This window comes from Zea mays, chromosome 2 (assembly GCF_902167145.1).
Source record: "Zea mays cultivar B73 chromosome 2, Zm-B73-REFERENCE-NAM-5.0, whole genome shotgun sequence".
NCBI classification, from domain to species: domain Eukaryota; kingdom Viridiplantae; phylum Streptophyta; class Magnoliopsida; order Poales; family Poaceae; genus Zea; species Zea mays.
In genome coordinates this window covers 131,489,528-131,561,616 of record NC_050097.1, presented here as the reverse complement: position 1 = coordinate 131,561,616, position 72,089 = coordinate 131,489,528, and the positions used below count along the sequence as shown (strand labels likewise).

Genomic DNA, 72,089 nt, shown 5'->3' with positions numbered 1-72,089 from the left:
TAGGTTTCGCCAGTCGTACAAACGTAATACACCTCCCCAAGGTGGGTGACTAACAAAACCAAATCGAATGAACCTTTGCACCCCCTTGGCAGGGCGAGCACTACGCCTCGGCCCCCATTAACGGCCCTCAGGTAAAGCCAACTACACCCCAGGTTCATCTAATTAAGCAGCTAAGGGTGTCCCATTCCACCCTCATGGTTGCACTATTATCCCGGGTGGTCACTCAACGAACAGGTCCTTACGGAGAGGTACTTAGGAAAATGGACTGAGTCCCTTAAAATATCACGAGATCATCATCGGGATAACATCATCGTACCATAAATATTCACATCATGTTCATTGATTAAGTTAAAGCAATAGCATAAGCTAACCATGATTAACCCAAAGAGGTAAACAAGGATAAGTAAATACAGACTAGTCAATCCTTAGGTTTCAAAAATGTAATGCGGGATAGTGAATTATAGAGTAAGTAGGACATAATAGGTCAGAGGACACTCGCCTTCACCAGGTTGATGCTCAGGAAGATCTTCAGCAACACAATCAGGAACCACGGGCTGCTCATTGTCTAAATAAAGTGATCATACATTCAATACATTTGGATAACAACAAATGAACAACACACCAAACATATGCAACCAAGTGGACACAAGTTTGATAGGATATTATAATCTCAAAAGATAAACCTAAGTGCTAGGGATCGATACATTTAGAGATTAATGATTCCCTGGACTTATGGATCACATAACTTAGTTCTACTAATTTTAATGAGTCACAAAATTATACCAGGGATCAATTCATACATGGCATATTATTAACCTCACAAAATTAAACACCTAAGTACCATTAGGTTTTCCTTTTTATTTTTCTTATTTCATAAACTCATTATTACATACACTAGTCTATAGGTTAAGCATAAAATTAAAGTGCACAGACTGTGGATGAACATAATTTATTTGAATAGAGAATATTCCTATGAACATTTTGCAATTTGAATCACTAAATTTGGAGTTCATATGACAAAGATATGAAATAAACAAGTTTTAAAGTTTGAAATACAAAATTAAGTCCAAAACTGTGATTATTTGAAAGGTCGGGGGTCTATTTATAAGAGTTCAGGGGTCTGCGCGTAAAACCTAGGGACGACGGGTTCTATTACCCAGGAACTGAGGGTCTCTTAAGCAAAACCGCTCTGCGAAGGGGTATCAAACAATCTCGACCACTCGATCATAGATGAACGGTTGAGATCAGATCTGCGGACGAGAGCACACATGTGGACGGGCGAGCGCTGACAGGCGGGCCGGTGGTCAGCCGGGCCTAGCGCCAGGGGCGCATGCACTGACCGACGGGCCCTAGAGGCAGAGCGCGCGGGCGCGAACCGGTATCCGGTGATCTAGACCGCGCGACCGGGATCAAATGGTGGAGATCAACGCCGGGAAGGTTTATGGCTGCGGGCGCCGCCGCTCTTGCTCCTCAGCGGTGAGGTCGTCGGAGTCGGGCGGGTGCGGGCTACGGCGGTTCCGAGGTCGCGGGTGAAAGCATCTAGGCCCCTGGTTGGTTTTAGTGATTAATGACAACGTAATATTATATGTGACTAACGTGTGTTTTGCAGAGACAAATGATAAGTTAGGTCGCATGACAGGTAAAAGTACTACAACGGTGAAAACAATCCCGGAGATAAGAACTTGAAGCGACGGCTAAAACGACGAAACAAAAGGTGAAGGTCTACGGAGTCCGAGTGTCAAGGAGATGTGGACACTCGCGATCTAGTTAGGTCTTTTATTTTCTTTTAGCCGTACTATTAAGAGGGGTTGTCGATCAGTAGTTTGACCAAGAGAGTTCTAGTGTAGTGTTGGTGCACAATCACACTCACATACAGTGCTAGGTGTCACTCTAGAACTCACACACAAGTTAGAACGAAAACCGATTTGAAAATCAGCTGAAAAACAAGAAGTAGGGTTTCTGTCCCTGGGGGCACCGGACTGTCCGGTGTGCACCGGACTGTCCGGTGCACCCTCTGCCAGGTGGGGCCAGGCTGGTCCAGGGCAGAGGCTTTCCCTCCGCAGAAACCCGAGAGCACAGGTTTTGAGAGTTGAATTTTAGTGGCGCACCGGACATCGCACCGGACTGTCCGGTGTGCACCGGACTGTCCGGTGTGCACCGGACAGTGACTGTTCACTGTCCGGTGTGCCATGAGTCCAACGGCTAGCTGTCAGAACTAGCCGTTGGAAACGACCGTTGGCGCACCGGTGGCGCACCGTTGGCGCACCGGTGGCGCACCAGACTGTCCGGTGCGCCATTGCGCAGTGAAATGCCTGTAACGGCTAGTTGGTGGGTGAGGGCTATTTATACCCCCTCCACCCACCATATTCAATGACTTGCACTCCACATTTATTCCAGCACATTGCTAGAGCATTGCAAGCACCAAAAGCCTAGTGAGGAGATTAGAGAATCATAATCCGCGTTTGTTCCTCATTAGCGCTAGTAAGAGCCACCTAGAGCACACACCACTTGCATTAGGCTTCTCTTGGTCAAGCGAAAGTCTATGGCTTGTTACTCTTGGTGATCGGCATCACCTAGACGGCTTGGTGGCGTTGGGAGCTCGGTGATCACCGTGAAGATCTTGTTGGTGACCCGACTCAAGTTTGTAAGTGGTCTCGAGGGATCCATCGCGCCGGAGTGGCAAAGGATCATCTCGTAGTGAGCACTTGGTTCTTGCGAGGACCAAGGGGGAGCGATACCCTTGCGCGGGTGCTCCAACGAGGACTAGTGGAGAGTGCCGACTCTTCGATACCTCGGGAAAAATTGGAGGAGTCTTCTAAACCTTGCTTTACATTCCGCACTTAATTCAAGCACTTTACATTGTGTATTTGTTTAGCAAGTATTTGAAGTATTGTCTTAGCTTTGTTCTCTTTCTAGTATTATTTTCTTAGTGCTAGTTGTTGGGGTGAAGTTGGGCTCTTGCTTAGCTCTTGCTTAGGTTTTAATTAGTGTTGATTTTTAGAAAAGCCCAATTCACCCCCCCTCTTGGGCATCGTGATCCTTTCAATTGGTATCAGAGGCTTGTTGCTCTTAGATTAGCTTAACCACTAGAGTTACGATGTCCGGTGGGGATGGACCTCCTCCCGTTTTTGATGGTGACGATTTTCCTTATTGGAAAATTCGTATGGAAGCATACTTAGAGGCTATAGACATTGGTGTCTATAAAGCCGCCACACAAGGATTCCCCTAACCTAGAGATCCCACAAATCTTGTAGGTGATGAGTTCAATTATGAGAAATGGAATGCTAAGGCCAAAAACACCCTTTTTAGAGGCCTTTGCAAAGATGTGTTCAATAGAGTAAGAAATCATAAAAATGCTCATGATTTGTGGACGGACATTTGTGCTCTACATGAAGGAACTAGAAGTGAACGTGAGGAAAGATATCACATAGCCATGCGAAAGTTAAATTCTTTTGAAATGCTTACTAATGAAAATGCAAATGCTATGTACTCACGACTTAATATTCTTGTAGAGGAAGTTAATGGATTGGGGCTTACTCAAATCTCACAACCGGATGTTGTGAGGAAGATTCTCAGTGTCCTCCCAATAAACAAATATGGACACATTGTCACTGTGCTACATCAAATGGATCTTTCAGTTACCACACCTACACAAATATTGGGAAAGATCAATGCCCATGAAATGTACATGCACATCAACGACAAAGAAGAATCATCTTCCAAAAGAAAGGATTTGGCTCTCAAAGCAAATCATGAAAGAAAAGGAAAAGCAAAAATACAAGTTGAGGAAGAATCCTCAAGTGATGATGACCTTGATGCAAACATTGCCTTGATGGTAAGGAAGACCACCAAGATGTTGAAGAATCTAAATAGAGAAGGCATCAAATTTGATTCAAGAAAGAAGAAGTTCTTTTCCAACAAAAGAAAGCCCATTTCTGAGATGGACTGCTACAACTGTGGTGAGCTTGGTCATCTTGCTCATCAATGCAACAAGCCCAAGAAGAACAAGTTCAAGGGCAAGAAAGAAGATGACAGTGATGATGAAAAGAAGGAAAAGAAATTCTTCAAGAGAAAGGATGGGAAGCAAAAGAGGTTCCACAAGAAGAAGAATGGAAAGGCATATATTGTTGGCGACTGGCTCACCGACATCGAATCATCAAGTGGGTCTTCTTCAAGTGAAGAAGAGAATGATGAAAAAGTTGCCGCCATCGCCGGGGACTTCTCTTCACCACCACCATCGCCATCATCCACTTCTCACCTATGCCTCATGGCTAGGGGTGAACGGAAGGTGAACTACAAGACCGGTGGGAGCCATTGGGTTATTGACAGTGGATGCACACAACATATGACATGCAACCCACGGATGTTCACCTCACTGGATGAAAATGTTGATGGTCAAGATAAAATCACATTTGGAGACAATTCAAAAGGAAAAGTGCAAGGACTTGGCAAGGTGGCAATCTCAAATGATCTATCAATATCAAATGTTCTCTTAGTTGCACCGTTGAGCTTCAATTTATTATCAGTGGGACAACTCTGTGATCTTGGACTTCAATGCTTATTCACTCCAACAGAGGTTACTGTAACAAAGATGGATGATGAATCAATGGTATTCAAGGGATTTAGATACAACAACCTCTACTTAGTGGATTTCACTTCAGAAGATGCAGACTTAAGAACTTGCCTCTTCACCAAAGCTTCTCTTGGATGGCTTTGGCATAGGAGGCTTGCACATGTTGGGATGAGCACACTCAAGAAGGTACTAAAGAAAGATATGGTTAGAGGATTAAAGGATGTGGTGTTTGAAAAAGACAAGCCATGCAGTGCATGTCAAGCTGGAAAGCAAGTTGCTAATACACATCCTACTAAAGCTTTCATGTCAACATTAAGGCCACTGGAACTACTTCATATGGATTTATTTGGACCTACAAATTATGTCAGTGCCGGTGGCAACCTCTACTGTCTAGTGATTGTTGATGACTTCTCAAGATACACTTGGGTGTTCTTTCTCCATGACAAATCTGAAGTTGCATCTATATTCAAAAAGTTTGCCAAGAAAGCACAAAATGAATTTGATTGCAAGATTAAGAAGATTAGAAGTGACAATGGCAAAGAATTTGACAACACCAACATTCATGAGTACTGTGATGAAATTGGGATCAAGCATGAAGTATCTGCCACATACACACCTCAACAAAATGGAGTTGTTGAAAGGAAAAATAGGACCTTGATCACTCTTGCAAGAACAATGATTGATGAGTATAACACACTGGAGAGGTTTTGGGCCGAAGCTGTCAGCACAGCTTGTTATGCATCAAACAGGCTATTTCCTCACCGGCTACTTGCGGAGACTCCTTATGAACTGCTAAATGGGAAAAAGCCAGACGTCTCCTTCTTCCGGGTGTTTGGGTGCAAATGCTACATCTACAAGAAACACCATCATCTAGGGAAGTTTCAAAGACGTTGTGATATTGGTTTTCTTTTGGGTTATTCATTAAAGTCCAAAGCATATCGAGTATTCAACCATGCCACTGGCGTGGTAGAAGAAACATATGATGTGGAATTTGATGAGACTAATGGCTCCCAAGGAGCACTTGAAAATCTTGATGATGTAGGTGATGAGCCACTTAGGGAAGCAATGAAGAACATGCCTATTGGAGCTATCAAACCAAAAGAAGATGAAGAAGAAGTGCAAATCATTGACAGGCCTTCTTCATCAAATGTACCACAAGATGATGAAAAAGATGAGAGGCATGCAAATGAAGATACATTTGTCTCTCATGAACAAGCAAGGGTACAAGCCGAAGATATTGATGCTCCAGGATCTTCTTCCCAAGTGGTTGATAGGAGAAACTCATCACTACTTCAAGCTCATCCTCACAACCAAATCATCGGGAGTCCTTCACAAGGGGTTATTACTCGATCACATAGACATGCTTCTTTTATTGAACATCACTCTTTTGTTTCTTGTGTTGAGCCTACTTGTATAGATGAGGCGCTACAGGATCCGGACTGGGTGAATGCCATGCATGAAGAACTTAACAACTTCACCCGTAACGAAGTTTGGACCCTGGAGAAGCCCCCACAAGATGCAAGAATCATTGGAACAAAGTGGGTGTTCAGAAACAAACAAGATGATCAAGGTGTGATTGTAAGAAACAAGGCAAGACTTGTTGCAAAGGGATTCTCTCAAGTTGAAGGCTTAGATTTTGGAGAGACCTTTGCACCGGTTGCTCGACTGGAAGCCATCCGTATCCTACTTGCATATGCATCATGCTATGATATAAAACTTTATCAAATGGATGTAAAAAGTGCATTTTTAAATGGCTTCATAAATGAACTTGTATATGTTGAGCAACCGCTTGGATTTGAAGACCCTAGATATCCTAACCATGCTTACAGGTTGTCCAAGGCGCTTTATGGGCTAAAGCAGGCTCCAAGGGCTTGGTATGAGCGCCTTCGCGACTTCCTCATCGAAAAGGGTTTCAAGATCGGGACTGTCGACACAACTCTCTTCACAAAGAAACATAACGGTGATATTTTCATTTGTCAAGTATATGTTGATGATATAATCTTTGGCTCTACAAATGACTATCACTGCAAGGAATTTGGTGAGTTGATGTCGAAGGAGTTCGAGATGTCAATGATTGGTGAGCTAACGTACTTCCTCGGCTTTCAAGTCAAGCAAATGAAAGATGGTAACTTTCTCTCACAAGAGAAGTATACCAAAGACTTGTTGAAAAGGTTCAACATGGAGAAGTGCAAACCAATCAAGACCCCCATGCCTACAAATGGACATCTCGACTTAGATGAGGGAGGTAACCCGGTTAATCAAACTCTCTACAGTTCTATGATTGGTAGTTTATTGTACCTTACCGCATCTAGGCCCGATATTATGTTCAGTGTCTGCATGTGTGCTAGATTTCAATCTAATCCTAAGAAAGCTCATCTTCGCGCTGTTAAGAGAATTCTTAGGTATCTCAGGCACACCACAAGCGTTGGTCTGTGGTATCCCAAAGGAGCTACTTTTGATTTAATTGGCTATTCCGATTCGGATTATGCCGATTGCAAGATTGATAGGAAAAGTACTTCTGGGGGATGCCATCTGCTTGGTAGATCACTAGTTTCATGGACATCCAAAAAGCAAAATAGTGTTGCCTTGTCAACTGCCGAAGCGGAATACATTGCCGCAGGTGCTTGTTGCACACAAATTTTATATATGAAACAAACTCTTCTAGACTATGGCGTAGTTCTAGAAAAGGTACCTTTGTTGTGTGATAATGAGAGTGCTGTTAAAATTGCTAATAATCCTGTACAACACTCTCGCACCAAGCACATTGATATCCGTCATCACTTCCTTAGAGATCATGTTGCTAAAGGAGATATCATTTTAGAAGGAGTGAGGTCAGAAGATCAATTAGCGGATATTTTCACTAAGCCTCTTGATAAGACCCGCTTTTGCATGTTGAGGAATGAACTAAATATTCTTGATCTCAGAAATTTTATGTAAAATGTCAAATGGTGTTGTCAAGCTTGCATTGCATGTTTAAATTCCTTGTATTGCATCTAGGGCTTGTCTAACCTAGTTAAGATAACCGCCAACAAAGCGAGTGAAAAAGCTTAACTCGGGTCAAACTTGACAAGTCTTAGTTTTAAGCTTTTAGCACTTAAATTCTTACTTTTTATGCAATTATTGGTTCTTGAAATATGCATGAGGTATTGCACTTAGGGGGGGGTATTCAAAACTCAAATCACTCATGAAAACCCCTAGTGCAAGCCAAAATGCAAATTTCACTATTTGCCTATTTTCTCTAAAAATTATCTAGCCTATGGCAAAATATTTTGAAAAGTATATGAGGGTGCCAATACCTGTCCCAACAAGTGTTATTTTGTGTGATTATAAGTTGGGATTTGGTTTGGTTAGGAGTTAGATAGAAAAATTCAAAATTTTCCAAACTCCCCTCTTTCTGGGCTCACCGGACAGTCCGGTGTGCACCGGACACTGCACTGTGCAATGTCCGGTGCACCGGCAGCCGCGCGCTAAAAATCCGTTTTCCTGTGCGCTGTCCGGTGGTTCACCGGACAGCTACTGTGCGCTGTCCAGTGTGCACCGGACAGGCACTGTAGACTGTCCGGTGCGCCCATATCGCGTTTTAAAAAAAGGCCTCCAGCCCGAGACCGAGCCAGAGGCTCATTTCACCAGCGCCATCTCTCTGTCTCTGGCGATTCCCTCTCCCCCGCCGGCGACCTCCCCTCTCCGGCGACCACTGGCGATCCCACGGCGTCCTCGTGCCCCTCTCCTTCCCTCCTCGGTGAGCAGCTCTGGCTTCCTCTTTCCTCCCCTCTGCTTCTCTCTTTCTCTCTGTTTCTTTGGACTGTGCCACCCCCTTGTGCATCACTTCCAAAATCTTGTGAATTCCTGTGAAATCCAGTGCAACCAAGTTGTGTATTGTGTTCCCCTGTATTCCTTAAACACTCCTGCAGGTTCTTAGCTCCTTCGGGAGGGTTTTCCCACCTCAAATGGCCATTTCACCGAAAACCTAATTCCTCGCACGCCGCGTGCTCGGTGAAATGCCCAAACCAGCCAAAAATGCTCAAATTGAACCCAAATTTTTCAGGCACCTTCCCAACACTTCCAGTAACACTCTTGCCAAATTTCACGCCAATCCGAGATTCCAGGCTTAAATTTCACCAAATTTCCCTTTTCGAGCGATCGTTTCCGAGCCGAGTGCACAAATCTCTTTTTCTTCGCCTAAATTCAAACCAAGCACACACTTCACTCATATTCAACTACATAAACCTATTCGTGAAGTATCGGCTCAATTCCATATCGTTTCGTGCCTCAATTCGAATTCCAAACCTCCTATGGCACTATTTATCGTTCAAACGTCGTTTTCACGTCGTTTGACCTCTCGATCGTCTCATCTTGTGTTTCCTGTGCCATATTTCTCTTGTGTATGTATTTATTCACATTTCATATACTTATGACTATGTGACTAATACGTGCTCACCTCTTCTGTCATTTCAGTGACCTTGATTGCCCGTGTGCCGTCTCCCGTCCTGCCTGGATCGTCACCTCTCGTGTGAGCTTTCCAGGTAGTCATCTCATCTTTGCTAAAATCTCTCGGACATTTTCGCTCTGTGCTTAGTCTCTCTCTCTCATTTGTAGACATCAGCTCAGGATGCCGCGCACGAAGAATGTGTCGGCGCCAGGGGGAGGCGATGATGAGGATCCTCGTCGCCCCTTCAGGCAGGTCAAGGGCAAGACCGTTTACTTGGAGCAGCAGGAAGGCCGCAAGAAGCGGCGTACGAACAGAGCAGCTCGTGCAGCGGCAGCGGCTGCAGCGGCCGCTGCGCAGGCCGAGCTTGGAGATCAGTCGCAGACTCCATCCGATCAGATCGCATACCGTGTTCGTCGTCTCGCCTCCCGGCCTCGCTCCTCCACTCACCCCACTGCTTCCACTCTGCCACCCACTCTACCTGCTCCCGTCACCCCTGTTGCGCCATCCACCTCCACAGCCATACCCACTACGCCAGCTTCCACTGCTCCTCCTCCTCGTGCTCCCGCTTCAGCTCCTCCTGTCCCTCCACCTCGATTCCGGGAGCGCGATGAGACTGAGGTTCGACCCCTGGCTACGGATCCTCGTTTGTTTGACCTTCAGCGTGCTATAGCGGCACGGGTACGTAGGTTCAGATACATACCCGTGGAGTCTTGGCTACCACCTCAGAGAGACCCTGCAGCAGGTGACCTTTTCAGCACACGTATTCAGGAGTCGTTTTTCAGAGCTCAGATGTCTGCTCAGATAGCTCTGCGAGTGCACCGGCTTTTGGATCTTCCAGCCTTTCTGCTTGCAGCCGGTGCTGACTCTGAGGCGCACCTCACCTATCTGCCTGGCCTTCAGACACTTCTGACTACCAGCGGCAGGTATGTTGAGGAGTGGGTACGAGTCCTCTATGCCTCTGTTTGGATTGACCCGGATCATCACTGGATGAGGTTTCGCTTTGAGCGCGAGGATGTCACCATTACTGCCAGTCAGATCCGCCAGCTTTTTGGATTTCCCGAGTCGACGACTCGTCTTCACAGCCTCTGCTACGGCACTTCTGACCCTCCTCGTCGCCCTCACGGCGGTGTGGCTCCGGGTACAGCTCACGTCGCGGCTCTGTTCCGCCCGCCCTTCACAGATGGGTCGCGACGTTCACCGGCAGATTTTACTACAGCAGCAAAGTACTTATATGAGCTCATCAGACGGACTCTTCTGCCGAGGATGGGATACAGGGAGGCTACCACTCATATACAGCTCTGGCTCCTTGGTGCCCTGGTCTCCCACTCTGAGTTTGACGTTGTGGACTTCCTGATTTGTGAGATCGAGGACACCGTTTTGGATGGGATTCGTGCTCGTCGGCAGTTGCCCTATGCTCACTACTTGTGTCACATCTTTGCGCAGCTGATTCAGCCTCCTCGGTTTCAGGGCACCCTTGAGGCCTCACGCCTCGTTTTTGGATCCTACCGTCCTGCGCCTGAGATTCCTGTGCCAGCTTCTGCTCCTGTTTTTGACTCTCAGGCCGAGGATGCAGCTCTTCGTCAGTTCGACACTCAGGGTACAGCAGCAGATGATGATGATGATGATGATGATGATTTTGGGGTTCCTCCTCCGCCTCCGCCTCCTATGCCTCCACGCTCACATGATCATGAGGCTGGGAGTTCTAGTGCTGCCCCTGCTACTCCTCAGGCTATGGACCCTGCTCTTGCTTTGATTCTCCAGACTCTCACTCAGCAGCAGGCTCACCTGGCAGCCGAGCAGGCCCGATTATCCGAGAGGATGCTCTCGATGTTTCAGAACATGCAGGACAGGCAGGATGCACTTCAGCAGTAGCTACTTCAGGATCGGGCTGAGAGTAGAACATTCATGGCTCTTATGCTTCAGCAGACTGGTGTCTCAGTACCTCCGGTTCAGTCTGCTCCACCTCCTCTGCTTCACGCTCCAGTTGTGCCATCGATTTTGTCAGGACCCCCTGTTGGTACTTCTCCGCTCCGGCCGGTCACTTTGGCGTTCACCTCTCCGGTTCTCAGCTCTGTCTGCCCGCAGCCGCCAGTGCCACCAGCATCTGCTGTTACCACTACTGCTGTGGCAGTATCTGTGACCACTTCTGTTCCGGTAGCTCCTGCAGCGCGACCTCAGTCCGAGTCAGTACCAGCTCCAGCTTCTACCGTAGATCCTGGATCCGAGACTGACTCTGACCCTCCGTCGGCGTTCGCTCTGCTGCCTCGACCGCGACCGGATGCGCCCCCGCCGCCCCCTCCTGCTTCAGATGTTTAGGTTCGGGTACCCTTTTGGTGTTTGACGCCAAAGGGGAGAGATATGAGTTGTGAGAGCTAGGGGGAGTTAGAGAGTTAGTAAAGAGTCATTTTGATGTAATATATGTGCTTGCTACTCTCTATACTAGCTTGATGCTTTTGGCTCACAAACTCGACATATACTCTCGTTGCTTATGATTGACTGTGTGTATTATGTTTTCACCTTATACTTTATCACCAGTCTTCTAGGGGGAGTTAGAGAGTTAGTAAAGAGTCATTTTGATGTAATATATGTGCTTGCTACTCTCTGTACTAGCTTGATGCTTTTGGCTCACAAACTCGACATATACTCTCGTTGCTTATGATTGACTGTGTGTATTATGTTTTCACCTTATATTTTATCACCAGTCTTCTAGTTCTTGTTTCATTGATTTAACTTCACTTTTATATGAACAAGAATCTTATGATGTGTATGCGCTCACTCTTATTATTATGGTACACGTTCTTTCTGTCAAAAATTACTGAGTATAACTAACCATTCATTCTATTGACAGAAACTTCAAAACAAACTACTCTCACAAAACTTGTAGGGTTGTCATCAATCACCAAAAAGGGGGAGATTGAAAGCATCTAGGCCCCTGGTTGGTTTTAGTGATTAATGACAACGTAATATTATATGTGACTAACGTGTGTTTTGCAGAGACAAATGATAAGTTAGGTCGCATGACAGGTAAAAGTACTACAACGGTGAAAACAATCCTGGAGATAAGAACTCGAAGCGACGGCTAAAACGACGAAACAAAAGGTGAAGGTCTACGGAGTCCGAGTGTCAAGGAGATGTGGACACTCGCGATCTAGTTAGGTCTTTTATTCTCTTTTAGCCGTACTATTAAGAGGGGTTGTCGATCAGTAGTTTGATCAAGAGAGTTCTAGTGTAGTGTTGGTGCACAATCACACTCACATACAGTGCTAGGTGTCACTCTAGAACTCACACACAAGTTAGAACGAAAACCGATTTGAAAATCAGCTGAAAAACAAGAAGTAGGGTTTCTGTCCCTAGGGGCACCGGACTGTCCGGTGTGCACCGGACTGTCCGGTGCACCCTCTGCCAGGTGGGGCCAGGCTGGTCCAGGGCAGAGGCTTTCCCTCCGCAGAAACCCGAGAGCGCAGGTTTTGAGAGTTGAATTTTAGTGGCGCACCGGACATCGCACCGGACTGTCCGGTGTGCACCGGACAGTGACTGTTCACTGTCCGGTGTGCCATGAGTCCAACGGCTAGCTGTCAGAACTAGCCGTTGGAAACGACCGTTGGCGCACCGGTGGCGCACCGTTGGCGCACCGGTGGCGCACCATACTGTCCGATGCGCCATTGCGCAGTGAAATGCCTGTAACGGCTAGTTGGTGGGTGAGGGCTATTTATACCCCCTCCACCCACCATATTCAATGACTTGCACTCCACATTTATTCCAGCACATTGCTAGAGCATTGCAAGCACCAAAAGCCTAGTGAGGAGATTAGAGAATCATAATCCGCGTTTGTTCCTCATTAGCGCTAGTAAGAGCCACCTAGAGCACACACCACTTGCATTAGGCTTCTCTTGGTCAAGCGAAAGTCTATGGCTTGTTACTCTTGGTGATCGGCATCACCTAGATGGCTTGGTGGCGTTGGGAGCTCGGTGATCACCGTGAAGATCTTGTTGGTGACCCGACTCAAGTTTGTAAGCGGTCTCGAGGGATCCACCGCGCCGGAGTGGCAAAGGATCATCTCGTAGTGAGCACTTGGTTCTTGCGAGGACCAAGGGGGAGCGATACCCTTGCGCGGGTGCTCCAACGAGGACTAGTGGAGAGTGCCGACTCTTTGATACCTCGGGAAAAATTAGAGGAGTCTTCTAAACCTTGCTTTACATTCCGCACTTAATTCAAGCACTTTACATTGTGTATTTGTTTAGCAAGTATTTGAAGTATTGTCTTAGCTTTGTTCTCTTTCTAGTATTATTTTCTTAGTGCTAGTTGTTGGGGTGAAGTTGGGCTCTTGCTTAGCTCTTGCTTAGGTTTTAATTAGTGTTGATTTTGAGAAAAGCCCAATTCACCCCCCCTCTTGGGCATCGTGATCCTTTCAGCGGGGGTTGGCCAGAATTGTCGAGGAGGGTTCGGCGAACACACTGAGGGGGTTTCAGCCATGAGACCGGGGTCAGAGAGGGGAGAACGACGGAGGGAGAGCTCCGGGCGGGTCGTGGCAGTTCCAGTGAGCAATTCCGATAGCTGGGAGAGGCCAACGACCGTGATAGGGCTTAGTTTAGTTCCAGTGGAGGTGGGGGAACGCTATGGGCCAACATCGGGGAATGGGACGGGGTTGCGTTGGCCGGACACCGTGCGGGCGCAGCGAGCAAACGCAGCCGCACATCGGCGAGGGCAAATTGGCTACGGGTAGACGTGAATAAGGAAAACCAAGCACGGGAACAGACGTCTCACCTCGGGGCAAAGCTCGGGGTGGCTTGGCACGGCTTCCGACGGGCTGGGTGGCCGGCATGGCGGGCGCAGGTCTCTGGCGAGCGCGAGCGGTGAGAGCAGAGCGCGAGAGAGAGCGGGCTTGCGCGAAATGAGACAGGGGAGCAAGTGCGGGTGCGGGCGGTGCTCAAAAGGAAGCTGGGGCATGTGGGCAGGCGACGTGGCCGGAGATCTCGGCGTGCGTGCACGCTGGTCCATGACGGTTCGCGGGGAAGGCGGAGCTGATAGGGCGGCCCCATGGCGTAGAGAGAGGGAGCGGGCACACGGAGAAACGGTTCATCGTGTTGATAGGACGGGCCCGCGAGGCAGAGAGGGAAAAGGCGTGCGAGCGAGGGCAACTGGTGCCGACAGACCGGCTCCACTGGGAAGAGGGAGAAGGGATGGGAGCACGCGCAGAGAGAAACCGCCGCCGACAAGTGGAACCCACCTGTTAGGGAGCGCGAGCGCGCGGCCTGGCTGGGGCGAGCTGGGTCGGTTGGGTTGAATTGTTTTTTCTCTTTTTCTGGAATTTCTATTGCCTTTTCAATTTTATTTTCTCTAGGATTTTCAATTCAAATTTAAACCAAGTTTCAAATTCAAACCAAATCAAACATGTGCACAAATTCAAAGAATATCTTGGACTCAGCATAATGCAACAATTCATGACTTACATTGTTTTGATAAAATAAATAATTAACCCCTCTCCTAATTAACTTAATTCTACTCAAAAATAAAGAGAGAGACTAGAGAGAGAGACAAGAGTAACACCTGAATTTGGTAGATAGTTAGAAAGAAATTTTATTCCCCCAAATTCAGGGTGTTACACTTCAACATCTTCTAGTGCGCCGAAGGCGAAGACAGTCAAGGTCTTGATGCGTAGACCGAAGCCCATTGGGATGGCCGATGTGCCGAAGCTAATTGAAAGGGCAGAAGCTGCCCCCTTAGCCATAGAGACGGCTCCTGTGATGCCGACTGAAGCTAGTGTAGACCCGGTCAAAGAGCTGGAATCAGAGAAGGCAGCAGAGCAGCCAAAGGTGCTGGTGACAGCATTACCGAAGCTATCAGCTACTGCAACAACAATTCCGAGGAAGAGCAGGATGGCTAGTGTTTTGGATGCTGTTTTGGAATCCATGAAAACGCTAACTCCTGCTTCTGCCGAAGCTTCTAGCGGAGAAATTGAAGATGCAAGAGAAGTGGTCACTACAAGCGCTTCTTTTGTTCATGCTAAAGTGGGACCTTCAGAAACTGCGCCAGTAAAGCTAATGGGAGAAAGTGCTCGAGAAAAGCCCACAACACCTGCTCCCGAAGCACCTTCCCAGGGTGATTTGAATTATTGTTCGACATGCTTCGGGAAAACAACTATTAGTAGAGCAACTTGTCGAAACACAACATTATGCTAAGGAGCTGAAATACCCCCAGGGGTCCTTAGTATACGGAGGAGACAACGAAGATAACTTCCTCTACTGTCTACCAGACAGTAAGGAGGTCAATGTTTGCCGTGAAATGATGGACAACATGGAATATCCAAAGCTTGAACTTGGCTTGTCTGCAATGACGAAGGATCAGCTTGCAGATAACCTTGCCTACAACAGCTTGAAGGTTTTTATACTTTGGCTTGCCATTTTGTAATTTTAGTTACGGTAAACTATTTTTGTGGTAATTCTTATCGTTACTATTTATTCAGACTTTGTTTGACAGTGCTTAATTCTAAGCAAGGCCCTGAAGCCCCAAAAGGATGTAGAGGATGAGAGTTGTCAAACAGTGCTTGGAAACCTCCGATCAGAGGCTATAACCCTGAGAAACGAAGCTCTCACAAAAGACAAGATTTTACTATCATTGGTCGAGAAACTGAAATCTAGCAAAGCCAAGCTGTCTGCTCAAGCTGAAGCCCATGAAGCCGACATGCAAGAGCTAAAGAAGAAAGTTGCCGAAGCAACTAAGAATTTTAATGTTGAAGTAGTAAAACATGAAATATGTGAAATTGAAAGATAAAGGGCACAAAAAATGTTGATGAGCTTCATGATGCTAAGGAAAAATGCTACGATATGGCTATGGAATGTGCTAAAAATATGAAGAACAACTTTTCTAAAGTTGGTGCATTTTCTTCCGAGCAGAAATTCATCTGTGGTGATCCTAATGAAGTAATTCAATGGATAAATGCCAAGGTCGAAGCTTTCGAGGAAATTATTAGTGACAGAGGGGACTTTTGTTCCTTTGCCGGTGCCCGTGGGACCGTGTCTATTTTGGAGAAGGCTGGTTGTGATCATGCCAAGGCTGTAGCTCAGCTAGATTTTATCTTCTCAGCCGACGACATTAGAAACCCTTCAGCCGAAGCTAATAGCCTAGGTGGGAAGTTTTATTCCGAAGCATGGCTGAAGGGTGGCCGAGAAATGGCTGATGAAGCCATCAGAAAGAATGAAAAAGAATCTCATGACGCCTTAGAAGAGTGAGGCTAAAAGAGTCGAAGAAGTTGTCGAGCGAACTAGGCTTATAGGTATATCTATATAACTTAGCTTCGTAAGTTTTTCAGCTTCAGTACTAACAGATATTTGTGTTTCGATGCAGCTGAGCTTTCTCCCCCTCCTGAGCCCTATGATCCTGAAACTGACCCATCTATCAAGGAGGCGCTCGATATAATTAAGATTGCTAATAATGCTATTGACGAAGCTGTCGACAAGCTGTTGAACGAAGCTACTGACAAAGTCCTAAAGGAAGACTGAAGCTTTGTATTTTTGATAGTTTAGTGTCCTTGTACATAACTCTTGGTTTTGTAAGAAACACTTATAAACAATTTGCATGTATGTTGATGTAATATATTTCTTTGTGATGCGTGGAATCTTCGTACATACCGTTTTTGAGCCGATGGCGAAAAAACACCTTCCCCCCTTTTCATGCTTCGGAAAGAAATCCCCCTTCTTTGCCGAAGCAACTGTATTATTCTTGTTGTAGACGTTGCATAAGAATACCATCGTTGAAAGCATAAACTCCGTATGACAATACTTCTGTCACAAGCATGGATCATGTCTTATTAATACGCTTTCATGAGTCTTTGCCGAAGCTGAAGGAGGAATTTCCCTTGTTTTTTCACTGCTTTTGTCGATGCCAAATGATATATGATGCGATGCTGTGCAATATGATATGATGGTATGATGCAAATGATGTTTATGCATAAATCACCAAAAAAACCAAGACTCTACATTCCCTTAGGAACGACTTTGGAGTCTCTTCATTTTTTACTTTGGTGACATTTCAGCTCTGCATCCCCTTAGGAACGACTTTGGAGCTAAGCTCTACATCCCCTTAGGGATGACTTTGGAGCTTCTTCACCTTTTACTTTAGGTGGCATTTTAGCTCTGCATTCCCTTAGGAACGACTTTGGAGCTTCTTCACCCTTTTTTGTTACACTCGATGGTGTAACCACAAATTTATTACATCAAGACGAAGGTTAAACCTCCTTGTATTGTTTTTTGGAAGGGAAATATAAAGACAAAAAGTAAAAATACATTGAATTAGGAAATTTTCTGGTCAAACCCCCGGGTTTGCTTTCAGTAGATGTGTCTTGATTCAGGCACAGTGCTATTGACCGTGCGAGCTTCAAACTCCTCCCGAGTATCGCGTTGTTGTTGCGCCTGACGATGCCCTTCTGGCTGCTGATTATGAACCAAGGTAGGCACCAGTGGTGGTGGTAATTGAGCCCAAGCAGCTTGAGAATGACTCGCCGAAGCAACTGACGCCATAGGTTGCTGGTTGCCCACATATTCAGGGATATATGGCGAATATCATGAAGCAGTATGCAAGACCTGCTTCGGCTGATTCTGCCGCGCTTCAGCTTCAGCGATCTCCTTCTGCTTTTGGATCGTGACTTGGCACGTCCTTGTTGTGTATCCCTTATCCTCCCCACAGAATAAGCAGAACAATCTCCTGGGCTGAGTGCCAAACTGTCCTCCGAAGCTTCTCCCCCCTCTGTGCCTTGGAGCTGGTGGCCTGTAAGAGGTTTGTTGCATTCCCAAAGATTGTGAGTTTTGCTGACTGCTCTGGGTATGATTTTCCCTGTCATCATTTTGTGCTAGGATTGTGGATTGTTCTGACATGTATGGGGTGGAATCTTCCTCCGAAGCCCCTAGTCATCTCAGAATACCTATAAGCTTCCTTTCTTTCTCTGGCGAAAGTCATTGTTAGCTCGGATATACTCATCCATCTTCTGGAGGAGCTTCTCCAGGGTTTGTGGTGGCTTCCTAGCAAAATATTGTGGGTCCTGGTCGAAGTCCCTTGATCATGGCTTCAATAACAATCTCATTTGGCATTGTTGGCGCCTGTGCCCTGAGACATAGATGAAAGTTCCCTATGCCCAGGAACAGGATCTGGATGTCGCCTAGAGGGGGGGTGAATAGGCGAATAATAATTAATCACTTTATAACTGGAAATTCTTACTCTACTCGAAGACTGGATCGCAGTGGAATGAAAGACCCTTCGAGTAGGTTGCAACAGAATTGAAGTTCCTGTCTTAAAATACCCTGCACTTCAAAGACAGCTTATACCACATATAAATATTGAAGTGCAAGTATAAACAACAAATAAGACAGAGAAACAGCACACAACACAGAGCAGAGCACACAGACATAGGGATTTATCCCGAGGTTCGGCCAAGCCTGAAATGCTTGCCTAGTCCTCGTTGGAGTTAGCCACACCTGGGCTTGGAGTCTATTTCAACTCCTTCCTCCGTTTGCTCAGATCTGTCAGTATGACAGATAGAGCCTTCCACTATGTTGAGTTGGGTTACAACAAAGCCGCGGCTGCTTACAATCTTCTTGACAGCACTCCGACAGAGTAACAATGCGCTCAAGACTTTGCTCTAGCTCTTTGCAGCACCTCTCCACTCTCTAAAGGCTTATAACTTTGCCTTCACACAAACTAGAGAGATTTACACAAGAGGGAGAGAGAGAATCGATCCGAGTGATGTATACAATTGTTGGCTGCACTTGTGTTGTTGTTTGAGGCGCCTAGGGGTCCCTTTTATAGCCCCAAATGGCCTAGGAGCCGTTAGAGCTTCATTTGGAAGCTCCCAGCCTTCCCTGGTTGCGGGTGCACCGGACTGTCCGGTGGCGCACCGGACAGTGAACAGTAACGGATCTGATTGACAGTTTCCTTCTCTGGAACAGCTAGCCGTTGGTGCACCGGACAGGTTACTATTCACTGTCCTGTGCACCGGACAGGTCACTATTCACTGTCCTGTGCACCGGACACAGCTACTATTCATTGTCCTGTGCACCGGACGCTGCGACTATTCACTGTTCTGTGCACCGGACACAGTTACTATTCACCGTCCTGTGCACCGGACAGAGTTACTATTCACTGTCCTGTGCACCGGACAGCTACTATTCACTGTCTTGTGCACCAGCCAACAACACACTAAGTGCTTTTTCCTCCGTTCTTTCTCCGTTTGACTTCAACTTTTGGGAGGATTTTCCTGAGACTTAAACAAACACATTTAGAGTATAATCCAATTGATTTAGTCCTAGAAACTTACATCTTTATTGTTCTTCTCCTAGCTTTTCTGTTCCTCCTCCAGCAGAGCTCAGAATGGTACTTTCTCTACAGAAAGAGTTAGAGAGCAAACCAAAGCACCAAACTTGTAGTAAGAGGTGTATGCAAAATGGTTGAACACTCAAATCTTACATACTTAACCTTTTTCATCGTTTTACCCAATTTGGCTTGTTTGAGGTCGATGTTGGACTCTAAACCATCAAGTCAACTTGACTTGATCTAGATTGACATATCTGAGCCCCAACCCCCATTCACTTCTCGAGCTTGATCTTGAGCCTTATGACTTACACCACATAATTGTAGATGTTACCTCATTGGTTGTAAGTCATGTTCTTATGTAGTGATCCTTGATGCACCATAACTCTTCTTAACTCGATCAACCTTGACTTTGCAAGTCTTCTTCTTCACCCCTGGCTTTGGGTTCCTGGTCTCCTTGACCTTCTCCCGTGCACTCGGTACCTCGAACCTCTTCTTGCCTCCATCCTTGGCTTGATCGATTGTCTCTGAGTTACGCACACCGAGTCTCACTTAAGCAATGTCCATCTTACTCGTGATGTCCATTATCTATAGATAATCCAGTCTTTGGACCATCACACTTGTTCACTTGTGTTGAACCCTGTTAGCTTTGCATTAAGCACCTATTCAACACTTAGCACACTTGTTAGTCCTTTAATTGGGTTGTCATCCAAACCACCAAAACCCAGAAGAGAGCTTTCAATAGAAACCTTCGGACATACGCCTGCAAGTATTCTTCGTGGTCCTATGTGCATTGGAATAGAGCTTGAGCAGCCACTGACTTTGTCTGGAAACCCTCGGAGCTGGTGACTAGCATATCCTTTAGCTTCTGTCACGACGTGATTGTTCCCGGCCGAAGAGAAGAATACCATGTTTGAGCCACACTTCTGACTGCCATAACGAAGGACTTTGCCATGACAGTAGTGTTGCCACCATATGATGATATGGTTGCTTCGTAGCTCATGAGGAACTGCTTTGGGTTGGAATGCCCGTCATACATGGGGAGTTGTGGCGGTTTGTACGAAGGTGGCCATGGGGTAGCCTGCAACTCTGCTGCCAGGGGAGAAGCATCATCAAAAGCAAAGTTACCATGGTAAAAGTCATCATACCATCCATCATCGTTGGTTAGACTTTCTTGACGAAGCTCTGTGTGTTGAGGCCTTCGTCCTTGATCATCTTGCGTGATATGGCACATTTCTTCTGCAGCTTCGTCGATCTTCCTCTGAAGTTCGGCTAACCGAAGCTTCTTCTCTTTTCCTCTGTAATTGCTGACGTATAGCTTCTAGGTCTCAGATTTCCCGGTCCAACTCCTCTTCCTGTGGTGTTGGGCTGGTAGCCTTCCTTTTCTGGCTCCTAGCTCCTCTCAGTGAGAGTGTCTCTTGATTGGTGTCCAGTGGCTGCAGGGCAGCCCCTGGCGCTGTTGCCTTCTTCGGCGGCATGACGAAGGCGAATGCTTGCCGAAGGTTGTGGAGTGAGTTCACCAGAGATGGGCGCCAATGTTGGTCACTTGTTCTCAAATGATGTGAATCAAGAACAAGGCAACACAATTGTTAAGTATTAAGGACCTTCGTCTTCCGAAGCATTATCTCCCCATGGACATAATGATTATCAGACCAATGTTATGAAGGACATGCCTTCATCAACTTGTATATAAATTAGAATACAAAGAAATAGAAATGGCAAGTATAGCTCGTTGATCCATTCATGTTCGCATTCTGTAAACATGCATGAGTGTTAACAGAATATACATTGCATTGATACCTTTGGCTTGCTCGAAGGTGTTGACGTGAGGGCGATTACAATTCAGCGTGAACAATATGGTGATACTGTTCATCTATTTATAGGCACGCGACACAACCCGAGTAAAATTACATTTATGTCCCTGACATTTACTTATAACCATAACATGAATCATTAAGGACTAAGCAGGCTTTTTCCCTTTCGGCCAGCATCATCTTCAGTCTTCATCACCATTATAAGCCAAAGTTGTTACTCTTTGACAATAACTTTGGCGTTTGTTCTTATCATCTTCAGATCATATCTTCATTCCGTATGCCTTCATTATAGGGGAAGAACTTCAATTCTAAAGACGAATCTCCCTGTAACGACTTATATCATGTTTAAAACAAATGGTTAATCATGTTTTTGAGAACCTTCAGAAGAGGAATGCCCCCAACAGTCTCCGTTGAAGACATGAATCTAGCTAATGAATACTACCGGTGTTAGGCCATATGAGACGACTTGAAAACCAAGGCAGATAAGTTCAAGAGAGACCGCTTGGGAAATCGTTGACACCTACTATACAATGATACATTCTTTTCTCGATGGTCTTTTTTCCTTTTTATTTTTTTATTTTTTGGTATCATTTTTTCTTCTATGGTGTCAAATGAGTTTTTCTATCGCGATTTTCCAAACATTTTCTCGTGGTTTACTATCTCAATAATTTGGAATGTGTTATTGCACGATGGAACACCTCCATAGAGTGTGTTTACTAGGAGTCTAATTGAATGGATGTGATATCTCGACAAAAAGTTAATTCGTACAAGCAAATCAACTTACGGGAACCTTCTATAAATTTAGTACGAATTTTTTTTACTGAAACCATAAATCAGCAATAGATGTCAGTCTTGGTAATTTTTATTTTTAGCAAAATTAGTAACGAGTACTTAGTTAGTATAGGACGAAGAGACTCAGCTAAATTTCTGGAAATGTTAGTAATTTTGTTAACAAGTACATAATGCATACGACACATAGCATTCAGTAATAGCCGGCAGTACCATTTGTTTGTTCCTTCTTGGCAGACATTCAATTACAATCGTGGTACTTCAAAGTGAAGTTGCAGACTACTAGTCATTTATTTACCACACTTTTTTGTTTTAATTTGCACCAGTAATTGTGTAAGTATTTTTTATATATTTGGTTAAGGTTACTGACATCCTTTTTGCCCAATATTTTTTTATAGCTATAGTAATAGTTAGTAGCGTCATTAATACTCCCTACCAGTTTTTTTAGTTGGTATTCTGAATAATCATGTATCAAGTTTTCAGTCGTTACTGTCAGACATATAATTTTTTTCTTAGTTTGTTATTAGGGCTTTCATAGTGATTTTTTATACAACCTGTTCTTATATTGTTTATTTTTTTGATAAATTAACGTGTTTATACAGTTTAGGAACGTTGAGCAGACAATATACTCCGTCAGCCGTGGCCCTAGGGTCGTTAATGTCAGAGCATCACAACCTTCTGTTATATGTGTTGCACATGGTGGCTTGACAAGTGCTGCTACAAGAACTCGTGCTAGAATTATTTGTAAGGCTGCTGCAAACAGAGGCAGGTGACCATCAACGGCCACACATGGAAGGCAACCGTCTAGGGGGTGTTTGGTTTCTAGGGACTAATTTTTAGTCCCTACATTTTATTTCACTTTAGTTACAAAATTATCAAATATAGAAACTAAAACTCTATTTTAGTTCCTATATTTATCAATTTATATACTAAAATGGAACAAAATGAAGGGACTAAACATTAGTCCCTAGAAACCAAACATCCCCTAGATCATCTGATCTAAGCCTAGCCACAAATATTGTAAGAGGCATCCAATATGGGGTTAATTCATTGGAGTCATCATTGGTTATCATTGTGCCGTCACTTCCTGACGAATTTGCAAGGGCGACAGTTAGAAAAGCGTTGATAGAGCACGACAATTCTATTAGGGTGGCGTTGACCAATATCGAAGTGATAGTAAAACAAATCGTAGATTCATAGTGTAGAGGATAGATATTTCCGGGTCCCTACGACACAGAAACATGTCAGTGCCGTCTAATGGGCCTCCCGATGGCTTGCCTTGTGGGATGGGTCATCGGGTCACACCCACGCTAGGCGAACTCGATCCAGGAAGACGAAGACCGGACCGTTCGGGTTATAGATTTTTTCTCACTTTTTGTTGTAAATTTACATCATGTTTCCCTTCACTTTCCGTCCATACCATTTATAGCTTGTTATCATATTTGTTCTCTGTGTGTGTTTTTTCTAAAATCGTGTATTGTTTGGTGAATTTTTTTACTGCCTTAAGAATATTGTCTAATTTAAAAAAATATCATCTTCTAAGGCTAGTTTTAGAAGGAGTTTTATCTTTATTTAACGAGCTACACTATAACCACTTTAGGCCTTGTTCGGCTGGGTAGTATTTAATACACAAGGGATTCTAATACGGGGCTGGATTAAGTGAATCCATCCCATATCATCTAAACCATGTGTGTTTCAGTTACACGTGGGATTCAATACATTGCTCATTGTACACTGTTCGGTTACACCACTTGTATTATTGTATAAACATAGCTTATAAACACACAAGCAGCCTTGTGTTATTACGGTCTACGTGTGTAGCGATGAATAGTCCATGTGCTTTATATAGCAAGTAGAACAAAAGCAGAAGAAGCATGAATAGTTTGAATCAGAGAACAACAGCAAAGCAAAATAATAGTTTGATTACATCCAAAAGATAGCAGAACCAACATAAATTGTGTTTACAGCACAACTTGTCGTGCATAAACATATAACCTACATCTAGATAAAAATAGGGAGGCTACATTGTAGAAAAAATTAGAGCCTTATAGAAGCAACAATACTGCCTACAATAAACAAATGACCATTCAAAGTTCACACAGGTACCAACAATACAGCTCTTGCAGAAGCAACAACCATACAAAGATACTGCAAGATATGGAACTAGGAGAAATATCACCAAACATTTCAGTCATCTTTAGAGGTTCTAATATAGTGCTATCCAATTCCTGGAGTGCTGCTGCTCCTCATGGCCATGTATACTAATTCCTCTTTTAATTCAAAAACTGAAGGACATGAAACTGAATGCAAACTGATCCATACCAAACTGAATGCAGAAGCTAAAATTGAATGCAGAAGGACATGAAACTGAATACATAAGCTAAAATTGAATGAATCTGAATGCAAGCTGAAGGACATGTGTACTAATTCATAAAGCTGAAGGTCGCTTGCTGCCTAACTCCACCACTCAATATACACGTGATCTGATCATCGTGCTGCTACTACTAGGTACTTCTTCTAGAGAAACTGATCCATACCAAGCCAACATTTTTTTCTTTCACGACTGGGTACCAGAGAAGCGTCTCCAAGACACGTACGAGCAGCTCAGGAAGAAAGAATGGTACATAAATCAAAACTAATGAGAGTGAAAGAATAGCAATCGTGTGAAAAAGCTGACAGGAGCAGTTTGTTTAGTTCATTTGGCTCGTCTCATACTCTTGACCCAGTGCACCCGAAGTCTTGATGGCCTTCTTAGGGCTCGTGCGTGTCGATGATGGTGGCCAGGGTGGGGTTCATAGCGTGCAGGTCGCAGATGGCCATACCCACCTCACCTATCGTAGTTAGGGGTCAGGGTCGTGGCAGGCGATGCGGTGGAGGCGGAAGCGAGAGGGAGAGAGGCTGGGACACTGCCGCAGACATGGGAGAGGAGAAGGAAAAGAAGAGAAGGACGAACTCACAGGGAAAAAGTTCGCTGATGAAGCTGGCGACGACCGACGGCGGAAGGGGCTTGCGTTGCCGTCGTCACTGCCTATGAATCACACCGCCGTCGTCGCTCCCACACCCACGAGCAGTCTGGCCGGATAAGTTCCACGTTTGTTGATTCATGGATCGATTCCAGGCCGGGATCGAGGATTTTCATGTGGATTGGGTTGGTTTTGCAAACATGTGTGGATTAAACGAACAACTATTTTTAACGCGGGCTAGTATTAGATCCATGCCGGGATAACACCCATGGATCAGGCCTGATACCGGTCGTTCCAAGCCCAAGCGAACAAGGCGTTAGGGTTTGTTCGTTTTCTCTGCAATCCATGTGGATTAGAGAGGATTAGATGTGTTTCAATCCATAGCAAATCAAAATCTCTACTAATTTTTTCTAATTCCATTAAATCCATGTGATATATGAATAACCGAACAATACCTTAGATGATGCAGTAATGTTTTAAATAAGAGAGAAGTGGAAACTCTCTTGTCATGATTGTCAACTTTCTATGAATTACAAAATTGAATATCTATTAAAAAGTAGAATAAAATTATTTATTAAAATATGTATTTTATATATGTTTTATTTCGCTGGGACTGACCTGGGCCATCTCTGTCATCCTAATTTGTGACTATACAGCGGTCAGATGCTCCCAGTGCCACTGCCATCTGTGGTACTCCTGTGTTGCAGGAAATACAGAGTGTGCGGTACGCGCGCATCTGCCATGATGGATGAGTTGAGGTGAGCTGTGCCTGACGGACACATATGCCAAACCATTGCAGTTGCAGCCTTGGCTTTGGCCTTGGGGACGGCTGACGCACGGGCTTGAATGCCTCTGACCTCTGACCCGACTCTACTCCAGCTGAATGGCTGCCAATAAGTAAATGGCTTCTTATCGCTTCCTGATACTCCCTCCAACGGCTACCTATTGGGTTGGGTCTGACGTTGAGTAGAGATAGCAACGAAGAATTACTCGTTGGGTTTTGGCTCTATCCGTGCGAAAAAAAGTTTCTCGTGAGGATCCTCGCTAACTTTTATGGGGCATTTCTTCCACATCCTCGTTGCTTGCGGGCATAAATTCCCGTCGGGCATCCCCGTCCCCGTTTAGATTATAATCATGGTATACTTTTTTTTTGTTATTAATACAAAACATTGTCAGTTATACATATTGTCAGATGTAAGAAATTATTATGTGTACATCAAAATAAACACATTTGTATAACAAATGTTTTTTATAAGGTAATTATTTATTTTTATCATTATATATTACATGAAAACATCATCTTATGTAAGTTTAGTGGGTCCCCACGGGGAACGGGGATGAGAAATGCTTCCCAATCTCCATCCCCGTTTACCCGGATGATTTTTTTTTCCATTTACATTTCCGTAGGGGAGAACCTTCCTCATCCACATCTCTTAATGGAGGAATTTCCCACGAGGAATCAGGGATCGGGCCTATTGCCATACCTAGGTTGAGGTAGGAGCAGGAGCGATAATCACAAGAGAAAGTATAATTAGACTGACTAGTCCAACTCTAAACAGTTTCATATCACTAAAATCCTAGGTGGTAGGATTGAAGCATAAGGTCATATCCAACGGCTGTCGCGAGCCGCCACCTCCCCATGTTTAGCGTCCTTCTTGTCGTTCAACGCCAGGCCCCTACATCCTTCCCTTCGCGCTACAGTAATAGAAGAGCACACGATGCATCATGTGGGGTGTGGGAGGCAGCCCCTACTCTCGTTTTCCGTGTATGTCTGTGTTTTTTAGTTGAAAATATTGGTAATAAATGATAAATAGGTATGGAAATGATATTTTATAGTTGTAATGGGGTACAGAGGAAGAATATAAGGGAATCGCTGTAGGGTGGAGGTATAGGGGAATAGAGGTTGTTGATGTGGCGAGATAGTGGGATATAGGGGGAGAAATATAGAGAGGACCGTTGAAGATAGTCTAAGAGAGAGAAGAAAGTGGGTGTTTCATGAGAAGCCCGACTCCAACGCATTCTACAAGGAGAAAGAATATGTTTGCAGCCTATTGCGAGAGTTAAGGCTGGCTCTTTCTTTTTTCAGCCAATACTAATGATTCATCTCTCCAAACATTAAATATTTTTAGCTTTAATTTAATTAACTTATAGTCATCTAAGAATAAGGTTACTATATATTGGTTTTATTGTTGCCTCTTGATGATGTGGCAAGAGTATGGAGCCTTTAGTTGGTCCTTCTATTAGCCTTGCTCTAAGGTTGTCTCCATCGATGTCCTCCATATCCATCATTTATATCCATTTTTTACAGTTTTCTCTAAAAATATTCTATTCTATATCTCCTTCTGGAGCAGCGTTCTCTATATCTCGTCCTCTATACGTAAATACCTTTAACAGAGTAATGTTTTACTTTTATTTTTATACGTGAGTATTTGTAATATTTCAAATATATTGTACAAATTCTAGTTTTGATAAATGTATAGTTTAAAGTATTATAATGAATAGAGGAAATGAGGAAGATATTATATTTAGAGAGAATCTAGCAGCATTCTCTAGATAGATGATGTTGTTGCAGATGTAGAGGACGACTCTGTCCTCTAAATTTTAGTGTAGATGATACTTTAGGGGGAACTTGTTGGAGAGGGCCTAAGGCTATGTCCAACAAAAATCTGTAAATGGTCATAAACTTTAAGTTTAGGGGAGATTTTCCTCCTGTTTTTCTAGTATTCCTCCAACAACATCCTCTAAACACTACTTCAAATATAGAGAAGGTTCCTCCGTCTTATCTGTATATATAAAGTGATTCTCTCTCCTCTCTTCTCTTCTCTCTTCTCATCTCATCTATCTTTTTTAACACTTTGAACAACAGATGTATTAAAACTAAAATATGTATAAGACATTTGATAATATAGCAAATACATATGTAAAAAAATAAAATTAAAATATATCATTGGTGTAGGTATTTGCAATAAAGAATGAAATATAGAGGATGTAGCCAGGGAGTAATGAAATATATTTGAGGATATATTTTAGAGAAGACTACAAATGATGAATATAAAGGACCCTTATGGAGCCTAACTTCTAAGCCCATAATGCATGCCTACCTTAAACATTTTGGGACAGAGATTAACATTTTGAACAAGAACAAGAGTCCATTTTCAGTGATTGAAATGAGAGCTAAAAAGTTAGTACCATCTGGAAAATGAGATGCCTGCAAGGCGGAGATTGCATGCCATGAACAGGAACTATACTATTGCAAAGAATGACTTCAAATTAGTGCACCTCATGCTACCCTGTACCAGAGTCAACCAATACTTTACCTAGAGGGTATTTGGTTCTCATGAGATGTTTAAATGTGTGATTATTAAATATAGTCTAATACAAAAATAATTACACAACTAAAAACTAAATACTGAGAAAAATTTATTAAGTCTAATTAATTTATGATTATCAAATGTTTACTATAGACAAATCATTGACTAATTAGGCTCAATAGATTTTGTCTGGTTGTTTAGTCTACAACTATATAATTTATTTTGTAACTAGATCATATGTATAACTTCTAACTAACATTCAAACATCCGATCTAGAGAGACTAAAATTTAGTTGATGTATCCAAACACCCCTAAAATCTAGTTGCGACGGCACACAGAATCATATTTAATACCCATAAAAATAAATTTAATGTGAAAGTGCACATATAGTCCACATATCAGATATTAAATTGATAAGAGCAAATTTACATTTTATCTTAGCCAAAAGGCAGAGAAAGATATGAGTTAAAAATGACTACGACCTTTTTTATAGCTCGTTGGGTCGCTCGTGGTTCTTTAGCTAACGAGGTGATACTATAGGCCCCTTTGGCAAGACTTCTTCAAGGGCTGCTTCAAAGACTTCTTGAAAAAGTCTATCAAAGGAGAGCCTCTTTTATGAAGTCTTCCTAAAAAAGGAAGGAACTCCTAAAAAAAACAGTATGAGCCTGGAGGCAAAAAAGAGCTTCTATCGACTCCTATCCAATGTTTTTCTCTTCGTCGGCGCTACATTGTAGGAAAAGTTGGAAGAGGAGTTATATTTTCAATCAAACATGGTGCTCTTTCTAGAACTCTTCCTGAAAATTAGAAGGGAGTTGTCTTTTTAGAGGAGCCAAAGCTAGGGCTAAAGCTGGCAGAGGAAGAGCCCTATCAAATGGTCATATGTGGGAGGAATGTGCTGCATGTATCTTCCTATGATGTTAGACTTGGGTGGTTTCTTACAGTCTATCTGTGTTGTAACGATTTATTGGTAGACAGGAGAGAAACATATCTATATGTTTCGTACATGAAGCACGATGTATAAAGCACGAAATTGGTACTTTAAAGAAAGTAGAGATGGAGAAGATATAAGATAGGGATGATATCTTGCCGTCCGGCTATTTCAGACTGGCAGTGGTAGACACATATTTATAACATCCTTTATTCGTTAAACCAAAGAACACTAGACCGATCTAGTATCTATTTATCGAAAATATTCAAACGTGACAACTGGCACAATAGTAAACTCCTTCCATTCTCGCTTTGATTTTATTGTTACATCAAAATTTTCTACATACCTATATACAATATCTATTCAGATATATATATCAAAATCTAGATAAAATTTAAAATAAATTGCTCCATAGTTTAGAACAGACAAAGTATCAATTAATTTATGGTCAACCGTATGATCACACCTAAAAAACCCAGATACATGTTCTCGAGGAAATGGAAACTAATTTAATGTTTTTGTTGCAGAAAATTAGGAGAACAAAAACCGCCAGGAGGAACGAAACAAACTCAAATCTGAACCAGTAAACAACTAACAACCGACGAGCGAATCGCGCAGTCTTTTCGCGTGGGAAAAAGCTAGTCGGCCCGGATATAAAGGCATTTCTTCCTCGCAAATCGCAAGCTTCGTCTTCGTCCTCCACTGGGCAACGAACGCCTCCTCCCTCCCTGGTTCCGTTGGCTCTTGCACCACCAGCAATGGCGGCTTCTTGGAGAGCCGTGGCGCTGTCGGTCGTCACGCTGGCCTGGCTCCTTGGCGGTGGCGCGTGGGCGTTCCCGGCGGAGGATTTGGTCACGCGGCTGCCGGGGCAGCCGCCGGTGACGTTCAGGCAGTTCGCGGGGTACGTGGACGTGGACGTCAAGGCCGGGAGGAGCCTCTTCTACTACTTCGCCGAGGCGCAGGAGAACGCCGCCGCCAAGCCGCTCACGCTGTGGCTCAATGGAGGTTGGTCGGTTGCTTTTGTTTTTACCCTGCCTGAAGCGACGATTTTGACGGGTCCAAATGCGGCTCTTTTTTCTTTCTCTCTCTGTCCGCCGTTCTCTTGAACGTTTGCATCTGAATTCCTTCCCTCTTGATGAAATTCAGAATTGAAAATCGTTTGGTTTCACTGTTGTTGAATTCGATTCGATTTTTTTTACAGCGCCTTACTTTATATTTGTACAGATCCATTGCATTATTACAGTTCGACTCTGGGGCCGTTTTCTTATCTGTCCTGTGGTTTGGTTTGGTATCTGCTAGTGGAACCTGTACTGTTCCATTCATTGGACACTTGGACACGTTGTTTTTGAGAATTCATAGTTTATTAGCGTATTAATTATTAGAGTACTGTAGCCAGGACTAGGGATAAAAACTAATCATCAAATATGCAGTTTTAAAATATAATAGTATACCTTTAAGAGAAAAAAAAACTATATTTCTATTCGCTATCCGGCATATGTTTCCTTGTTCCGGTATGTGGAGATTATGATGACAGGTAGTATTTCCTGGACTCGAAACAAAGGACTAGTTGTTATCTGAAGGAATTGCTGTTACCTGCTAGACACCTTAAGTACTATATTAGGGTATCTTTCTCTTTTGATGTCAACATGTGAAACCTTGCCCGTATATTCTATCAGGTCCAGGCTGTTCTTCTATTGGAGGCGGTGCTTTCACAGAGCTAGGGCCATTTTACCCCAGAGGTGATGGTCGAGGCCTCAGGTTGAACAAGAAGTCATGGAACAAAGGTATACCTCCATCCCAATTCTCCACTAATAAGAATGGAAAAAAGTGCAGGCATGCCCTGCCCTTAACATTTAGTTTGTGCCAATGCTGTAGCGTCCAATCTTCTGTTCGTGGAATCGCCGGCTGGGGTTGGGTGGTCTTATTCCAACACTTCGTCGGACTACATCACCGGAGATGCGCGGACAGGTTGGTCGGTCGCTCATCCCCGAGGAGCCAGCTCATGAATTAATCGCAGCGAAGCTATATATATTCCGCGTCTCACTGTTTGCCGATTTCCACTATATATATATGTATGCAGCTAATGACATGCTCCGGTTTTTGTTGGGATGGTACGCCAAGTTTCCTGAGTACAGATCCAGAGCTCTATTCCTCACTGGAGAGAGCTACGCAGGTAACGAAGTATCTCAAAGTGTGAATTTTTTCAACTGTTTTTTCGTAGAATTTGTGTCTGGTGCTGACAAAGTAACAATGCAGGGCACTATATACCACAGATCGCTGATGTACTTGTCACCCATAACGAGAGGTCCAAGGGTTTGAAGTTCAATATTAAGGGAGTCGCTGTAAGTAAACTCAGTCTCAGTCAGTGTCTTCCTGAGATGAGATTGAAATTGAAAGGGTCATTCCTTTTTTTCACTAAAGCTTTTCGCTCAACACTGCCTGCCTTGGTCGACAGATCGGGAATCCGCTTCTGAAGCTTGACAGGGACGTCCCGGCAACCTACGAGTATTTCTGGTCCCACGGCATGATCTCCGACGAGACATTCCTAGCGATCAGCCACAGCTGCGATTTCGAGGATTACACCTTCAACAACGACAGCCCCCACAACGAGAGCAAGCCGTGCAACGATGCCATCGCAGAAGCCAACGCCGTAGTTGGAGACTACGTCAACAACTACGATGTCATTCTTGACGTCTGCTACCCATCGATTGTGATGCAGGAGCTACGGTTGCGACAGTTTGTACGCAGGAGCTACATTGCAACACAAAAATCTAATCATCTGCTTCTTCCTCGCATGCATGATTGGCTCTTTTCGTTGTTGCTGTTGTTGTTGCAGGCGACAAAGATCAGTGTGGGAGTGGATGTCTGCATGTCCTACGAAAGGTTCTTCTATTTCAACCTACCAGAGGTGCAGCAGGCCCTGCACGCTAACAGGACGCACTTGAAGTACCAATGGAGCATGTGCAGCGAGTAAGTAACAGTGTCCAGAACCTATAGATGCTCCTGTTGTAGCTAGGAACTAGTTAGTTTGAACTGACGCTGTGGGTCGTGCCGCGTGTGCCCCAGTTTCCTCAACTACAGCAACACCGACGGCAACATCGACATGCTGCCTACGCTCCAAAGAATCGTTGAGCGCAAGATACCACTCTGGGTCTTCAGGTGACGATATTGTAGCTAGCTTCATACATAAACAGTTTTTTTTTCTTTTTTGCTGACGCGATGATGACTCGATCGACGACTACCTAGTGCAGTGGCGATCAAGACTCGGTGGTGCCATTGTTGGGCAGCCGGTCCCTTGTGCGAGAGCTAGCGCACACCATGGGGCTGCATGTCACCGTCCCCTACAGCACCTGGTTCCGCAAAGGCCAGGTATAGGTTTTTGCAGCATTGCTTGCTTGCTTGTCCAATTAATAATGACCACGGTTTGTGTACAACCTTGTTGCTGATTGCAAACAGAATGCTGAAACATCTTTGGCCGTATTCTAGGTTGGAGGCTGGGTGACGGAGTATGGCAACTTCCTAACCTTCGCCACAGTGCGAGGTGCATCTCACATGGTGCCGTTCGCACAGCCGGACCGGGCCCTCGGGCTGTTTCGATCGATTGTACTCGGGCGGAGACTACCAAACGCAACCAGTCCACCAATTGGCTGAAGTGTATCTATCTACAAATGAAGGTGGAGATAGAAAAAAGGTTGCTTAGGGTTTTTCTTTTTTCCTTTCAGTTATGTTATAGTAGATTAGTTCATAAACATGTATTGGATGTTGAATAAGTTCTTTATTGTTTATAAAGAGCAGAAAATAATACTATTATTAATATTATGACTCTTGTCATTACACTAGCATCAAAACATGCATTTCCATGGTAAACAGCATTTGACTACACACAAGTGCCAACTGTATATGCACCTTACGGTTCCTGAACAAACTCTTCTTGATCAGTGTGCAACACCACATGACCCAGAAATTTAATTTGCATCATGAATAAAATAATCAGAGGCTTTATCTGCATTGGATGGCACAAAAAAAGAATGCAATGTAGAAACAATGGCACACACCAACAGCATGGAAGCTGGATCCGATGGCTAAGGGCTGGCTGTAACGACATGGAAAAACAACCTTTGATGCTCTTGGGCAGTACGTAATTGTTGGCATGAAGCGAGATCAGGGCAAAGCCAGTGTTGGATGGTGCAATAAGTTGCCAACTGAACAGTTAATGATAATAAAGCTTGGTACCATTTTCGTAGCTTTGTCCGGCCATACCATACGCATATCCAGAACGAATCCAAAGTAGTTTTAATATAGAGCATTGCACTTACTTTGGACAACACCATAGGTTACCGCAGGGCCATTATTTTGCAATATATGTCAACGCTAGAATGTTCCTATGACCAAATATTCAAACTTGGACGATGTTATATTAAGAAAAACAATTGTAGCCCTGACCAGGGAAACCAGCGAGTCACCTTTTTTAATCTCACCTTAAAATTTGTTTCCACTAGGATTGGATCTGAGGAGTGCTACTTAAATCACCTAAACAACACTGTTCATTCTCAAATCTGTTATTGTTGTCTATTTTTGACAATATCCGCTCTATGGGACTAGGGGAGGATTTCAATAACCTCCTCCACTGCAGTCCATCTTAGACTATCTCTCCAGCAGATCCCCTATCCTATCCCCTATCTCATCCCTCATTTCAAACTTATTTTCACAAACAGTGTCAAATAGTGTCTCTGTAGTTCAGCGTCCCCTATTTTAAAAAATTCTACTAGAGGAGACCGTCTTAAGAAGTTTATCATCACATTATTTTCAACTGCCTTATACATTCTGTTCGCTTTTTAAATCTGACTGCTTTGCATAAGCTATTACATGGACAACACTACCATTGACCATGTAGTGTGACAATGTATAGATATACTGATGCCTAAATGAACTATTCTGCTTGTTTATCCAATGAACGGGCTGACTGTACTTGTAGAATGGCTGTAGAATGCTGATACTCGATAATGAATTTTCGGACACATGCTACCATGGTTGGAGGATGCGGCATTTAGATGGTAGCTAAATTTCTATATTTTATTAGCTATTTAACTGCCTCATAACATGTCCAGACACATGAACTGACTTTGTTGGGCTCAGTTTTTTTTTCCTTTAGGGAAGGAAGGTGGGATCATATAGCTTTATGTTTCAGCAAATAATTTGGAGTCTCTTTGTGTTGTGCCAATATAATCGGTTGCTTTTATCACAGGTTGTGGCAAAGAACCTTCTATTAGTGGAACTTTTGTCCCCCTGACGGACTTTACAAGAAAGAGTGGTCCAAACAAAGAGTTGCTGTTTCTGTGGGTAAGATACTATCATAAGCATTTTTTATCGGTAGATTAATAGGACTATGAACTTTTATATGAAAATTTGCTAAGCAGAATCAGAACATTGGTCCATACTTTTTTGGGAAAAGTTTCTTTCTAATAAGCAAGGGCATATTTTCTGGGCCATTCAGGGTAAACTGAAGCTGTTCCGCTGGATGTGGTAGCTGGAGGTTGATCCAGAAAATAAGGAGGTAAGAAACAAAAAAGTCATGTTTTTTCACAATAGAAACAGGAGAATTGTGTTTTGGCCTAGTTGGATATTTGCTTCTGTTAATGGAAGGAAATAGACTATGTAACTAAAACAGAATTCGGCAGAAGGCGGCATTCAAATACTGCTTAAAACTATGTATATATGCAAATTGCAATTTTGCTCTTGGGCAGTACGTAATTGTTGGCATGAAGCAAGATCAGGGCAAAGCCAGTGTTGGATGGTGCAACAAGGAGCCAACAATTAATGATAATAAAGCTTGGTACATTTTTCGTAGCTTTGTCCGGCCAAACCATACGTAAATTCAGAACGAATTCAAAGTGGTTTTAATATAGAGCATTGCACTTCCTTCGGACAGCACCATAGGTTACCGCATGGCCATTAACAATATAATATATCAACATTAGAATGTTCCTGTGACCAAATATTCAAACTTGGCCTGAATTTCCATGAAATATTTTAAAAGAGATTGCATTTGAAACACAAGCAATAGTTTCCTATTTAGCAACCTCTAATATATAAATGATAAAAAGGTTACTAAAATAAGAAAAACTCATGATATGAACTAAATTACCCTTACAAGCATCATGCATGACACTGATTTAAACATGGTGAAAATAGCATGATTATTTAATTAAGTTTACATGACAAGTTTAATTCATAGCATGCTGAGTGATTAATTTAGAAGATTCAAAACCAATTTAAACAAGAAGGAATACATCACATAGTATTAGATTGGTCTTCTTTAAAAGTTGAATGACACATTCCATTTGAGAAACACATTCTCATGTTGTGAGACTACATAAACATTTAGATAGAAACATTAGTCTCACAACTCTAGTCATATAGAGAATTCCCCTTTTGGTAAGTGCTTTAAGAATTTGAATTTCTTACTTAGCACTCTATTCATTTAAGGACATAGAATAATCCTCTTTATGTCTAGGTCATGGCAATAATACGATAATTAATTTGAAATATGCCACAAGATACATACAACCAATTTAAAGCATGCAGATTGTCACAATATAAAAATATGAACTTGCAATCTACCATATAATTGGATCTTTTCTAACAAGGTAAAATCTTTTAAGTTCATTCTGAAGCGCTTCATTTTTCCTATATGGCTACAAAATACACAAAGGAATATACTAATTAAAAGCAATGTGCACTTAAGAATTAATTATTACCATCCTTTGGATATCCCTTAGTTGTAGGCCTTTTGCTTGATTCCCACAAAGGTTAATCCTTATTCCCTACAACACAAGTTCTTGCTAGAGATGAATATGAAGTTAGTGATATAACAACTCAATTCATCTTTGGGCCAATCTTAAAAGAATAGTCAATGTAAGACTGATAGCTTGAGATAAGAATTGAGTTAAACCGCTCAAGCACCCCAAAGCTTCACATCATCTTTGGGTACCTACAAATTCTTTCAAACATATTTTGGTACCCATCCCATGATGGGTCCATCAAGGTTAGCCAATAAGGACTTAAGCACCCAAATAGCCTTAGTCCTAGAATGTGGTGAACTCATCACCTTTCTAGCACAAGAGTCAAATTTGGGTCTCCTAAGCATATTTGAGTGAATTGACAAGTTAGGCTTAGGAGCTTTACCCTTTGGACAAACCTTGAATATATGTCCATTTTCACGACAATTGTAGCAAATGCGGTGCTTTTCCTTGCAATGCATTTGTCTTTTGCTTTCATCCTTTTTGATGGTCATCTTTCTTGATCGTGCAAGGTCTTGGTTCTTCATGTGGGGGCATGAACCAATTTCATGACCCTTATCCTTGCATCCATAGCACCTCATATCGCTTCTCTTTGATCTTACTTTGTTGAAGCACATAGGTACATTGTTAGAGCAAATAGTATGAGCATTAATTTTCTCACCTTGAATTTTGATCATGCCCTTCTTGGAAAGCTTGGTATTATTTTGGAGGGGTTTTGTGCATACTACGGTTATCCCCTTCTTAAGCTTTTTCACCATATTATCACGATTATCTTGAGAAGGTTGAGCATGACACTTTCCCTTCAATTGAATCAAGCTCCTTTTTAGCCTCTTGTTTTCTTCCTTGAGCTCATTGTTTTCTTTTGCATAGGAAACATTACTTGTTCCTGAAAATTCTAGCTCAATGGAAGATTGGCTTTCTTGAGAGCAACATTTGTTAGCACATGATAATATAGTTTCTATTTGAGTACATGTGCATATGTGAGGTTGGTATGATTTCAAATTAGTTAACACAACCTCATGAGCCATTTCTAACATGATATGTGAATCCATAAATTTATTATGAGAGCACACAATCATATCATGTTTTTCTTGCAAAGCTAGATTTTCAATGTTTAGCTTTTCTATCGTGTTCTTGAGCATAACATTTTTATTTTCTAATTGAGAAATATATGATTGTTGGTCACTTGTTCTCAAATGCTATAGATCAAGAACAAGGCAACACAATTGTTAATGATTAAATACCTTCGTCCTTCGAAGCATTATTTCCTTCCGGATATAATGATCTTCAGACGAAGGTCACGAAAGACATACATTCATCATTTCAATATATAAGTATGGATATAAATATGAATACAAATAAGAATGTGAAAGAACTTTAAAGAATGGAAGTAAATGATAAGATCATCACAATTTATTTATATTCGTATCCACACATAAGAACTAACATTAATGATATTTATAGTACAATGGTACCTTCGGTTCTCCAGAAGATGGGAATGCAAAGATGACGCGAGATAGAGATTACAATCCAGCGTGAACAATACATGGGTACTGTTCATCTATTTATAGGCGTGGGACGCAGCCCAGACACAATTACATTTATGTCCCCGACATTTACAAACAATCATAATGCGAGTGATCAAGGACTAAACAATCTTTTTCCCTTGAGTCGGCGACGACCTTCGACTTTGTCACAATACTAAGCTGAAGCTTCTTCAGTCATACAAGCTCATGCTTTCTCAAACTTGGTTATTTCGGGGAGGCTGAAAGCAAGCTTGTCCGGTTTGCTGGGGAGGAGATTATTCTAGAACCAAAAGAGGACGAAGTTGTCGTTTTCAAAAGCTTCTTCAGAGTAGGACTTCTGTTCCCCTTAAATGACATGATAGGGGAAGTTTTGAAGAACTTTGAGATATACCTTCATCAATTGACACCCAATGCTAATGTTAGGCTCAGTGTTTTTATATGGGCTCTCCGTAGCCAGGGTATGAATGCTAATGCCGAAGCTTTGTGCCGGGTACATGAACTACATTATCAGACGAAGGCCAGGGCATATGGTCTTCATAAGAACTTCAATTGCTACAACTTTGCATATAGAAAAGATACAAAGGCTCCAGTGATTGGCTATCGCACCAAATGACCAACCAGGTGGACAAATGAATGGTTTTATGTGAAAGCAGGCGAGAAGAGAAGGGAGAAGCTGATGACTATGGTCATGAAGCCTATGAAACTAAGCTTCAGGATGACCAGGCCCTTGTGCCATGTGCAACTTGGCTCTCCATGCTAGGTAGCCGAAGTTGAGTTTAGAGTGGTTGCTGCCGAAATAAGTACTAGGGACCTAGTACAAGAATATTTGGCAAACAAGACATTTCCAACTTCCAGCGGTTGGGGAATGCTGAAGAAGAAAGAAGGGGGGGGGGAAGCATGAGCTTGTACGGCTCTCCTATCTCTTTAAATTTGAGAAACAATTCAAGAAACCTTGCAACGAATGGTTGGAGATGATTGAGACCATGTGTAATGAGATACTTGGTAATTACACCAAGAAAGAAGATCAATTGATGACTGCCGCCTTCGGCACCCGGCCAAAACGAAGGCTGAACCGCGTTATGGATGCCTTAAACTTCGATTATCCTGACTATGAGAAGCTCGACGAAGGAGCTGAAGGGATAAAAAGAAAAAGAATAGTCAGCATTCTGAGTAGGCAAGCTGCCCGATTGATAAAAGGAAGATGAAAAAGCTTTGAAGAATCCAAGAACAACTCAAGAGCCAAAGATAGCAATTTCTAAGAAGTGAAAGCTTAACATAGTGCCTTCTTTTGAGCCAGAGGCAAAGAAAGAAACTCTTTCAACGCCCTCTGCTACTGAAGTAGCAGAAATTCTGAAGGTAATGGCTGACTCCCCACCCTTCCAGCTGCTAAGTCCACTAGGATTAGAACTGACACAATTTTTACAAAAGAAAGGACAACCTTCGGCTACAGAGGAGAAATTGAAAGAACCAAAGAAATGATGAATAGTAAATGCGATGCAAGCCATTGAACGAACACCGCCTTCAGCTTCGGCAACTACGGGTGCCGAAGCTAAAGCTGTTGCTGCTATCGAAGCCAAGGACGCCGTTGAAGCCGAAGCTACAATGTCAGATATTGACAGAATTATATCAGAGGTAGTTAAAGATGTTACTGCGGAGGAGGACGTGGCCACATCGTCAGATAAAGAAAGGGGAATTGATTCCGGTCGTTCGGGCGAAGAAGATTTCAACCTTCGGCACTTGGGCGGTCAGGAGCTTTTCGAAGAAGAAAAATTGGAGCTAAAAGAATTTGCCATGTCGTGCGGATACCAACCAGGAGCTTTGGTGTTCGACGAGGTTGATGAGGAGATCATGGAATGTATCTGTGACCGCGCCGGGGCGAAGATAGTCGGCACTTTATCAAAGAGTCTCGGTTTCCCGAAGCTAGAAACTGATATCAGCTGCTACCGACGGCAACATTTTGTCGGTAGCTTATTTTATTCCAACTTCAAGGTGAAACCATTGACTAAGTTATTATTATTATCTTTATGGTGAATTAAATGTTTTAACTATAACTTGTTGTTGCAGAGTATGCTGCTAAGCAAAGCACTGAAAATGCAGTAGGATAATGAAGATAGGAAAAATGAAATTATAATTGAAGGCTTGAAAAATAAGATAAAAGATCTTAAAGCTTCTCTAGAGAAGAAGGAATTCCTGCTACAAGCGGTCGAAGGCTCCCTCGCGGAAGCACAATCTCAAAACACTAAATTAAGCGAGGAATTTGACAATACTCGAACAATTTTGAACAAAAAATCAGAGCACTTCGACCAAGAAATAAAAGATTTGCAAGCAAAAGCTGAAGCCGAAGCTGAGAAAAATACGAAGCTGCATGAGTCTTTGAAAGACCTTCGGAACAAGTGCGCGAATTTTGCTACCTGGTGCGTAAACCGACTGAAGGGAATTTTCAACTCAGTTGGAGCTGCTGCCGAAGAGATTACCCCTTCGGTCGAAGACATCCACAGGGCCTTCGAACATATTGAAAACGAAGTTGAAGCCCTCGACGAAGTTATAAGTGGGCACGGAGATTTCTGTGCCTTGGTAGCTTCTCGTGGGATGGCTGCTGCGTATGAAGGCGGGATGTACTCACGCCAAGGTGGTCAACAAGCCAACTTTTAATCTTTCGGCGTCAGATATAATTGATATCCCGGTCGAAGCCTGAAGCATAGGGAACATATTTATTACTCAAATTTGGGCTAAGGGCGGGCGCGAGCTGGCTGGGGATGAAGCTTGAAAATGCTTGATTCGGTATGAGACTTTTACCTGTCTTTTACCCTTGTTTTCCTTTATTTCTGATTACCTTGTACTTTTATTTGTGTGCAGGATGGTGGCACCGAAAGTTGTTGAGCCGAAGCTTGTTCCAAAGGGCTAAAGACTCTTGTAGCTTCGTTTTGTAATTATCTGTAAAAAACTTAGAATCTCTTTGCATTATTTGGCAAAAGATTGTAATATTAGTTGAACAAAACATGGTACATTTTTGTCCATACCTTGTAATATAATTTTACCTCTTCGCCCATGTGTGAATTGCTTTGCTGTGGACGAAACCCACACTTTCAATTTTTTGAGCCGAAGGCGAAAAACACCCTCCTTTCTTTTCGTTCACATCGAAGCATTTTTTCATTATGAACGAAGTGCCTCCACACATCATTAAGTTTATCTGAGACAAAGCATCCTCGTATTCAACGAAGCATTTTGTCACCACAGACAGGCATCTTTTTCCTTTCCTGTTAACACCTATGCTTCATGTCATGATAATGATGATGATCCTATGAATGTCTAATGAATGTTTGTATGAATGCAAAAATGATGTAATGGAATATGCAAATGTATGTCCCAAACGCACACGAAATCACACCCAGACTCTGCATCCCCTTAGGAACGACTTTGGAGTCTCTTCACCTTTTACTTAGGTGGTATTTCAGCTCTGCATCCCCGTAGGAACGACTATGGAGATAAGCTCTGCATCCCCTTAGAAACGACTTTGGAGCTTCTTCACCCTTTACTTAGGTGGTATTTAAGCTCTGCATCCCCTTAGGAATGACTTTGGAGCTTCTTCACCTTTTATTTCGATGGTATCTTGGCTCTGCATTCCCTTAGGAACGACTTTTGAGCTTCGGAGCTTACTCTGTGCTCCCTTAGGAATGTCTTTGTAGTTTCAGGACTTACTCTGCGCTCCCTTAGGAACGACTTTGTAGCTTCGGGACTTACTCCGCTCCCTTAGGAATGACTTTGTAGCTTCGTCACCTCTTAGGTGACATTTTAGCTCCGCATCCCCTTAGGGACAACTTTTGAGCTTCTCCATATGGTGTGGTTCCTGTTGTTACATTTCACATGTGGGGGATTGGCCCTTGTATTACATAGGGCTAAACAAGAAAAATTGAAAATTACAACCTATGGCCCCATTAAAAACCTTTCCCCCCTCGTGAAAGGAAAAGGGTGCCATAGGGAAAAATAAGAAAATTACATCAATTACACATAATATCGCCGAAGCTCATCCGCATTCCAAGACCTGGGTATGTCGTTGACATTCATATCCTTCAGCCTGTAAGAACCAGGTCTTGACGAAGATACTACCAAGAAAAGGCCTTCCCATTTGAGCTGAAGCTTTCCTACTGTATCGGGGTTAGCCACCCTTCGAAGCACTAAATGACCTGGCTTGATGTTTTTCAATCTAACTTTTCTGTCACGCCACTTTATTGTTTCAACCTGGTATTTGTTGATGTGCTCTATGGCTTGAAGCCTGGTCTCATCTATGGTATCTTTTGTTACTTGGCAGTCACTTTCATCTTCTGTCGAAGCTAGAGTTCTTATTGAACCCGTTCTTGCTTCTTCTGGTGTTATTGCTTCGTCGCCGAACAGAAGCTTAAACGGAGTAAACCCCGTTGACCTTGATAAAGTAGTGTTGTGGCTCCAAACCACCTTTATTAATTCATCTGGCCACTTTCCTTTAGGCAGATTAAAAATTGACTTCATTATTCCTGTCATTATGATTCCATTTGCCCTTTCTACCAACCCATTTGACTCAGGATGCCTCACTGATGCAAAGTATATTTTTGTGCCAATTTGGTTACAAAAAGTTTTGAAAGTTTCAGCATCGAACTAAGTTCCGTTATCAACAGTGATAGCCTTCGGCACTCCGAATCTACAAACGATACTTTGCCAGAAGAATTTTTGTACTGTAGCCGAAGTTATTGTAGCCAGAGGCTTTGCCTCAATCCACTTGGAAAAGTATTCCACCGCCACCACAACATATTTTAGGTTGCCTTGTGCTGGTGGTAGCGGTCCTAACAAATCCAAACCCCATCTTTGCAGTGGCCAAGTTGGTTGTATTAGTTGAGTCAAAGACGAAGGTTGCTTCTGATCTCTAGCACATCTTTGGCATTTTTCACATTTCTGTACTAATTCTGCTGCATCCGAAGCTGCCTTCGGCCAGTAGAAGCCTTGTCTGAAAACCTTCCCCAGCAGAGGTCTAGACTCAATGTGAGCCCACACAGTCCTGCATGTATCTCTTTCATTAATTCTTATCCTTCGGTTCTGGATAAACACTTGAGCAATGGAGAGCAAACTCCGTGCTTGTATAACTCGCCTTCTATTATTACATATGGTCTTGTCGTTGCCTCCATTCTTTTATTATAACCTTCATTGTCCGAAAGATAGTTGCCCTGGAGGAAGGATACAATTTCAGTCCTCCAATCTTCACTATGTACTGGTGAAATTGTGAGCACTGCTCTTTCCATGAGCTCAACCGAAGGTGCTTTTTTATTTTGAAAAATACTTCCGAAGGTAAAGGGAGCCCCTGTGTCGCTGATTTAGCTAATAAGTCTGCATGCTCGTTATCTCCCCTTGAGATATTTTTTACAGAAAATCCTTCAAAAGAGGCTTCTAAGCTTCAGACTGCATCTAGATACTTTTCAAGCTTTGGGTCTCTTGCCTTACAACTTTTATCCACATGACCCGAGATAACTTGTGAATCGGTCTTGAGGATTGACCTTCTTATTCCCATTGCCTTTAGCTTCCGAAGCCCCAAGAAAAGAGCTTCGTACTCGGCAATATTATTTATACAGCTGAAGTCCAATTTAATTGCATAACATGTTCTGACTTTGGAAGGTGCAACTAGGACAGCAGCTGCCCCTGCACCAAAGCTCCCCCAAGACCTATCGCAAAATACCGTCCAAGCTTCGGCATCTTTTATTGTTTCTTCATCCTGAGACCCTGGCGTCCAATCAGCAATGAAGTCTGCTAATGCCTGATATTGTATTGAAGATCTATGTACATAATCAATGGTGAATTCATTGAGTTCTGCGGCCCACTTTCCGACCCTTCCTGTAGCTTCTCTGTTCCTCATTATGTCCTTTAAGGGTTGCGATGAAGGCACTATTATATGATATGCTTGGAAGTAATGCTGAAGCTTCCTGGAGGCCATCAATATAGCATACAGTACCTTCTCCAATTATGTGTAATTTCTCTTTGATGGGCTAAGTACTTCAAAGACGAAGTATACTGGTGCTTGCGTTTTCGTTTGGCCATCTTGCTTCTCCTGTACAAGTGCCGCACTAACCACAGCATGGGAAGCAGCCACATACAGAAGTAATGGGGCCCCTGATGAAGGTGGGGTTAGGGTTGTTAAATCTATCAAATACTTCTTCAGTTCCTCAAAGGCTTTCTGTTGAGCTGAACCCCATTGGAAGACTTCGGCTGATTTCAATATTTCAAAGAAAGGTAGATTCCTTTCTGCTGATCTTGAAATGAATCTGTTTAATGATGCTAGCCTTCCTGCTAACCATTGAGCCCCTTTTTTGAATTTGGCGGCTCCATCCGAAGGATGGCTTTGATTTTACTCGGGTTAGCTTCGATGCCCTTTGTCGATACCAGGCAACCAAGAAACATGCCCTTCTTCACTACGAAGACACATTTTTCTAGATTCAACTTGAGACCAGCTTGTCTAAAATTGGCAAATGTTTCTTGTAAATCAGCTATATGATTTTCTTGCTTTGTGCTTTTTACTATAATATCATCAACATATGTCATCACATTTCTGCCAATTTGAGAATGGAGAACTTTGGCAGTCATTCTGCTGAAGCATCCTCCAGCATTCTTGAGCCCCTTAGGCATCCGAAGGTAGCAATAGGTGTGTAATACCCAATTTGTAAGAGAATACTAAAGGAGAAATTATTTCCTTTATATATGTGCCCTCTTTATTTACCATCCCATGTGAACACCTCATTTAAGAGAAAAACAAATAATTAATAAAATACCTGCCACTAAATCATGCATCATGTTGGACTTTATTTTTGTGTGCATTTGTGACAACATAAAATAATGTAAAAAGAAAAATATTACTACCCAAATTGGAAGTAAGACTTAAAATGGAATTTTGGAATTAGAGGAGAAGAGCACTAGTTAACACAAAATAAAAATCAAAATAAATAAATAGATAAAATTTCCTCATACAATGTTTAAGATGTACATTTTATGAGGAAATAAATGTACTAGGAAGTTTGAATTTGAAATTGGAATTTGAATTTGGAAAAAGGAACAAAAGAGAAAGAAAATAAAAAGAAAATAAAAACCCTAACGTAATTGGGCCGCACGGGTGAATTTGGCCCAGCTCCATTCCCTCTTTCGTGCACCGCCAGCCCAACCTCACTCCCCGCGTGGCTGGTGCTCAGGTATGTGCCGACATGTGGGGTCGCGCGGTCAGCTGCCCACTCCTCCGCTCTCGCTGACATCTCGGGTCTGTTTGCCAAAACTCTAGTCACGTGAGCATGCAGCTGTCCCTGACGCGTGGGCCATGCCAGTCAACCGTCCATCACCCGCGCGGACTTGGGATCATTTTGCTGAATCCGCGGGCCCACCTGCACTGTGTTTCTTCTACCCGCGCGATGCAGCCGCCCACCTCCTCAACGAACTCCGAGATCCGGCCGAATATGCCGGGCGTGCATGGGGACCCCCGCACCCTGGGCACCTGAGTATATGGTCCTTGAGCACACCCGCCTTCTACTGCCTTGTCCCACGCGAGAGTCACCACGAGCAGAGGAAGTTGAGTGAACCGCCGCCGCCGCTGTGCTTCCGCGCCTGCACCAAGGCTCTGCGGCCGAGGAAGGGACCTGGGTGTTCAGCATCGTGCGAGGATTGTGTGGGAAGAAGTATCGGGATCGGGGGCCGTGACGGGTGTTCAGAATTCCTCGTCGAACCTCACCGCCGCCGCAAGATCTCGTCGCGCCGTGGACCGACCGAGACTCGTCGTTTGCGTCGGTGAGGACTCAACCATCTCGATCACCTCATTTCCCTCGTCACATAGGGTCAGTTCAAAGTAGATTAGACGCTCTTGATTACCGGCGCATCGATCATCGGCGGGCGCCGCCTCAAGGGGCAAACATCGCCACCGCGTCGGAGATAGTGTTGGGGAAGAAAGGGGTTCGGTCGTTGGATGATGAAGGAACAACTAGGATTAGAACGGCGTGAACCGGATGGCTCGGGTGAGCGGAGCCATCCGATTCCGATCTATCGCGGTAGAATAGATCTAGATATGTTAAATTAGGACCATTCATCACAGCATCGGTGGTCCGCTGATCGCTCGACCATCACACTCTGGATATGATCTGGGCCGCTAAAGTCTGATTGTTCGGCTTAGAATTGCTGATACCTCTTCGCGGCGCCAGTTTACATAAGAGACCCTGGAAAACCTAGAAATCAACCCGCCGTCCATATCAGTGGCGCGCTGAGTCTTAGGAATTTTTATACCAGACCCCCTGCGTTTCTGTCTAATATACACGCCGTCCAGAGCCCATTTAAATTGGATAAATGAATTAGAAAATGAATTTTTAATATGAAAACAATTCCTAGAACTTGTTTAATTCATAGAAAATTCATACTCGGTCCAAATTAATCCATTCCAATTTCTATAATTCTGTAATATTATTGTTTATCAAATAGTGCCACTGTTTTGACATGAAAGCCACCTTAAAATTGATATTCTAATTAATCTTATACTAAGCACATGAAACCTTCCGAAATTCATAACTTAAAATCTGTAACTCCAAAATTAATGATTCCTATTCCTACGATCTTATTTTAATGTGTAGATTATTAATATGTATTTTGTTTATATGTTTGGTGTGATGTTAATTTCTCCTTTATACTATGCTTGTTTGTATTGTGGCGAGTAGAAGAGCCAGTGGCTGAGGATCCCGATGTTCAGTAGGTAGAAGTTGCTGAGCAGGAGCTCATTGAAGGCATAGGAATCATTTGGCTTGCCAATTAATGATTCCTATTCCTACGATCTTGTTTGTATTGACCACTTTTATTACCCAATAATGTTTTTTATTATCACTATTCAATGCATAGGTTTAATTTTGATGGGACCCCAATAGGTCACCCTAGTCTGATTATCTTTCACCTTGTTTACCCCTGAATCACTTGGGTAGTTTTGCTATTTCTTTATATGGTTTTGGATTAATATTTCATTATATCCATAATCCAATTATTATGTTATGTTATTTATGTTCATGTCAAGATCATTATTTTAATTGGAACATGGAGCTTAACTTAAGAAACACGTGCCACGATAAGGTTGGAATGGGACGCCCTTGGCTGACTAATTAGGAAAGCTAGTGGAAGACTACCTTACCCGAAAGGGGCAAGGGCAGTAGGGGAGTTGCATGCAGGGAGGTTCCCGGGTTGATTTTGCTGCGACGGCGGTCAGACGAGGGATTCTTGCAAGTGCTCTTCCCATAAACCGTAGCGGGTTTTCGGAAGCTAGTGGAACTTTGTAAAGGCCTCGTAGTGGATCCCTAGCCATTCACCTCGGTAGTGTCTAAGGGCCTTGCAAACCCTGGCGACATGGGATACACGACTTGTGGGTACAGGTTACAACCTCTGCAGAGTGTAAAACTAGTATACTAGCCGAGCTCACGGTCATGAGCAGCTCAGGTCTCTCGCATGATTAAACTATGAAACTAAATTCAATTTATCATATGCATTGCATGGGATTATTTATTAATTTTGTTCTATTATTCTTATTATGGTTTGGTACTTACTTACATTTAGTAACTGCTAATAAAAATTTGACCAACTTATTAAAAACAATGCTCAGCTTTAACCCCTATTGTTGATCAGCTTTACACATCACATGAACTCCCACCTTTGGTGAGTTCATGCCACATTATTCCCCACAACTTGTTGAGCGATGAATATGTGTGAGCTTACCCTTGCTATCTCACACCCCCACAGGAGAAGAACATGTGGTTCAAGAGGAGCCACACAACGAGGAGTTTGATCTGATCTAGGTGGCGTCTCCTAGTTGACTTATTGGCGCCAAGGATGGACCTTAGTTCGTTTTATATTTATCTTTTATTTTGTAAGACTTCTGCAATGTAATAAGTACTCTGATGTTATTGTGACATTTATCTCTATACACTCTATTATTATATTTGTTGTCTTCTTTGGCGCATGTATGAGATGCACCAGGATCTGTCCCTTAAATCCGGGTGTGACAAGGTGCCACTTGGAGTTATGAAGCTCGTCTTCGGCTCATCCACTTTTTTCATCCAGATTTGGTGATAGCCTGAGTAGCAATCCAATAAGTTCATGAGTTCCGAAGTAGCTGCTGCATCTACAAGGGAATCTATTCTTGGCAATGGAAATTCATCCTTCGGACATGCCTTGTTGAGATCTATAAAGTCAATACACATCCTCCATTTTCCATTTGCTTTCTTTACCATAACTGTATTGGCCAGCCACTCTGGGTATGTTACTTCTCTGATAACACCGACACTTAGAAGTCTTTTCACTTCATTTCGTGCACCTTCGGCCTTGTCATCAGACATTTTCCGTAGTCTCTGCTTCCTTGGTCTGAAGGACGAGTCTACATAGGTGAGTGCTCGATGATGTCCCTATTAACATAGCAGAGATCATTGGCTGTCCAAGCAAAAACATCTTTATTGTTAAACAAGAACCTTAGCAAAGTCTTTTCTTGCTCATCGGATAACTGAGACCCTAGTAGCACTTTTTGCTCTGCTATATCTTCACATAAAAGCATAGGCTTGGGCTGATCCGCTGAAGCAGCTTTTTCTCTTTTATGCTTATACTGCTGATAAGCTTCGGTTTCATCTATGTTGTGAATAGCCTTCGAATCCATCCAACTTCCTTCGGCTCTCCTAGCAGCTTCTTGACTCCCATGCACAACAATGGGCCCTTGTTCCGATGGTATTTTCATGCAAACGTATGCTGGGTGGAGGATAGCTTCAAAGGCATTGAGCGTCCCTCGACAAATGATTGCATTGTATGGATACTCTATATCAACAATATCAAAGACAACTTGTTCTGTCCTTGTGTTATGAATGTAGCCGAAGGTGACTGGCATTGTTATCTTGCAAAGTGCCACTATCTGTCTCCCTCCGAAGCCACATAGAGGATGCGTTGCATAATGTATCTTGTCATCTGGCTCTTGCATTTGCCTGAAAGCCTTTGCAAAGATGATATCCGCTGCACTGCCTGTGTCCACCAGGACATTGTGGACCAGAAATCCCTTGATAACAGAAGATATGACCATTGCATCGTTGTGAGGATAATCCTTAAGCTGAAGGTCTTCCTGAGAGAAGGTGATTGGAATATGAGACCATTTGGACCTGATGAAGGGTCCTTGCACCCCAACATGTTGTACCCTTCTCTGTGCTTCTTTCTTCTGCCTCTTGTAATCTGGTTCAAAAGTTGAACCGCCTGTGATCGGGAGCACTAGCTTCGTAACTAAAGGTTGGTTGCTTTGCAGAGCCATCGTCATAGTTGTGGAAGTGAGTACACCGGAGGTGGGCGCCAATGTTGGTCACTTGTTCTCAAATGCTATAGATCAAGAACAAGACAACACAATTGTTAATGATTAAAGACCTTCATCATTCGAAGCATTATTTGCTTCCGGATATAGTGATCTTTAGACGAAGGTCACGAAAGACATACCTTCATCATTTCAATATATAAGTATGTATATGAATATGAATACAAATAAGAATGTGAAAGAACTTTAAAGAATGGAAGTTAATGATAAGATCATCACAATTTATTTATATTCGTATCCACACATAAGAACTAACATTAAAGATATTTATAGTACAATGGTACCTTCGGTTCTCCAGAAGGTGGGAATGCAAAGATGACACGAGATAGAGATTACAATCCAGCATGAACAATACAGGGGTATTGTTCATCTATTTATAGGCGCGGGACGCAGCCCGGACACAATTACATTTATGTCCCTGACATTTACATACAATCATAATGTGAGTGATCAAGGACTAAACAGTCTTTTCCCTTGAGTCGGCGACGACCTTCGGCTTCGTCACAATACTAAGCCAGAGCTTCTTCAGTCATAGCTTCGGCTTCCATCCGTGTCATCATGTCACGTATGCCTTTGTATTATCTTGTTGAAGGTGTTTTTGCCTTGAGGACCTTCGGTGGGGAAGAAGACCCCAACAATGATGAATGATTAACAACTTTAATTTGCACAATTAAAATGTCTTCATACCTTTGGACCAAATCATCATGAGAGCACTTTAGCTTCTCATGCTCTTTGGTCAACTTCTCTAGGTCTTCATTTTTTCTAATGAGGAAATCTTCTTGCTTATGAAGCATTTCTTTTTGTTCTTCCGCTCTTTTCATGAGTTTGATCAAGCTCATCCGATTTTTCTTGCTTAGTTGAGCGAAGAATTGTTGAAGATAATCCTCGTCTTCACTATCACTTTCATGCTCCTCCTCCTCCTCACTTTGGCTTTCACTGTCACTCCCATTAGCGACAAAGCACATATGAGAAGTGGATTTGAAAGACGAACCTTGTGAAGAGGTGGATTCGTCATTTGGTCTCCATCGATCATTTTCTTCTTCTTCAATCCTATTCTTCGCCTCATCTTCCTTCATTTTGAGGAACATCCTTTCGGCGATTCTCATGGCAAGGTCTATTGCCCTAGGATCAATATCTGCACCAAAAGGTGAAGTCGAGGCAACCTCAACCTTTTCAAGCTTAGAAGCACTTCTGTTTCTTAGCCCCCCCGACATGATCTTTTCCTCACGAGGTTAAGCGTTAGAACAAGGATTAGCCTCTGATACCAATTGAAAGTTGCCTAGAGGGGGTGAATAGGCAAGCAGAAACTTTTTCAACAAAAACTAGAAACGAACTAGGTAAAACTGGTTCAGCCGGTGTCAAAACCGGTTCAGCCAGTTTGCTCGAGCTCAACTAAAGAATGAGATATAAACTGAATTGCTCTCGAAATTCACCCAGTTAACTTTGGAAATGAGATGTTCTAGTTGATCCACAGGGTTCAAAGTAGTAGGTCTTAGAAGGGCACTTCTCAAAATCCACACACCAAAAAGATATAAAAAAATCTTCCATGGAATGGTGAGAGAACGAAGAACATGAAAAAACACAATGAGCAAGAACACAAGAGACAATATTTATCCCGAGGTTCGGTCACACCACCAAGGTGCCCTACTTCCTTGTTGAGGTGCCCACACATTAATCCTCCCTTTGCCGACCACAAAGGTCAAGCCCACACACTAATCTTTGCTCACACGAGCGGGTAATACAAACTTTCTTGTGGTCTTCCACAAGATTTGGAGACTCACAAGTGACACCTAGTCGTCTAGGAGCTAGAAGCTCCAAGAGTAATGAATCCACAAAGAACTCGATGTAGTACCAAAGCTCGAATCAAGAAGAACAAGAAGGATTTGGAGATGAAGCACAAAAACCACAACTCTTCAATCTCACTCAAAGATTTCTCTCCAAAGATTTAAAATGGAAGAGGCAAGAGGTGTGTGAGATAGAGTGGGAGTTGTTTCTCAGGTTAGGGATGGAGTTTTAGTCGTGCTCCCGTATGGGGGAGAGAAGTAGGAGTGAGTATATATAGGTGGGGCTCCAAAACTAGCCGTTTTTGACTTTTCTGCTCAAAAACCGGCTGAGCCGGTTTTAAAATCAGCTGAGCCAATTTTAAAACCAGCTGAACCGGTTTCCAGCAGACTAAATTCCGGTTCAGTGACCGGCTGAGCTGGTGGGTGGACCGGAGTCAAAACCAGCTGAGTTGGTCCAAAAATCGGCTGAGCTAGTTTTTGAATACCAGCTGAACCGGCCTGAAAACCAGCTGAACCATTATTTTCTAGAGAGCAATTTTGGCCAAGATAGACTTAAAAAGGTTGTACTACATACTTTCACTAAGGATTAACAAGGGTAAAATAGAAGTTTTGGATCAACGATTTTGAGCTTTAGTATCAACACCAACCTTCTTTTTGGACCTCCTTGATAGTACGACGATTCCTATACTCAAGTTAAATAAAATATAATTACATAAACTCCTTGAGTCACTGGTGTCTCATGTGTGATTTCTCCATGGCGTTGCTTCATAAGGATCACAAACATCTTTGTCTCACCTTTTGAAGCGAACACAAATCAAACCCTGTGACTTGTACCATTTCACCATATATGAGTTCAAATCATGGCCTCAAGTCACCTTACTGATGCATCAACAAATTATACTCTTCATAGCTAATTAGTTCATCGACTTAGTGCAAGTACTCTCTTCTTCACCTTAGCCATGGTACCTCGGTCCACAATCCGTCGCTTGGCCTTCACCTTCGCTTAGTTCCTCGAAGCCCTTTCCTTGCTATCTTCACCCTATCAAGCCACTCTCGAGTCACATCATATTGAGCATCCATTGAGAGAATCATTTCTTTGATATTGTGAATCTTCATTGAATGCCATCTAGATATAAATGCTAAGATCAATCAAGCTCTAGTTTGATTCTCATAGAAGCATATATGGACTAATAGTAATATGGTCAAGCCAATTCATGATTCCTCATATCTTATTCACTTTGGCTTGACCAATCCTCTTAATCACTTCAACCTCTATTCTGATCCTATTTATGCATAGTGATTTCCCAGGTCTTATCCATATATTCAAACAAATATAGAGACCATACTATATCCATTTGCATTGTCTCACTGGTTATTTAATCTTGTGTTGAACTTTTGTTCACTGATCATTATACACTATTCAAGTATGTTCATCATACTGAATTTCCTATTCAACACTTAGCAAACTTGTTAGACCTTTAAATGTGTTGTTATACAAATCACCAAAACTTACAAAAGGGATGAATGCACTTTCAGGACCATATGACAAACTATTCAATTCAAAGACACGGTTCAACCTCACGTTGAAACTGCGGATATGCTAGCTTCTTAACATTTCAATCTTCGGTGCATATTTTCTGACAATCTTAAAAGCCTTTGACTCCGCTGTTGGGGGCTTGTTCTCAAATGCTATGAATTAAGAACAAGGCAACACAAAAAGAGGTTAAATGGTTAATGTCCTTCGTCCTTCGAAGCATTATTTCCCTTGGGATATAACGATCTTTGGACGAAGGTCATGAAGGACGTACCTTCATCATCGCAATTTACGTTAATAAAAGACGAAGCGTATGAAGCATGAAAAACAACATGAATACCCATATGATATTATTAATATATCTTTATTATATATCATCATGGATGAACAAGAACAATATTGAATTACATTTGTACCTTCGGCTCAACAGAAGGCGAAAAGTCCAAGCGTGACGCATGAGCGAGTACAAGTCAGCGTGAATAGTACGGGGGTACTATTCATCTATTTATAGGCACAGGGCGCAACCTATGTAAAATTACATTCATACCCTTTATGTTTACTATTGACTTAAGGATAATTCATCCAGGACTAGATAGCCTTTTCCCCTTTAAGTCGGTTCCTCTTTCTGCCGTTGAGCCGAAGCTCCCTTGCGTGTAGCTTCGGAACTGCACCAACCTTCGTCCCAATCATGCTCTCCATATTGTGGACATCTTCGTTCTGAGTCCGAAGGTTCCTATGCATATATTTCACTTGGAAAACATTGTTAATCATGTTTTTGAGGACCTTCGGAAGACGAATGCCCCCAATAGTAGCCCCTTGCAATATTAATTTGTTATAATCAACGAATTTAGATTGCGACATGAACGAAGGCCTTAAGCTGAAGGTCCGAAAAAACACCTTCCCTTTTGCTAGAATAGCAATAGTCACTGACAGATGGGGTCCACCAAATTGCAAGGCACTGAGCGTATAAATATGAACCCACACCAGCAACATTTGATACGCCATTTCTAGCATTCACGTTATTTTCTCAAACTTTTTAACTCTTGCTCACTAGCTCTCGCCTGGTTTTCAAGCTTTTTGGGCTTCGATTTAAAGACGTGCTTTCACCATGTCTGGGGAAAAATGACTGAAGAAAAGAAGATGACTGAGGAAAAAGGATGACTGCAGAGACGAAGCTGACTGAGGAGACGAAGCTGACTGAGGAGACGAAGTTGTTCGAAGAAAAGAAAGCTGCAGATCCTTTTATCGCCGGGTTTATTGAGTCTATGTAAAAAACAAACACAGAAAAGATTACTAAAGAGATACTTGAAGGTTTATCTGAAGATACTGATGACAGTGATAGTTATGATGCGGAAAGTGGAGATGAAGATTCTGAAGATCGGCCCTGGCGACCAAGCCATTCTGTCTTCAGAAAATCGACTATTAAATAGAGTCATCTTGACAACGTGAGAGGAAGATACTTTCACGACATGTCTATCGTGAGAGTTGGTGGAGACAACATCGTCCCTGCCCCTGAGGAAAATGAAGTTGTTATCCACCGAAGCTTTTTAAGGCTGGTCTTCGATTTCCTTTGAGCAAGTTTGTAGTTGAAGTGTTGAAGACATACCAGATTTTCCTTCATCAGATCACCCCTGAAGCTGTAATAAGGATGGGGATTTTTGTCTGGGCTGTAAGAAGTCAAGGGCTGGAGCCGAGTGCGAAGTGCTTCTGCAGCATACACGAGCTCCTGTATGAGACGAAGGCCACTGGTAAAGAATAGTACCACAACAACTTTGGTTGTTATGGATTTATTGCTCGCCCCAATGCTAGCCACCCGGTACCAACATTCCAGAAAAGATAGCCTGGGTCCTGGATGGGGGAGTGGTTTTATGTTAAAAATGATTTAAAAGCAAGGGAAGACATCAAATAAATCATCCAGCACCCCATTTGGTCTCGCTTCAGTCTCCGAAGGCCGAAGGTGGAAATTGATAGCAATGTCGAAGCATGTCAGAGAGCTTTTAGCACTATGTGTGCCTTCATTGGCACAAGGGATCTGATTCAAGAGCATATATCCTTCATGGTATGGCCACTTGTGGAAAGCTAGGACATGCCGAAGGAGACCACCGCTGATTCTAGTGAGGGTGGACTGGTCCGACTGAAGTATACCTTCAGATTCAGGGAAAAGTTTGATGAGCCAAACGATGACTGGCTGAAGTGCATCGAAGCTACTAGTGACGAGCTACTTGGAGCATACTCCAAGGCCGAAGATAATGATCTGTCCGCAGCCTTTGGAAGTCGGGGCAAGAAAAGATTAAACAGGGTATTTGATGCTATTGGCTTCGTATACCCTGATTACCATTATCCGATAAAAGGGCAAGAGAAAAAGAGGAAGACCGCCGCTTCGGCCACTGTAGCTGAGCCGAAGGGCAAAAAGATTAAGTTCTGACCCACCGGCCGCGCTACATTGAACCGGCCACAGTGCCTAAATTTGGCGCAGGGTCCACTTCAGCAACTGAAGCAACACAAACTGCTTCGATTACACAGAGCGCCGAAGAGCCGACTATAATGCCAAAGACGCATATAGTCAAGCCAGTCGAAGATAAGGTTGATAAGGCTGAAGAGCCAAAGGTTGAAGAAATAATAAGGATGCCAAAAATTCTGAGCCCTCTGATAGAGGCAAAAATGCCGAAGGTGCAAAAGATTTCTGCCGCAACTCTCAAGAGGAGGAGGATGGCCAACGTGCTAGATGCTGTGCTGGAAACTATGAAGGTCTTGAGCCCTGCTGCTACAAATAAAGTTGCTGAAGCTACAAAAACGCAAGCCGAAGCCAAAACTGGGCAAGCAGAAGCCGAAGCTGCGCAAGTTCAAACTAAAGCCGAAGTTGGGCCTTCAGTGCCCATTGAGACGGAGCGTGTCGCGCCTGAGGAAAAAACGACAGAGCAGATTGCATCTGAAAAGATCGAAGCTCCTGCTCCCGAAGCTTCAAACAAAAGCACTAACTACATCATTCGTCATGCTTCAGGAAAAGAACTATCCCAAGAAGAAATAATAGAAGCACGACATTACGCCCAAAAATTGAAATATCCGAAGGGGGCGTTAGTGTTCAATGGTAGTAACAAAGAAGATTTTCTGTACTGTCTCCCGGATAACAAAGAAATATCCGTTTGTCGGGAGATAAGTAAGAGCATAGGATTCCTGAAGCTGGAAGACGACCTTTCAATTTTATCGAAGGATGAACTTGCTGACAGCCTAGCATACAACAGTATAAATGTATAAAAGTTTACTTTTAACTAGCATATTTCATTGTCATACTTAATTCTTTCTTCTTTTTACAGGGCTTGATTCTTAGTAATGCCCTGAGGGCACAGAAGAATATTGAAGATGAAGGCTATACAATGGCTCTGAATAACCTTCGTTCAGAAGTTATTGAATTGAGAAACGAAGGTATGGAAAAAGACAAAATCTTAATTTCATTGGTAAATAAAGTAAAGGAAGACGAAGCTAACTATAAAGCTCAGGTCGAAGCCCAGAAAACGAAAATTGAAGATCTTTGGAGGCAACTGGCTGAAGCTAAGGAAAAAATGCGCAGTCGCTCAAACTAATCAAGAAATCAGTGAATATTGGAAAAATTATCTAGAGAAAAATGTTGAAGAACTTCGCACATCCAAGGAAAGGTGCTTTGAGAAATCTTTGGATTGTGTGAAGAAAATAAAAGCTAGCTTCGCCAAAGTGGGCTCCTATTCTACTAAAGAAAACTTCATACGAGGTGACCTCGAAGGCGTTGTTGAATGGATAAGTGGAGAAGCCGAAACCTTCGAAGAAATTTTGAGTGACCGAGGGGATGTTTGCGCGTTTTCCGGTGCTTGGGGAATTTCAGCCATCTTGGAGAAGGTTGGATGCGACCATATTAAAACCATGGCCCAGGCCGAAGCTGCCTTCTCCGTGGATGATATGAAGGATCCTTCAGCTGAAGTAACCTTGATGGGCGGAAAATTCTACAATGATGTCTGGGTGAATGGTGGCCGAGAGATGGCCCATGAAATTATAAAAAAGAGTGAAAAAGACACCCATGATGCCCGAGCAGAAGCTAAACAAGCTGAAGAAGCTGTAGAACGCGAAAGGCGTATAGGTATTATTTTTTGGTCTTTCAGCTTCGGTACGTGCTTTATGGCTTCGAGCTAATTCCTACTTCAGCTGAACTATCTCCATTGCCGGAACCGTACGATCCCCTAGCTGATCCAAAAATGAAGGAAGCGTTGGAGATCATAAACATGGCTGAATCTATTATCGATGAAGTCGTTAACAAATTACTGAACGAAGTTGCAGAGAAAGTCCTTAAAGAGGAATAGCACTTATTGTAAAAATATTTTGAAATGATCGATGTATGCGACACTAGAATGGACATTGTGCTTTTATTGTAACAAGACTGTAATATTTGATGTGTGTAACTTTGAATTGAATATGTAAATTATTGTAATTTATTTCTTTGCGATGCATGAAACTTACATACATACCGTTTTTGAGCCTTCGGCAAAAAAACACATTCCCTTCTTTTCATGCTTCGTAAAGAAAAAGATCCATGCTTCGTAAAGAAAGATATCCATGCTTCGCAAAGAGAGATCCCTTCTTTGTGATAAGGCTAATGAAACTATATTTCCCGAAGCTTACTTCGTGCCTTAGCACTTTTTCATTTTGACGAAGCTTTTGCCGAAAATCCACTCCGTATTCAATTCTCGAGTCATTGATGCGATATGATGTATGATGTGATGTTATGCGAAATGATGATGATGCCGAAGACACACACCCACATGCCCACACTGGAACACACAAGCTCTGCATCCCCTTAGAAACGACTTTTGAGCTTCTTCACCTTCTATTTCGGTGATATAAGTTCTGCATCCCCTTAGGAACGTCTTTTGAACTTCTTCGCCTTCTATTTCGGTGGTATAAGTTCTGCATCCCCTTAGGAACGACTTTTGAACTTCTTCGCCTTATATTTCGGCGGTATTTGGCTCTGCATTCCCTTAGGAACGACTTTTGAGCAGAAAACTTACGCTGCGCTCCCTTAGGAGCGACTTTTTGTAGCTTCGGCAATTTAGGCTCCGCATTCCCTTAGGAACAACTTTTGAGCTCAAACTACGCTGCGCTCCCTTAGGAACGACTTTTTTTAGCTTCAGCAAATTTAGCTCTGCATTCCCTTAGGAACGACTTTTGAGCTTCGTAAATCTGTGAAGAAGATATATTTCATTCTGATAGAAGCAAAATCATTACAAGAAATTAAAACTATATTTAAATTGCTTGTTCCTTATTAAAAAGCAAAATGGCATAGAACATAAAAGTATTTTAGAAGCAGGATATCGCTCAGTATATGTGCTTCGATTATGGTACAGTACTATTGACTGTACGAGCTTCGGATTCCTCCCTGAATTCACGTTGTTGTTGGGAGTGCTGGCGCCCTTCTAGCTACTGGCTTCGGGAGTAAGTAGGTTGCAGTAGTGGCAGCGGTGGGAGCTGAGGCCAAGAAGCCTGTGAATGGTTTGCCAAAGCAACAGAAGCTGCAGGCTGGTTGCCCACATATTCTGGTATGTAGGGAGAATGGCACGAAGCAGTATGTAGGACTTGCTTCGGCTGATTCTGCCGAGCTTCTGCTTCGGCAATCTCTTTTTGCTTCAGGATGGTGATGTGACAGGTTCTTGTAGTGTGGCCTTTGTCCTCACCACAGAATAAGCAATAGATTTTCCTAGGCTGATCCCCATATCTTCCTCCGAAGCCCCTGCCGCCTTTGCCCCTTGGAGCTAGCGACCTAAAGGAGCTTTGCTGCTATCCCGAAGACTGTGAAGTGTGCTGTGGCCTCTGAAGCTGGCTTCCTTTGTCATCATTCTGACTAGAGCTATGGATTGATCTGACATGCCTAGGGTGGATTCTCCCTCCGAAGCCCTTAGTCATCTCAGAAAATATGTAAGCTTCCTCCCTTCTTTGTCGGAAGTCATTGTCAGCCCAGATGTACTCATCCATTTTTTGGAGCAGCTTCTCCAGAGTTTGGGGAGGTTTCCTGGCGAAGTATTGGGCCGTAGGTCCTAGCCAAAGACCCTTGATCAGGGCCTCAATGACAATTTCATTGGGCACTGTGGGCGCTTGTGCTCTCAATCGCAAGAACCTTCGGACATACGCCTGCAGGTATTCCTCATGGTCTTGTGTGCACTGGAACAAGGCCTGAGATGTGACTGGCTTCGTCTGAAAACCCTGAAAACTGGTAACCAGCATGTCCTTGAGCTTCTGCCATGATGTGATTGTCCCTGGCCGAAGAGAAGAGTACCATGTCTGGGCCACATTTCGGACTGCCATGACGAAGGACTTTGCCATGATAGCTGCGTTGCCTCCATATGAGGATATTGTTGCCTCATAGCTCATCAAGAATTGCTTTGGGTCCGAGTGCCCATCGTACATGGGTAGCTGGGGTGGCTTGTAGGATTTTGGCCATGGAATAGCCTACAATTCTGCTGCCAGGGGACAAGCATCATCAAAAGTAAAGGTACCATGATTAAAATCATCGTACCATTCATCTTTGTTGAATGAGCCCTCTTGATGAAGCTCCCTGTGTTGGGGCCTTCGGTCGTGATCATCCTGAGTAAGATGACGCACTTCCTCAGTAGCTTCATCGATCTTCCTTTGAAGGTCGGCCAGCCGAGCCATCTTCTCCTTATTCCTTTGCACCTGCTGGTGAATGATTTCCATGTTCCTGATCTCCTTGTCCAACTCCTCCTCCTGAAGTGTTGGACTAGTAGCCTTTATCTTTTGGCTTCTGGCCTCTCGGAGAGAGAGAGAGAGAGTCTCCTGGTTTGTGTCCAGTGGCTGCAGTGCATCCCCTGGCGCTGTTATCTTCTTCGGCGGCATGGTGAAGGTTGATGCTTTGCCGAAGATTGTGGAAGTGAGTACACCGGAGGTGGGCGCCAATGTTGGGGGCTTGTTCTCAAATGCTATGAATTAAGAACAAGGCAACACAAAAATAGGTTAAATGGTTAATGTCCTTTGTCCTTCGAAGCATTATTTCCCTTGGGATATAACGATCTTCGGACGAAGGTCATGAAGGACATACCTTCATCATTGCAATTTACGTGTTGGGGACTTGTTCTCAAATGCTAAGAGTTAAGAACAAGGCAACATAGAGTGTTAAATGTTAATTCCCTTCGTCCGCTGAAGCATTATCTCCCCAAAGGATTTAATGAGCTTCGGACGAAGGTCTTGGGTAATTTATCACGAAGGTCACACCTTCGTGATAAGAGATAAAACAACGTGAAATGAAATATAAAATATAAAATATAAAATATTATAGAATAACAAGAATAAATAACATTATTCACTTATTTTATAATTTGAAATTAAATATTAAAACACAATATTTAGGTACATTTATACCTTCGCCTTGACAGAGAGTAATTCCAGCGTAATGAGTTAGAGATTACAAGATTTCGTGAACAGTAAAGGAGTACTGTTCATCTATTTATAGGCACAGGACGCAGCCTGTAAGAAATTACAATCATGCCCCTTACAAAAGATTACAATTATGACTCAGACCCTTATGGACTAAAAAGTCATTCCATCTTTAAGTCAGTTCGATCCTTCATCTTTGGATATGTTATAGTACCGAAGCTTCATGGGCGGTAGCTTCAGTATCACATATAAACAGATTTGTCGAAGGTGTTTCTTCCTGCAGGACCTTCGGCGACGAAGCATGGTCCCAACAGTAGCCCCTTCGCGGCGCTAGATCGTTTTTCGTAACGAGCTTGATCCATGAAATAATCTCTTAGGCTTCAGGAAGCCGAAGGTCCGAAAAACACCTTCCCTGAGCTCGTTGCCGGGAAACGATACAATTTCCGAGCGCGGAACGGTCCCACCATGCAGATTCACCTTCTCGGGTTTTGTGGACCACCGTTCAGTGGGTGCGAGCGACTGTTTGTCCGGTGTAAAAAAACTTGACGATTGACCTTCTTACCTGCAGCACTATATAAACAGACGGGTAGGTGTGAAGTTACCACAACATTCATTGCTATTGCACTGTTTTGCTGCCAAAAATTTAACCATAGCCGAAGCTTTACTTTTGCACTCAAACGAAGCACCACTTTGGATTCTGCTTCGTCAGAAAAAGGGCTTCGGAAAAAAGGTTATTAATTTCCAAAAAACTTCAAGAAATTCATAATCAAATGGCTAGAGTGCGCTCCACTGCCAGGGTTGAGCGTGATGGAGATGAGACCGAAGCCACTGAAACTGTTCCGATTTCCGAAGCAATGTGGCGTTCTGGGCTGGTTTCATCAGAGGACACACCTGCTGCCGAAGCAACACAAGTTGACATTGAAGAAGATGAGATTGAAGATGAGTATGGTGCAATGCCATCTAAACCCAGCCACTTGGACTTTGGGAAGTCTACTATTACCAAAGGTGATATGGCTAAGTTATTGAAGCTAGGCTATTTCAGCGAAGACAAGAAGGAGCTAATTCGTTTCGGGGGAGAGGAAATTACCCCGAAGCTCGAAAAAGATGAAGTGGTGGTTTTTTAAAGCTTCTTCAAAGCAGGGCTAAGATTTCCCCTGCATGGGATGATTGCAGATGTTTTAGAGAGTTTTGGAATTCACCTTCATCAGTTAACCCCTAACGCCATTGTTAGGCTTAGTGTTTACATCTGGGCACTCCGAAGCCAGGAGGCAGAACCACTTGCCGAAGGTTTTTGCCGGGCACACGAGCTTCATTACCAGACAAAAGCTAGAGAAGATGGGCTGCATGATAATTTTGGCTGCTACAATTTTGCATATCAGAAAGATGCCAAGTACCCAGTTATTAGCTATCGTACAAAATGGCCAGCTGGCTGGAAAAGTGAATGGTTTTATGTCAAAGTGGATGAAAAGAAGGAAAAGCTGGTTCAGAGCCCTTTAAGGTTAACCTTCGGAGTAACTAGGCCTCAATGCGTCATGGATCCAGATAGCCCATGCCAGATTGCACTGAGCGAATTTTGGGTTGTTGCAGAGCACATTGGTACCAGGGATCTGGTCCAAGAATTCTTAGCCTTCAGATTATTCCCAACTTTGAAGGAATGGGACATACCGAAGCTGAAAGGGGAGAAGAAGAAGAAAGAGCTTGTTCGGCTACCTTATCATTTCAAGTTTAAAAAATATTTTAAAACACCTTGCCAAGAGTGGTTGGATACAATTGAGGTTATGTGCAACGAGATCCTCGGCAACTATTCTAAAAAAGAAATCAATTGATGACTGTGGCTTTCGGCACTCGTCCGAAGCGAAGAATGAATCGGGTGATGGATACTTTGAATTTTGATTATCCTGACTATGGGCAGTTGGGCAAAGTTGCTGAAGGGCAGAAAAGAAAAAGAGTTGCCAGCGCTCTTGACAAAGAAGGTATCAAATTGGCTAAAAAGGACAACAAATTTCTGAGAAAAGAAAACTGAGTCCTGAGCCAAAGATAGCTGCTCCAAAGAAAAGAAAAGCTGCATCCCCGAAACCAAAGACGTCGGGCCAAGAGGAAGAAGCTCCTGCGACACCTTCTGCTGCCGAAGTGGAAGAGATTCTAAAGGTAATAACTAAACCTTTGCCTATCAAGCTAAGTCCACTGGCGCCAGAACTGACGAAGTTTTTTCAGAAGGAAAAAGAACCTTCGGCAACAGAAAGTCCCGCTAAGCCGAAAAAACGGAGAATTATCCAAGTGGCCGATGTCATTCATCAGACATCGCCACCGACATCGGCGTTAAAAAAACCATTTATTGAAAGCGCTGGCACTGCCAAAACCGCAGCCACCGGAGCCGAAGCCACCGGAGCCGAAGCCACCGGAGCAGCCACCGGAGCCGAAGCCACCGGAGCCGAAACCGAGACCGCCGAAGATCCTAATCTAGAAACCACACTTGGTGATATTGATAACATACTTCTAAAAATGGCTGAGGAAGAAGCTACTGCGGCCGCAGTGGACACGACAATTGAGAAAGGAAAAGAGCAAATTGGAGATACTTTGGAAGAGGAAAACCTTTTCAAGATATACTGGGACAAGAGTTATCAGAAACTGAAAAAGAAGAGCTAAAGAAATATGCTGTATCCTGTGGGTAGGGGCTCTGCTGTTTGGCGGAGTCAATGAAGGGAAGCTAAGATGCCTTCGGAATCGAACTAAGGCCAAGGTTGTTAGGACTTTCTCAAAGAATGTTGGCCTGGCGAAGATTGAAGCGGACCTCTGCAGGTACCAGCGACATCATATCGCCGGTAGCTTGTTCTACGCTAATTTCAAGGTAAAAACTCTCAACTTTTTATTGTTTTTTGAATTAAGATGTTTTCTGACGAAGGTTGTTTTGCCAGAGTATATTACTAAGTAAAGTGCTGAGGATGCAACAAGATCTTGAAGACGAGAAAAACGAAGCTACCATCAAAGATCTAGAAAATAAAGTCGAAAGTTACGAAGCTGCTTTGAAGAAAAAGGACTTCGTCATTCAAGACCTTGAAAATAAAGTTAAAGATCACGATGCTGCCTTGGAGAAGAAGGACTTCGTCATTCATTCTATGGAAGGTTCACTGGCTGAAACTCAAGCCGAAATTGACAAATTAAGCAGCGAATTACTCATAAAATCAGAAAAATCTGAACAAGAAAAGAAGAATCTTGAAACAAGTCTCAAGACCGAAATTGAGAAGAATTCAAATTTGCAGAAATCATTGAAGGAGCTTCAGGAAAAATGTTTAGATTTTGGCAACCGATGTGTGCAGCGGCTGAAGGATGTGTTTTACTCAATTGGAGCCAGCTCTGATAAGTTTACACCTTCAGCTAAAAACCTGCCAAGCACCTTTGAATACATTGAGGGCGAAGTTGATGCACTTGACGAAGTTATCGCTGGGCATGCCGATTTCTGCGCCCTATTAGCTTCTCGAGGCACGACTACTGCTTTCCTGAAGGCTGGCTGCACGCACGGGAAAATTGTTAATAGGCCAAACTTCAGTCTGTCGCCAGCAGATTTGATTGACATCCCCAGCCTAGCTCGAAGCATAGGAAACAGGTTTATGACCCAGATTTGGATAAACGGCGGGCGAAAAATGGCTGGTGACGAAGCTCGGAGACACCTTAAGCCAGTGAGTAACTTATACTTGTTACTTTTACCTTCTCCTTGAACTCTGCGCTTTTCTCATTCCGTTTTAATATGTACAGGATGATGAAGCTAAAGAATGACGAGTTGAAGCCTTAACAGATGTTCCGAAAGACTTTGCTGCATAAGATTCTAGAGAAAATTTTGTAATATGATTGTAAAGAAACTTATGTAAATTTGTGTGTACCTTGTAATATATCTTTTCCCCTTTTGTCTGTGTACGACCTACTTTGCTGTGGATGAAATTTTCTTTTTGAGCCAAAGGCGAAAAACACCTTCCCTTCTTTTCGTACACAACGAAGCATAAAAATCTCTTCTTTCTGTTTTTCTCCGAAGCTTTATCCTCATAGCCGAAGCATCTGCCTTTTCTGTATGATATGATGATAATGATCCTATGTATGTCTAAATGAATGTTTATGAATGCTAATGTCATGATGTAATGTATCTTGCAAATGAATGTCCGAATATATATTCGAAGCCATAATCATAGCCTTCATTCCCTTAGGAATGACTCAAATCTTTTTGCCGCTTATTTTTCGGCTTCACCGTTTATTTTTCGGTGTATCAGTGCTGACTTTTCGCTGTAAGCCTCCCTTAGGAGCTTCTTCGCCTTTTACTTCGGCGGAATCATCGTTTATTTTTCGCTGTAAGCCTCCCTTAGGAGCTTCTTCGCCTTTTACTTCGGCGGAATCAGCGTTTATTTTTCGCTGTAAGCTCTGCATTCCCTTAGGAACGACTTTTGAGCTTCTCCCTGTTTTCTTTTCTTTTTCCTTTGCACTCGATGGTGCGTTCTCAGCTTTTACATTTACATCTTTGGGGGATATTGCTCTTATAGAGTTGAAATAAGAAAAAGAAAAATTACATGCTGTGGCCCCATTAAAAACCTTTCTCCCCCTTTGGAAAGGAAAAGGGTGCCACAAGAAAGAATAGAAAAAATTACATCAAGCTAAACATAATATCACCGAAGCTCATCCGCATTCCATGATCTAGGAATGTCGTTGCCGTCCATATCCTTCAATCTGTAGGAACCGGGTCTTGACGAAGATACTACCAGAAAAGGTCCTTCCCACTTCATCTGTAGCTTGCCTACTGTCTCTAGGTTGGCTACTCTTCGAAGCACCAAATGTCCTGGCTCAATATTCTTTAGCCGAACCTTTCTATCACACCATTTTATTGTTTCGACTTGGTATTTATTGATGTTTTCCACAGCTTGAAGCCTGATCCCTTTTATAGCATCTTTTTCCACAAAGTAATCAGCTTCAGCTTCGTCTTCTGCCGAAGCTACTATTCTTATTGATCCTGCTTTTGCTTCTTCCGGAGTTATTGCTTCGTCACCAAACAGCAATTTGAATGGTGTAAAACATGTTGATCTTGATATTGTTGTGTTGTGGCTCCACACCACTTTGATTAATTCATCTGGCCACTTTCCCCTGGGCTGATTGAGGATTAACTTCATTATTCCTGTCATTATGATGCCATTAGCCCTTTCAACAAGTCCATTTGACTCCGGATGCCGAACTGATGCAAAATGGATCTTCGTGCCAATTTGTTCACAAAATTCTCTGAAAGCTTCGGAATCAAACTGCGTTCCATTGTCTACAGTGATGGCCTTCGGCACTCCGAAGCGACATACAATATTTTGCCAGAAAAACTTTTGAATAGTAACCGAAGTTATTGTGGCTAAAGGCTTTGCCTCAATCCATTTAGAAAAAATATTCCACTGCCACTACAACACATCTTAAGTTCCCTTGTGCTGGTGGTAGCGGACCTAACAAATCAAGGCCCCACCTTTGCAATGGCCAGGTGGGTTGTATTAACTGGGTTAGAGACGAAGGTTGTTTTTTATCTCTTGCACATTTCTGACAGCCTTCGCACTTTTGGACTAATTCCGCTGCATCCGAAGCTGCCTTTGGCCAATAAAATCCTTGACAAAAAACTTTTCCTAGCAAAGGCCTAGATCCAATGTGAGATCCACACAGGCCTACGTGTATTTCCTTCATTAATTCTATACCTTTGGCTCTGGATAAACATTTGAGTAGTGGAGAACAGACCCCATGCTTGTACAGCTCCCCTTCTATTATAACATATGGTCGAGCTCTTGCCTCTATTCTTTTGTTATAAGCTTCGTCATCTGAAAGAAAGTTACCCTGAAGAAAAGAGATGATCTCAGTTCTCCAGTCTTCACTATAAACAGGAGATATATTGAGGACTGCTCTTTCAAGAAGTTCAACCGAAGGTGCTTTTATTGTTTCAAAAAATACTTCCGAAGGTAAGGGCAGCCCTGTGCTGCTGACTTGGCTAGCAAATCAGCATGTTCATTTTCTCCTCAAGGAATATTTTTGACAGAAAACCCTTCAAAGGAAGCTTCAATCCTTCGGACCGTGTCTAAATATTTCTCAAGCTTCGGGTCTCTTGCTTTACAACTCTTGTCAATATGACTAGAAATAATCTGGGAATCAGTTTTAAGAACCGCCCTTCTAATTCCCATTGCCTTTAACTTCCGAAGACCCAAAAGCAATGCTTCATGCTCAGCAATGTTATTTGTGCAGCTGAAATCAAGTCTTGCTGCGTAGCAAGTTTTAACTTTGGAGGGTGCGACCAACACAACGGCTGCTCCTGCCCCGAAGGTTCCCCAAGAACCATCACAGAATACTGTCCAAACTTCGGCATCTTTACTTGCTTCTTCTTCCTGAGCCCCTGGCGTCCAGTCAGCAATGAAGTCTGCTAACGCTTGGGACTGAATCGAAGATCTATGCACATAATCAATGCAAAACTCATTGAGTTCCGCAGCCCATTTTCCAACCCTTCCAGTAGCTTCTCTATTTCTCATAATATCCTTCAATGGTTGTGAAGAAGGGACAATTATATTGTATGCTTGAAAATAGTGCCGAAGCTTCCTGGAAGCCATCAAAACAGCATACAGCACCTTCTCCAATTCTGTATAATTTTTCTTTGATAAACTAAGAACTTCAGATACAAAGTATATTGGGGCTTGCTTTTTGACTTGCCCTTCAAGCTTCTCTTGGACAAGTGCCACGCTTACCGCTGAGTGCGAAGCTGCCACATATAACAACAGAGGAGCCCCTGGCGTTGGTGGAGTTAACGTCGTTAGGTCTATCAAATATTGCTTCAGCTCTTCGAAGGCTCTCTGCTGAACTGGTCCCCATTGAAAAACTTCGGCCGACTTCAGCACTTCGAAGAATGGTAAATTTCTCTCTGCTGATCTAGATATGAATCTATTGAGAGATGCCAGTCTTCCTGTCAATCGTTGAGCCCCCTTCTTTGTGCTTGGTGGTTCCATTCGAATAATAGCTTCGATTTTATTTGGATTAGCCTTTGAATCAGTCCAATTCCACTCGGCCTTTCTGGCAGCTTCCTGACTCCCATGAATAGCAATAGGTCCCTAATCCGAAGGTATCTTCATGCAAAGATATGCTGGATGAAGAATTGCTTCGAAAGCATTGAGTGTTCCACGACCAATGATAGCATTATAAGGATACTCCATGTCGACAATGTCAAACACAACTTGCTCAGTCCTTGTATTGTTGACGAATCCGAAGGTCACTGGCATGGTAATCTTACCAAGCGCTTCAATCTATCTTCCTCTGAAGCCACAAAGAGGGTGCGTAGCATCATGAATTTTGTCTTCGGGCTCTTGCATTTGTCTGAAGGGCTTAGCAAATATAATATCCGCTGCACTGCCTGTATCAACCAAAACATTATGGACCAGAAATCCTTTGATCACACAAGAGATAACCATAGCATCATTGTGTGGGTAATCCTTGAGCTGAAGATCCTCTTGAGAGAAGGTAATTGGGATGTGAGACCATCTTGACTTGATGAAGGGTCCTTGTACCCCTACATGTTGTACTCTTCTCTGTGCCTCCTTCTTCTGTTTCTTGTTAGCCGGCTCTGAGCATGAACCGCCTGTTATCGGGAGCAAAAACTTCGGAGCCGAAGCAACTCCAGCTTTGAACGAAGCCATCAGCTTAGCAAGTGGATGCGAGTTCACCGGAGGTGGGCGCCAATGTTGGGGACTTGTTCTCAAATGCTAAGAGTTAAGAACAAGGCAACATAGAGTGTTAAATGTTAATGCCCTTCGTCCGCTGAAGCATTATCTCCCCAAAGGATTTAATGAGCTTCGGACGAAGGTCTTGGGTAATTTATCACGAAGGTCACACCTTCGTGATAAGAGATAAAACAATGTGAAATGAAATATAAAATATAAAATATTATAGAATAACAATAATAAATAACATTATTCACTTATTTTATAATATGAAATTAAATATTAAAACACAATATTTAGGTACATTTATACCTTCGCCTTGACAGAGAGTAATTCGAGCGTAATGAGTTAGAGATTACAAGATTTCGTGAACAGTAAATGAGTACTGTTCATCTATTTATAGGCACATGACGCAACCTGTAAGAAATTACAATCATGCCCCTTACAAAAGATTACAATTATGACTCAGACCCTTATGGACTAAAAAGTCATTCCATCTTTAAGTCGGTTCGATCCTTCGTCTTTGGATATGTTATAGTACCGAAGCTTCATGGGCGGTAGCTTCGATATCACGTATAAACAGATTTGCCGAAGGTGTTTCTTCCTGCAGGACCTTCGGTGACGAAGCATGGTCCCAACATTACGTTAATAAAAGACGAAGCCTATGAAGCATGAAAAACAACATGAATACCCACATGACATTATTAATATATCTTTATTATATATCATCATGGATGAACAAGAACAATATTGAATTACATTTGTACCTTTGGCTCAACAGAAGGCGAAAAGTCCAAGCGTGAACAGTACGGGGGTACTGTTCATCTATTTATAGGCATAGGGCACATCCTGTGTAAAATTACATTCATGCCCTTTATGTTTACTATTGACTTAAGGATAATCCATCGAGGACTAGATAGCCTTTTCCCCTTTAAGTCGGTTCCTCTTTCTGCCGTTGAGCCGAAGCTCCCTTGCGTGTAGCTTCGGAACTACATCAACCTTCATCCCAATCATGCTCTCCATATTGTGGACATCTTCGTTCTGAGTCCGAAGGTTCCAGTGCATATATTTCACTTGGAAAACATTGTTAATCATGTTTTTGAGGACCTTCGGAGGCCCCCAACATCCACTTCCCGCACGAAAGCGGCCACATCCCGCCCACGCAAGTCCATAGCGAAGGCTGCGCTTTGCACCAGCTTATCCTCCAGGGTTGGCATCCGGCGAGGTATAATTTCGCCTAACACCCACCCGTGCCCCAAAGGCCACACTCCGCAAGCGATGAACTCTTCGACCAAATCACGGCCACTGCTTAGACGGGCTGCGCAGCGAAGGGCTTGCTCGTCCTGATCCCCTTTCATCACGTTAAACTGTGGAAACGCTACATAACAACGAGAGCACAAGATAGCAGGGGGTAAACTAGGTAACCCTTCAACGCGCCAGGCACCACATAAAACCAGAACTCCCACCAGTTACCCCACTTATTCTTCGCATACGGAACAATCTCGATCACTTCAGCCGAAGTCTTTCCAGTCCTCGGCGTGAAGGTGCAAGATCCAAACTAAGCAATCAAGCCACCTATCTTCCTTTTCTGCCAGTGCAGACAATAATTTTTTATGAAGACCTCAACAGACGGTTCTCCACCATATGAGGACACGACCCACACATGCTTTGCCAGTGCAGCCATAGCATTCGGTGTCAATTGATGAATTTGCACCTCAAACCTCCATAGAACTTCAACTACGAAACGATGTGCCAGCAAAAGAAGACCAGCAACAAAAAAGCCTCAAAAACAACCAACTCCCCTTCTGGCTTAGGGACATCTTCAGCCCCTGTAGCCCGCTCAACTCCATTTCCAAAATAACCCAGTTGTTGCATCTCCAGCACGTGGCCCGAGTAAATCCTTGAGGCCCCAAATTCGACTATATGCCTAGGCTGCAGGTCCACCACCGCCGCCGAATCACTAATCTTGTTCTCAGACGACGACGCGGTTACGACAGACGACGATGAGGAAGAAAATGACACAGTCACGTACCGTCGGCGGCGGCGGGCAGTCTGCTTGATGTGGGCTAGATCTCCGGCAGAGTGAGAGCAGAAGAGGGCAAGCAAGCAGAGGAAATAGCTAGGGTTTCTTCAGTGCGCGCTCAAATGGGTGAATAGTTCCAGCCCGCACCCAGCTTTTTATAGGCCAGGGACAGCACCTCAGGAACTCAACAGTCCCCTAGTAAAACATCTCATCAACCGTCACATTTCAAAAACCCCCGCGGGACCACTTCGAGAGAGGGCAGCATTTTCGCCATCTTACAACAGACTTCGGCTGTAACACCCCGAGATCCTCAAACACCCAGAATGCTACTAAACTACACATCTAACATTCATATATAAAATTTCGACAGCATCCCCTTTGAAAATTACATAAACGGGGAAACAACAAAATATAAATAGATATCATGATATGAGAACATAATAGACATTAATAATCTGCTAGCAATGGAAAGACAACCATAACGGCATGAACTAAATCAACCAGTGCGCACAACTAGTTAGAAGCAACATCCTTTGACAAGAAGTTTCTAATTAAATCATGACTGCGCCTAAGCAGCGTTATTATGAGAGTGAAGGTGGATGTGTTGCTACTTCCCACTTCCCTTGATGAGCAACAAGCACCTGCATTGAGTAATGCAAGAGTGAGATGAAATATCTCAGCAAGCGAATTGTTTTGACAAGATATTTAAACCATAAATTGAATTAATCAACATTTTAAAAGAATCACAATTAAGATCAGAAATTCCTGTAGATATAGAACTCAGTAGTCTCAATATAACCAATACCATCTCATTTCCTTAAACAACCACAATAGTTTGTATAACACTTCCCTGCGTTAACAATACCTGCAAATATCACTTCAATGTATGCATAGGAACACAAAGTGTAGGTACTCTGTCTTCATACCTCTGAGGGTATAAAACCACATCATATGCAAATATCACTTCAATGAATGCATATGAATGCAATGCATATGTCCTCTGCCTTCATACCTCTAAGGGTATGAAGCCGCATCGTACCCCTCCTCGGGCAACGTACGATGCTAAGTTGTACCGGTACGGTCGGACCATAGGTCACGACCCAACTTCAGATGCAAGTGAATCATGCAATGTATATGGCATGCTGCATTTATCAATATACTTCACTTCCTTCACATACAATACAACCTCAAATAATACTTCATTTACCTTCAGATACGTACCAACCTCAATTAATACTTCATTTACCTTCAGGGGTGTGAATTAATCTCATGAGTCATACTCGAATCATAATCATCATCAATATATGATTGAGCATCAGTATAATGCAAGCAAGTAAAGCATCACCATAGAGTCCAATTATGAAAGAATCCAATACTTCTGAATATTAGAGTGTAGGCAATAGAAATAACAGGTCAGAACGGAAGCAACCACCGCTACATTCACTTGGCTTCATTGAAGAAGAAAAAAGTACTAGGCATAATTTGGAGTGTAGCCACCTGCTAGCGGGCATAAAACTTAGTACAAATATTTCACAAACATTTGCCAACAATCAACAAATCGATCCTACACCTGAAACCAAGACCTGGTGGAAAACCTCCCACTCTGAACCACATGCCATACAACAGCAATGTTGTTTGTTAATTTTGTATCTTTAAAATTATAATAGTGGTGATATCAAACAAATACTCCATGAGTATCTACACAAAATATTCTACAACTTCGGTGTTCGATGGATAATTAAATTCTGCCATCTATAAGTTCTAAAACATCTAACAAGATAACTAACTGAATCTGTTTTAAACAGCAGCATAGTTAACTTTCAAAATTCGATATCTCACAAACTACTCAACCAAAAATCATGAAATTCTGCTGAAAGTAAGAACTTTTTATCCCTATACAAAAGTCTCCATAGCTGGGAGAGCCAATTCGGCCATGTACTTGATGAAACCTACCAGTGAACAGACCCGCTCATTTCTGTCAGGCTAACAGAAACAGCCACAGTAAAACAAACATAACTGGAGTTTCATAATTCATATGAATGCACTCTTTAACAATCTGGAAAGCTTATGAAATTATCTACATCTTTTCTTACAAACCCAAGGTTTAATTCTGTTGATAAAATTGCCTAAATCTTAAGAGAACAGATTCTGCACAGAATTAAGAGACTGAAAAACTGCTATAATCAAACTGCAATAACTCTCTGATCTGATGTCCGATTGAGGTGTTCTTCACGGCCACGGAAAGATCTACAAATTATCTACGACTTATATATAGACTTTTTATTTTTTTGAGGCCTCTAAGACCACGGAAAACTGGGATTAACAGAAACTATCGAATCTGCCATTCTGCAGAAAACTAAATTCGAGATCAAAACCTAACCCCACATCTAATCCAACCTCTAATCCTTTAATTTCCATGATCCACAACCTCCAAAAGCACATAATTACAGGGAGGAACAAGGATCTCATCCATACCTAGGGTTTCCCCAAGAAATTCTGCAAGAAGAGATGGGGAAGAACATCTCCTTGATCCTCTCTTCCCCTTCAACTCAATGTGCTCCTCCTCTTCTCGATCCTTGCTGCGCGGGGGGAGATCTAGAGGGAGGAGGAAGCCGTCGAGAGGGGCTGCCATGGGAGGAGAGGACAGCCAGCCCAAGGGAAAAGGAGAGAGGGGCGGCCAAGTGTGGGAGGGGGGGAAAGGGGTGGCGGCCAAGTAGGGGCAAAAGGGGGAAAAGACCACCACTAGGGTTTTCTTTGCGGGAGAAAAGAAGCGACGCCACAGATGACTCCGACTTAGCATCCAACGGCCCACAACCCTTTTCCTACATCCACGCACTGAAG

At 43.0% G+C, this 72,089-nt stretch overlaps 1 protein-coding gene, 1 long non-coding RNA gene and 1 pseudogene across 2 annotated transcripts in view; 1 reads left to right on the top strand and 2 right to left on the bottom strand.

Annotated features, from left to right (window-relative positions):
• Nucleotides 1-28,465: 28,465 nt before the first annotated feature.
• LOC111590962 (uncharacterized) lies at nucleotides 28,466-28,640 on the bottom strand (annotated as a pseudogene).
• A 1,168-nt stretch (nucleotides 28,641-29,808) lies between these two features.
• On the top strand, nucleotides 29,809-32,924 carry LOC100502434 (Serine carboxypeptidase-like 43). The gene is made up of 10 exons (NM_001196912.1): nucleotides 29,809-30,111; nucleotides 30,783-30,890; nucleotides 30,982-31,074; nucleotides 31,187-31,279; nucleotides 31,363-31,448; nucleotides 31,562-31,846; nucleotides 31,943-32,076; nucleotides 32,173-32,265; nucleotides 32,358-32,475; nucleotides 32,593-32,924. The coding sequence occupies exons 1-10, from the start codon at nucleotides 29,865-29,867 to the stop codon at nucleotides 32,755-32,757; spliced, it is 1,422 nt and encodes a 473-aa protein (NP_001183841.1). The 5' UTR covers nucleotides 29,809-29,864; the 3' UTR covers nucleotides 32,758-32,924.
• Nucleotides 32,925-69,572: 36,648 nt separating this feature from the next.
• LOC118476358 (uncharacterized) overlaps nucleotides 69,573-72,089 on the bottom strand; it is a 6,680-nt gene continuing 4,163 nt past the window's right edge. Inside the window, exon 2 of the long non-coding RNA XR_004856324.1 lies at nucleotides 69,573-72,089. This exon is cut by the window's right edge and continues 2,976 nt beyond it. This is a non-coding gene — a long non-coding RNA (uncharacterized lncRNA).

What these genes read in the sequence shown, in the direction of transcription:
- LOC100502434 (NM_001196912.1), top strand. Translation starts at nt 29,865, where the DNA reads ATGGCGGCTTCTTGGAGAGCCGTGGCGCTGTCGGTCGTCACGCTGGCC. An exon ending in CACTGGAGAGAGCTACGCAG is followed by an intron (nt 31,280 to 31,362) that starts GTAACGAAGTAT and finishes GTAACAATGCAG; the next exon opens with GGCACTATATACCACAGATC. An exon ending in CCTGGTTCCGCAAAGGCCAG is followed by an intron (nt 32,476 to 32,592) that starts GTATAGGTTTTT and finishes GCCGTATTCTAG; the next exon opens with GTTGGAGGCTGGGTGACGGA.